The sequence below is a fragment of the Neovison vison genome, chromosome 7 (assembly GCF_020171115.1).
Source record: "Neovison vison isolate M4711 chromosome 7, ASM_NN_V1, whole genome shotgun sequence".
NCBI classification, from domain to species: Eukaryota; Metazoa; Chordata; class Mammalia; order Carnivora; family Mustelidae; genus Neogale; species Neogale vison.
In genome coordinates this window covers 69,404,313-69,476,401 of record NC_058097.1, presented here as the reverse complement: position 1 = coordinate 69,476,401, position 72,089 = coordinate 69,404,313, and positions in this window count along the sequence as shown.

Below are 72,089 nucleotides of genomic sequence, written 5' to 3'. Positions count from 1 at the left end.
CCAGCTAAGCAACTATCTCCACTTAGACACTTAATGTCCCCAGATACAGAAGATTGAAACAGAAAGGCACCTAAGCCCTAATCTGAACCCTAGTTTTGGTACCCAGGTGTTTCTCCTCAGAGGACTGGATTCAAAGACTAGCATATGGGGCTTTTCTGAGGCACCAAACAGACCTCTCTCGTCTCCACATAGGGAGATTTCTTACTGAAGCAGTATCAAACCCTTCAGGTAGGAGTATACTGCAGGGCCCCTGAGCCACCAGCACATTCCAAGGTCTCCATGGACACAAACCCACATTATGAGCTATCCTCAGGAGAATCCATTTCAACTCAGCCCCCTGGGTGGCTCACTTCAGAACCAGCAGTTCAAAAATGTCTTGTCACAAATAGCCAATGGGAATGCGAGGTATGCTGTACAGGAATCCGTCCTTTGAACCCTGCTCTCCAGTCCTTCCATATGGGACATCCTGGAGCCATCCAACAGGACACGACTGTCCCGCTGAAGGAAACCTTGTGGTTTGGAGCAATTAAAAAACTCAGTGAGGGAAAACCTCCTTGTCCTCATGAGGCCCCGCTTCATGAAGGGGCCATCATAGACACAAACTCCAGCCTCAGCCAACATCTGATTCTCACCCTGACTTTAGATGCAGTAGATTTCGATTCAGCCTCTGCAGAGTGGGCCTTCCATGCCCTTGGCCCCAAACCTCACCCTAGCTTCTGTTTTCAGACGTCAGTACTCACACTCCTGACACACAAGCCCTTCCGATTAGGAATACGGGGGCCACAATGAAGCACTCTTCCTGCTCACCAGAAAAAAAAAAATGTCTATGGTGTTGCCCTAAAACCCCAAATGAGGATCAACCTGTTCAGCTCTCGGCAACACTCTAACTGCATAGGCTACGCTAAGCAATAATGCTCTGTCTTACATAGCCAGAGCCCAGAACTTCCTACAGGCACCAAGACACCTGGCCACACACCGAGCACATTGGACCCACCATGGACTTAGGCCATCATCCCTTCCCAACGTGGGTTTTCAGGCATCAGAACATAGACCTTATCTCCAATCCCTGCACTGGTGGGAACCTGATGCACAAGTCAAAGCTCCACCTTCCCCAGGCAAGAAAACTTGCTCTTTACAGGGAGTCAAACATTCATTGTAGGAGAAACCTGCATGGACCATGAGGCCATGCCAATGATAGAGGGCAGCCTTGGGTACAAACACACATTGTGACCATCAGCGTGAGTCCCGTAATCAAGTAACACCTCTCATTGGATGGACCAAGAGCCCACATATGGGGCTTGCCACGCCCATAGCCCCCCAGGCCAAATCAGAGGGCGGGTATTCCAGTTGTCAGTACCCACTCCTCTGCTCTAGAATCCCTCTACTGGGGGGACACCTGAGGCAGAAAGCAGGACTGTTCCCTTCCCACAGAATAACCTCAAACTCTTGGGAGCTGGGCAAATCACCAGAGAGGGAGAAACTTCTACATCCCATGAGGCCACCCCTACATTAAACGGCCATCGTGGACACAACATCCAGAGACAAAAGCCTGAATGATGTCATCCCAGTCACCCTCCTTTCATATCCCGAGGAGATCCCCTCACAGACTGTAGATCAGGACTGCCATCACCTCGGCTCCAAACATGAGCCAAGTTTGTGTTTTCAGACGTCTGTCCCCATAATCCTGGCCCACACACCCTCCAGGCTGGGTCCTGTGGAGCCACTCCACAGGACTGTGCCTGCTCTCTCCTAGGAAAATGTGCTCATTCCATTGGCCACAGCCCTACAGAATAGGAGAAACCTTAAGGCCCCCGAGGACATCCCACTACTGTAAGCCGCCCTGGACAAACAGGGGCATCCTGACACAAGCTGAGCAACTACCTCCATGCAGACACACAGACAGATGTCCTCAGAGACAGAAGACTGACCAGGACAGGCCTCTAGGCCCTAATCTGAACTCTTGCTTTGGATTCCAGGTGTCACTCCCCAGAGGCCTGGTTCAAAGACCAACATATGGGGCTTTCCTGTGTCACCGAACAGAGCACATCTTGTCTCCACATGGGAAACTTCCTAGTTGGAGCTTTGTCAAACCCTTTCAGTTGGAGAATCCTGAAGAGTCCCTAAGCCACTGCCACATTCCAAGGACCCCATGGCCAACAGCCCACATTATGACCCATCCTTAGGAGAGTCCATTTCAACTCAGCCCTCTGGGTAGCTCACCCAAGAGCTGCAGATTGAGCCTGCATGGCCCAACCAGCCAATGAGAATATGAGGTGGTGTCTCCAGGCATCCATTCTTAGACCCCTGCTTTCGAGTCTTTTAAAATGGGGCATCCTAGAACCATCCAATAGGACTTGACTGTCCGTAGAAAGAAACCTTGAGGTTTGGAGCAGCTCACAACTCCCAGCATAGGGAAAACTCCATGGCCTCATGACGCCCCCAGCCCCTTCAAGAAGGGGCCTTCATGGATACAAACTCCAGCCTGAAGGAACATTTCATACTCTCCCTGACCTCAGATTCATGAGATATCGATTCAGCCTCTGCAGTGTGGGCCTGCTGTGCCCTCGGCCCTAAACCCAATGCCAGCTTGTTTCTTCAGACTTCCTTCCTCACACTCCTGGCAAACAAGCCCTCCAGATGTGAATTCCGGAACCACAATGCAGCCCTCTGCCTGCCCACCAGAAGAAATACATTGCCCTATGGGGCTCTCCAGAAACATCAAATGAGGATCAACCTGCTCGGGCCTCGACCGCACCCCAATTGGATAGACTGCCTGGGCACTAATGCTCTGTCTGACACAGCCTGAGGCCAGAAATCCCACCAGACAAGGAGACAACTGGCCACACACCTGTCAATTTGGACACACCATGCTCTTAGGCCATCATCTCTACCCAACCTGGGTTTTCAGACATCTAAACCTAGACATTATATCTGTGTTTTTGGACGTCTGTCCCCATAACCGTGGCCCACACACCTGAAGCACAAATCAGAACTCCTCCTTCCCCATGGCTGTAAAGCTTTCTGTTGGCACGGAGTCACAACTTCAGTGTAGGAAAAACCTTCATGGGCCCTGAGGCCACGCCCAAACTTGAGTGCCGCTTTGGGGACAAACTCGCATTGTGACCTTCAGCGTGAGGCCCATGTAGAAGTAAGGTCTCTCAGGGCCTGTACCAAAAGCCCTCATATGGGGCTTCCTTGCCAAGCCCGTATGCTGCCAATCCCCACCAGAGTTCGAGTTTTCCAGTCACCTATACCCAGGACTGTGATCCGGAATCCCTCTCTTTGAGAGACACCTGAGCCACACAGTAGGACTCCACCCTTCCCACAAAATGATCCCTAACTCTTGTGAGCTCGGCCAAATCACCAGAGAGGGAAACTCTTCCATAGCCCCAGAGGTGACCCCTACATTCCACGACTATCCTGGACAAAACATCCAGAGACCAAATCCTGAGCGACCGCCTCCCACTCATCCTTCCTTCATAAGCCGAAGAGCTCTCCTCTCGGTCTGTAGATCCCGCCTACCATACCCATGGTGCAACACCTAAGCCAAGTTTGTGTTTTCAGACTTCTGTGCCCGCAGCCCGGACTCACACACAACCTCCAGGCTAGGGCCACTGGAGCCACACTGAAGGACTGTGCCTGTTCTCTCCAAGGAAACTCTGCCCAATCCATTGGCTACAACCCTACAGATTAGGAGAAACTTCCAAGACCCCTGAGGCCATCCCAATGGTGTAGGCTGCCCTGGACCAAGGGGGGCACTCTGACACCAGCTGAGCAACTATCTCCACTTAGACACTCAGACAGTGAACCCAGAGACAGAAGATTGAAACAGAAAGGCCTCTAGGCCCTAATCTGAACCCTAGCCCTGGTCTCCAGGTGTCTGTCCTCAGAGGACTGGTTTCAAAGACCAGTGTATGGGGCTTTTTAGAGGCACCAAACAGAACCTCCCTCATGTCTGCATGGGGAGCTTTCTTATTGGAGCTGTATCTAACCCTTCGGGTAGGCAAATTCTCCAGGGCCCCTGAGCCACCAGCACATTCCAAGATCTCCATGGACACAAACCCACATTATGACCCATTCTCTGGAGAGTCCATTTCAACTCAGCCCTCTGGGTAGCTCGCCCAAGAGCCCACAGATTGAGCCTGCCTTGTCACGACTACCAATGGGAATTTGAGGTGGCATTTCCAGGCATCCATTCTTAGACCCCTCCTCTTGAGTCTTTCTATATGGGGCTTCCTCAGACTATCCAATAGGAATCGACTGTCCTGCAGAAGGTAACCTTGAGCTTTGGAGAATCTCACAACTCCCAGTGTAGGGAAACCTCATTGGTCTCATGATGCTCCCACCCCCTTCAGGAATGGGCCATCATAGACACAAACTCCAGCCTTAGTCAAGGTCGGATCCTCACCCTGACTTCAGATGCAGGAGATCTCGATTCATCCTACAGAGTCGGCCTGCCGTGCTCTTGGCCCCTAACCTCACCCTAGCTTGTGTTTTCAGACTTACGTCCTCACACTCCTGGCACATAAGCTCTCCCGATTGGGAATTCTGGGTCACAACGAAGCACTCTGCCTACCCAGCATAAGAAAAACATTGTGTATGGCTGTGCCCAGAAACCTGAATGAGGTTTGACCTGCTCAGCCCTCGGCAACACCCCAACTGCATATGCTACCCTAAGCACTAATGCTCTGTCTTACATAGCCTGAATCCAGACCTTCCGACAGACACCGAGACAGCTGGACGCACACTCAGGATATCGGACCTGCCATGTTCTAAAGGCATTCATCCCTTCCCACTGACCTGCATGTCTTCCTGGATATATGTTCTGAGTCTGTGTCAGACTGTCTATTTTTCCCAGAGTGGCCTATGAAATTGGGGTAGGCTAAGGGCCTTGCAGGTTTCTCCTAATCTCGAGGTTTTGGGAAACAGAGACTGGCAGAGTTTCCTTGGGAGAGCAGGCCCAGTGATGTGGTGTGGTTCTGGAGGCCCTATCTTGGACGGCTTATGGGTAAGGGCTTATGGACCAAAGTATTCAGACACAAACTCGGATAACAGATAGGGGCGAGTTAATGGCAGGCCCTATCTGCAGACACTGTTTGCAGCTGCTCGGGATTTGAAATTCAGGTGCCTGGGACGCAGGTGCTGGCTCTTCTGTGTGGATTGTATGTCTAGGATGGTTGCGGAATGGAAGGGTGACCCCATGGGTCCATGGGATGTTCTTCCTATCTGGGGATTCTGCCCAGCACCCAAGAGTTTGATGTCTTTCTGCGTAAGTGGAAAACGCTGTTTTCCGTCTCAGGGGACCTGTCCAAACAGGGATTCCAGAGATGGGTTCTGGGTCCAGACGCCTGGCAAACCCAACCAAGACTTAGGATTTGGGCTTCCGGGCCTGGGAGGCCCAATCTGTGAGCTCCTGGTCCAGTTCTCGAGTGACCTTGCTTGAAGAGGGTCTTGGGCTGTGGGTCACAATACTCGTTTGGCCACTTGCCCATACAGGGTGTGGGTGGTCTCATAGGCCATGCACCTGGCTACCACTTTGAGGGTTGGACAGCCAACTCAACATTCAGTTATCCTGCCATGGGGAAGGAGATGTACTCTTTTGTGCTTCAGGGACACCCATGGGCAGGAATTTGAGCTATGTTCTGGGACAGGTACCTGAATACCCAGGTTGGTTCGAGATGATGGCCTTGGGCCAAGGCAGGACTCATCTGCTGGATATGGGACCCGCTGTCTGGGTGGCTGACAGGAGGTCAGGGCTCGAGCTGTGTAAGACAGAGCATTTGTGCAGAGGGCGGCCTAGATATTGGGGTTGTGTTGAGAGCCGTGCAGCTGGATCCTCATATGGGGTTTCTGTGCAGAACCATAGGGCACTTCTTTCTGATGGGCAGGCAGAATGCTGCGTTGTGGCTCCAGAATTCCCAATATGGAGTGTTTGCAGGTGAGGAATAAGAGGACAGATCTGAAAACACAAGCTACTGTTAAGCCCAGTGCCGAGCACATGGCCGTTCTAATGTGCAGTTGTTGTTTCGAGATCTCCAGAGCCTGAGTAAGGGCGAGGGGCAGATGTCTGCTCACGCTGGAATTTGTATCCATGGTGGCCAACAAATGGTGGTGGGGCCTCAAGAATCCTTGAAGGTTTTCCCAAGCTAAATCTTGTGAGCTGCTCCAAATAGCAAGGTGTCCTAATGCAAGACAGTGGAAGTCGACTTCGAGGGCCCCAGAGTCCCCCATATGGAAAGATTCGATAGCAGAGCTCTCTGAGTGTAATCCTGGGAAGCCCACCTCGTGTTAACATTGCAGCCAACAAACAGGGCAGGCTTGATCCACTGGCCCTGATTCCAAGTTCCAAGTGATCTGCATTAATGAAAGTTTGAAGTCTAACAGGTCCCAATGCTGCTTGGTGTCCAGGGAGAACTCAGAATGTGGCGGTGGCCCTGGGCCCAGGTAGGATTCTCCTATCTGAGGGTTAGACCCAGTTCCCAGAAGCCAGGTTTTTTTCTTGGGACAGGTGGGGTTCTCTTGTATGGCTCAAGCACCACAAGTTGGTCCATATGTTGGTTTTCCAGAACGGGCCTCTGGGGAAAGAGGCTTGAACCTTAGCTAGTTTCTGATGAGGTCCTAGGGGCATGTCAGGATCAATCTTCGGACTCAGGGCCATTGACCTGCATGTCTTCCTGGAGATAGATGCTGAGGCTGTGTCAGAATGTGCATTTTTTCCAGAGCAGTCTATGAATTGGGGTGGGCTCAGGGGCGTTGCAGGTTTCTCCTGAACCGACGGTTTGGGCAACTGAGACAGGCAGAGTTTCCTCGGGAGGGCAGCCCAGTGATGTGCTGTGGTTCTGGACGTACCATCCTGGAGGGCATGTGGTTCAGGGATTTGGGATCAAAGACTTCAGACACAGGGTTGGGGTGAGGTGATCACATTCCGGATCTGCAGACCTTGAAGGCAGCTCCCCAGAATTGTAGTTCTGGCAGCTGGGAGGCAGGAGCACAGGCTTTTCTGACTGGATAGTGTGTCTAGGATGACCACGGAATGGAGAGGTGACATCATGGGTCCATGGGGCATTCTTTCTCTCTGGTTATTCTGCCCGGCACACAAGAGTTTGGTGTCTCTGTCGGGGAAGGGGAGAACGTGGTTTCTGTGTCAGGGGTCCCATCCAAACAGGCATTCCAGAGATGGGTTCTGGGTCGTCATGCCTGGATAACCACACCAAGGCTTAGAATTTGCGCTTAGGGAATGACAGGCACGCTCTGTTGGGTCCTGGTCCAGCTGCCGAGGTGAGTGTTGGAAAGGGGTCTCAGGCTGATTGTCACAATGCCTGTTTGTGTCCAGCTGCCCATCCTGAGTGGGAATGGTCTCATGGGCCATGAACCCAGCTCCCAATCTGAGAGTTGGACATCCATCTCAAAATTCAATTTTCCTGCCATGGGGAAGGAGGAGTAATCTTTTGTGCTTCAGGATCCCCTATGGGCAGGAATTTGACCTACGTTCTGGGACAGGTACCTGAATACCCAGGTTGGTTTGAGATGACTGCCTCAGGCGAGGGCAGGACACACCTGCAGGATATGGAGCCAGTTATCTTGGTGGCTGACAGGAGGTCTGGAATCGGGATGTGTCAGAAAGAACATTAGTGTACAGGGCAGCCTATGATATTGAGATACCGTTGAGGGCCGTGCAGGTGGATTCTCATGTGGGGTTTCTGCAAAGACCCATAGGACACTTTTCCCTTCTGGTAGGCAAACAGAAGTCTCTGTTGTGGTTCCAAAATTTCCAATTTCAAGGGCTTGTAGGCGAGTAGTCGAAGACAGAGTTCTGAAAACACAAGCTACGGTTAAACTCAGTGCCAAGCACATGGCTTTTCCAATATGCAGCGGTTATTTTTAGATCTCGAGCACGTGAGTATGGGAGAGGGTCAGATGTTTACTCACGCTTGAGATTGTATCCACGATGGCCAATGAAAGGTGGGGTGGCCTCAAGAATCCTTGGAGAGTTTCTCTATCTGGAGCTGTGAGCTGCTCCAAACAGCAAGGTGTCCTACTGCGGGACAGCGCAAGACCGCTTAGAGAACCCCAGGGTCCCCCATATGGAAATATTTGATAAAAGATCTCTCTGAATGTAGTCCGGGGAAGTCCACCTCATGTTACTATTGCAACTGAGGGACAGGGCAGGCTTTATCCGCTGGTTCTTCTTCCAAGTTCTGAGTGATCTGAGTTGACAGAAGTTCTCAGTCTAATGAGTCACAATGATGCTTGGTGTCCAGGGAGAACTTAGAATGTGGTGGTGGCTCTGGGGCCATGCAGGATTCTCCTTCCTGAGGGTTAGAGCCAGTTCTCATGAGCCAGGTTTTCTCGGTACAGGAGGGATTCTTTTGTATGGCTCATGCACCACATGTTGGACCATATGTTGGATTTCCAAAACAGGACTCTGGCGACAGAGGTCTGAAAATGTAAATTAGGATTCCAATGAGATCATAGGGGCATGTCAGTTTCAATCTTCAGACACAGGGCTATTGGCCTGCATGTCTTCCTTGAGGTAGGTGCTGAGACTCTGTCAGACTGTGCATTTTTTTCAGAGCGGCCTATGAAAATGGGGTGGGCTCAGGGGCCTTGCAGGCTTCTCCTGATCTGGAGGGTTTGGTCAACTGAGATGGGCAGAATTTTCTCAGGAGAGCAGGCCCAGTGATGTGGTATGGTTCTGGAGGGCCCTTCCTTTAGGGCATGTGGGTCAGGGCTTTTGGACCAGTCTTTAGACACAAAATCGGGTAAGTGTTAGGGGCGAAGTGATGGCATTCCCGAACTGCAGACTCTGAGGGCAGCTCCACGTGATTTAAAATTTGGGCGGCTGGGAGGCAGAAGCGTGGGCATTTCTGTATGAATTGTGTATCTAGGATGGCCACGGAATGGAGGGCTGTCCTCATGTGTCCATTGGAGTTTCTTCCTATCTGGGGATTCTGCCTGGAATCCAAGAGTTTGGTGTCTTTATTGGGGAAGGGAGAGCGTGGTTTTTTGAGTCAGGAGTCCCATCCAAACAGGGATTCCAAAGATGGGTTCTGGGTCTGGGCGCCTGGATAACCACACCAAGGCTTATTATTGGGCCTAGGGACGTGGCAGGCTCGCCCTGTGGGATCCTGTTCCAGCTCCCCAGGGGGGCTTGTTGGAAAGGGGTCTCAGGGTGAGGGTCACAATGCCTGTTTGTGTCCAGCTGCCCATCGTGAGTGGGAGTGGTCTCATGGTACATGAACCTGGCTCCCACTCTGAGTGTTGGACATCCATCTCAAAATTCAGTTTTCCTTCCATGGGGAAGGAGGAGTACTCTTTTGTGCTTCACGGTCCCCAGTTGGCAGGAATTTGAGCTATGTTCTGGGACAGGTACCTGAATACCCAAGTTGGTTCAAGATGACTGACTCGTGCCAAGGTAGGACACACCTGCCAGATACTGGCCCACTATCAGGGTGGCTGACAGGAGGTCAGTTCTTGGGCTGTGTTAGACAGCGCATTAGTGTACAGTGCAGCCTATGATATTGGGGTGCCATTGAGGGCCGTGCAGGTGGATCCTCATGTTCAGTTTCTGTGCAGACTCATAGGACACTCTTTCTTTCTGGTGGGAAGGCAGAATGATCCGTTGTGGCTCCAGAATTCCCAAAATGGAGGGATTGAGGTGATGAGTGTGAGGACAGAAGTATGAAAACATAAGCTATGGTTAAGCTCAGTGCCGAGCACATGGGAGTTCCAATGTGCGCAGTTGTTTGGAGGTCTCCAGCACCTGAGTATGGGCGAGGGTCAGATGTCTGCTCACACTGGATTTTGTATCCATGAAGGACAACAAATGGTGGGGTGCCCTCAAGAAGCCTTGGAGAGTTTCCCATGAAGGAGATTGTGAGATGCACCATACAGCATGGTGTCCTACTACGGGACAGGGGAAATCCACTAAGACACCTCCAGGGTCCCCCATATGGAAAGATTGGATAGCAGAGCTCTCTGAATGGAGGCCTGAAAAGCCTACTTCACATTACCAGGGCTGCCGAGGAAGAGGGCAGGTTGATCCCTAGGCTTTTTCGAAGTTCCAAGTGATCTGAGTTGACAGAAGTTATCAGTCTAATGGGTCACAATGCTGCTTGGTGTCCAGGGAGACCTTAGAATGTGGCCATGGCTCTAGAGCCATGCAGGATTCTCCTACCTGAGGGTTAGACCAAGTTCCCAGGATCCAGGTTTCCTTTTCGAGAAAGGAGGGGTTCTCTTGTATGGCTCATGGACCACATGTCTTACGATATGTTGGATATCAAGATCAGTCTTCTGGGCACAGAGGCATGAAAATCTGAGCTAGGGTTCCAATGAGGTCCTAGGGCCAAGTCAGGTTCAACCATCGGACTAAGGGTCTTTGACCTGTGTGTCTTCCTGGAGGTGGGTGCTGAGGCTGTGCCAGATTGTGCATTCTTTCCAGAGTGGCCTATGAAGTTGGGGTAGGCTCAGGGGCCTTGCAGTTTTCTCTTAATGTGGAGGGTTTGGGCAACTGAGAAGGGCAGAATTTCCCCTGGAGAGCAAGACAACTGATGTGGTGTGGTTCTGGAGGCCCCATCCTGGAGGGAATGTGGGTCAGTGCTTTGGGATCAAAGTCTTAGGACATAAACTCAGGTAAGTGTTAGGGGTGAGGTGATGGCAGGCCCGATCTGCAGACCCTGAGGGCCACTTCTCGGGATTTGAAATTCGGGTGGCTGGGAGGCAGGAGCAAAGGCTTTTCTGTCTGGATTGTGTCTAGGATGGCCACGGAATGGAGGGGTGTCTTCATGGGTCCTTGGGACATTATTCCAATCTGGGGATTCTGCCTGGCACCCAAGAATTTGGTGTCTTACTGGAAGAAGGGGAGAGCGCGGTTTTCCGTGTCAGAGTTCCCATCCAAACAGGGATTCCAGAGATGGACTCTGGGTCCTCGTGCCTGGATAATACCACCAAAGCTTCGGATTTTGGCCTAGTGGTATGACAGGCCCGCTCTGTGGGTTCCTGGTCCAGCTTCCGAGTGGGTTTGTGGGAAAGGAGTGTCAGGGTGAGGGTCAAAATGCCTGTTTGTGCCCAGTTGCCCAACCTGAATGGGTGTGGTCTCATGGGCCATGCACCTGGTTCCCACTGAGGGTTGGACAACCATCTCAACATTCAGTTTTCCTGCCATGGGGAAGGAGGAGTACTCTTTTGTCCTTCAGGGTCCCCCATGGACAGGAATTTGAGCTAAGTTCTGGGACAGGTACCTGAATACCCAGGTTTGTTCGAGATGAAGGACTCAGGTCAAGGCAGGTCACACCTGCAGGGTATGGGGCCCGCTATCTGGTTGGCTGACAGGAGGTCAGGTCTTGGGCTGTGTCAGACAGAACATTAGTGCATAGGGTGGCCTCTGATATTGGAGTGCCATTGAGGGATAGGCAGGTGGATCCTCATGTGGGGTTTCTGTGCAGACTCATAGGGCACTTCTTCTTTGTGGTGCGCAGGCAGAAGGCTGCATTGTGGCTCCCAATTCCCAACATAGGCGAGGAGTTAGAGGAAGGAAGACTGAAAACACAAGCAAAGATTTAGCTTAGTGCTGAGCACATGGCTGTCCCAGTGACCAGCGGTTTTTTTGTGATCTCCAGCACCTGAATATTGTCAAGGGTCAGATGTCTGCTCATACTGGAGTTTGTATCCATGATGGCCAAGGAATGGTGGGGTGGCTTCAAGAAGCCTTTGAGGCTTTCCCATTAAGGAGCTTGTGAGCTGCACAAAAAAGCAAGGTGTCCTTGCGGGACAGGAGAATCTGCTTCAAGGGCTCCAGGGTCCCCCATATGGAAAGATTCGATAGCAAAGTTCTCTGAATGGATGCCTGGGAAACCCACCTTGTGCTACCATTGTAGAGGAGGAACAGGGCAGGATTGATCCACTGTCTCTATTTCGAAGTTCCAAGTGATCTGAGTTGACGGTAGTTCTCTCTAATGGGTCACAATGCTGCTTAGGGTGCTGGGAGACCTTAGAATGTGGCGGTGGGTCTCAGGCCATGCAGGTTTCTCCTACCTGAAGGTTATACCCAGTACACAGTAGCCAGGTTTCCTTCTCTGGACAGGAGGGGTTCTCTTGTATGGCTCACGGACCATATGTTGGACCATATGTTGATTTTCCAGAAGAGGCCTCTGGGCACAGAGGCCTGAAAACCTAAGCTAGTTTTCTGATGAGGTCCTAGGGGCATGTTAGGTTCAATCTCGGACTCAGGGCCATTGACCTGCGTGTCTTCCTGGAGGTAGGTGCTGAAGCTGTGTCACACTGTGCATTTTTTCCAGAGACGCCTATGTAATTGTGTTGGGCTCAGGGGCCTTGCAGATTTCTCCTAATGTTGAGGATTTGGGCAATTGACATGGGTAGAATTTCCTCGGGAGAGCAGTCCCAGTGATGTGGTGTGTTTCTGGTGGTCCCATCCTGGAGGGCATGTGGGTCAGTAGCTTGGGACCAAAGTCTTCAGATACAAACTCAGGTAAGAGTTAGGGACGAGGTGATGGCAGGCCGGATCTCTAGACCCTGAGGGCAGCCAATCGGGATCTGAAATTCAGGCAGCTGGGAAGCAGGAGCACAGGCTTTTCTGTTTGTATTGTGTGTCTAGGATGGCCTGGGAATAGAGGGGTGGCCTCATGGGTCCATGGGAGATTCTTCCTCTCTGGGGATTCTGCCCGGCACCCAAGAATTTGGTGTTTTTCTGGGGGAAGGTGAGAGTGCGGTTTTCCGTGTCAGAGTTCCCGTCAAAACAGGGATTCCAGAGATGGACTCTGGGTGTGGCACCTGGATAATCCCACCAAGGTTTAGGATTTGGGCCTAGGCTCATGACAGGCCCGCTTTGTGGGCTCCTGGTCCAGCTCTGGTGGGGGCTTGTTGGAAAGGGGTCTCAGGGTGAGGGTCACAATGCCTATTTGTGCCCAGATGCCCATACTGAGTGGGCGTGGTCTCATGGGCCATGCACCTGGCTTCCACTATGAGGGTTGGACAACCATCTCAGCATTCAGTTTTCCTGCCATGGGGAAGGAGGAGTTCTCTTTTCTGCTTCACAGTCCCCCATGGGCAGGAATTTGAGCTATGTTCTTGGACAGGTACCTTAATACCCAAGCTGGTTCGAGATGATGGCCTTGGGCCAAAGCAGGTCCCACCTGCAGGATATAGGGCCCGCTGTCTGGGTGGCTGACAGGAGGTCGGGTCTTGGGCTGTGTCAGACAGAGCATTAGTACAGTGGTAGGTCTATGATATTGGGTTGCCAATGAGGGCCATGTGGGTGGATCCTCATGTGGGGTTTCTGTGAAGACTCATAGGGCACTTCTTCTTTCTGGTGGGAAGGAAGAAGGCTGCATTGTGGCTTCAGAATACCCAATATGGAGGGCTTACAGGCAAGGACTGTGAGGAGGGAAGTCTGAAAACACAAGCAAATGTTAAGCTCTCTGCCGAATTCATGGCCGTTCCAATGTGCAGTGGTTGTTTCGAGATCTCCAGCACCTGAATATGGGCGAGGGTCAGATGTCTACTCACGCTGTAGTTTGTATCCATGATGACCAACGAATGGTGGTGTGGCTTCAAGAAGCCTTGGAGGTTTTCCCAAGCAGGAGCTTGTGAGCTGCTCCAAACAGCAAGGTGTCCTACTGCAGGACAGGGGAAGTCTGCTTAGAGGGTTCAAGGGTCCCCCATATGGAAAGATTCGATAGCAGAGCTCTCTGAATGGAGGCCTGGGAAGCCTTCCTCTAGTTACCATTGCAACTGAGGAACATGGCAAGCTTGATCCTCTGGTTTTGGTTCCAAGTTCCCAGTGATCTGAGTTGACAGATGTTCTCAGTCTAATGGGTCACAATGATGTTTGGTGTCCAGGGAGACCTTAGAATGTGGCAGTGGATCTGGGGCTATGCAGGATTCTCCTACCTGATGGTTAGACCCTGTTCCCAGGAGCCAGGTTTCTTTCTCGGGACAGGAGGGGCTCTATTGTATAGCTCAGGGACCACATGTCAGACCATATGTTGGATTTCAAGAACTGGGCATAGAGGCCTGAAAACCTAAGCTAGGGTTCTGATGAGGTCCTAGAGGCATGTCAGTTTCAATCTTCAGACTCAGGGCCTTTGACCTGCGTGTCTTCCTGGAGGTAGGTGCTGAGGCTGTGTTCAGACTGTGCATTTTATCCATAGCAGCCTAGGAAATAGGGTTTGGCTCAGGGGACTTTCAGGTCTCTCCTAATCTGGAGGATTTGGGCAACTGAGACGGGCAGTTTCCTCTGGAGAGCAGGCCCAGCAATGTGGTGTGTTTCTGGAGGTCCCCTCCTGGAGGGCATGTGATGCAGGGCTTTGGGACCAAAGTCTTCAGACACAAACTTGGGTAAGGGTTAGGGGCAAGGTGATGCAGACCAGATCTGCAGACCCTGAGGGCAGTTCCTTGGGATCCGAAATTCGAGCAGCTGGGAGGCAGATGCAGACTTTTCTGTCTGGATTGTGTGTCTAGGATGGCCTTGGAATAGAGGGGTTTCCTCATAGGTTCATGGGATATTCTTCCTCTCTGGAGATTCAGCCGGCACCCAAGATTTCGGTGTTTTTCTGGGGGAAGGTGAGAGCGCAGTTTTCCGTGTCAGAGTTCCCAATCAGAACAGGGATTCCAGAGATGGGTTCTGGGTATGGGCGCCTGGATAACCGCAGCAAGGCTTAGGACTTGGGCCTCCCTAGAACCATGACAGGCCTGCTCGGTTGGGTCCTGGTCCAGCTGCCGAGGGGGCTTATTGGAAAGGGGTCTAAGAGTAAGGGTCACAATGCCTGTTTGTGCCCAGCTGTCCATCCTGAGTGGGCGTGGTCTCATGGGCCAAGCACCTGGCTCCCACTCTGAGTGTTGGACAACCATCTCAACATTCAGTTTTCCTGCCATGGGGAAGGAGGAGTACTCTTTGGTGCTTCAGGGTCCCTCATGGGCAGGAGTTTGAGCTATGTTCTTGGACAGGTACCTGAATAATCAGGTTGGTTCGAGATGAAGGACTCAGGTCAACGCAGGTCACACCTGCAGGATATGGTGCCCACTATCTGGTTCGCTTCCAGGAGTTCGGGGCTCCGGCTGTGTCAGTCAGAGCATTAGTGCACAGGGTGGCCTGGATATTGAGCTGCCATAGAGGGCCATGGAGGTGGATCCTCATGTGGGGTTTCTGTGCAGACCCATATGGTACTTCTTCTTTCTGGTGGGCAGGCAGAAGGCTGCATTGTGGCTCCCAAGTTCCCAATATGGATGGCTTGCATGCGAGCAGTGTGAGGACAGAAGTCTGAAGACACAAGCTACGGTTAAGCTCAGTGCCGAGCACATGGTCATTTCAATGTAGCGGTTGTTTCGAGATCTCCAGCACCTGAGTATGGGCGAGGGTCAGATGTCTGCTCACACTGGAGATTGTATCTATCATGGACAACGAATGAGATATCCAGTACCGGAGTAAGGGTGGATGAATGATGTTTGCTTACACTGGAGTTTGTGTCTGTGATGACCGACACATGGAGGAGTAATGTCAAGAGACCATGGAGGATTCCCCACTCTGATGCTAGTGAGATGCTCCAAAGAGCAAGGTTCTTTTTCCTACTGTACAGGTGTAGTCTGGTTTGTTTGCTCCAGGGTCCCCTATCTGGAAAGTATGGGTAGCAGATCTCTCCAGCATGTATGCCTGGAAAGCCCATCTCTATTGACCATTGCAGCTGAGCAACATGGCAGGTTCGCTATGGTGGCTCTGGTGCAAAGGACCAAGGCCTTGAGTTGACATGGAATCTCCTGCAGATGGGTCACAATCCTGGTTTGTTACCAGGGAGATCTTAGAATGTCCTGATGGCTAAGGTGCCATGCATGCTTCTCCTACCCTGATGGTTTAACACAGGTCGAAGAGCATTGTTTCATTCTGGGGACAAGAGATATTCTGTGGTATGGCTCAGAGACCACATGTTGTATCATAAGTTTTTTGCATCCAGAGCGGCTTTCAATAATGGTATGGGTTCAGGGGCCTTGCAGTTTTCTCCTAATCTGGAGGGTTTGGGCTAATATGATGGGCAAATTTTCCTTGATGATTGCAGGCACAGTACTGTGGTGTGGCTCTAGAGACACCATCCTGGAGCGTATGTGAGCCATTGTTTTGGGAGGGAAGTCTGCAAACGCAAACTGGGGTTAGGCTTTGTGGCGTGGTGATCACAGGCCCAATGCGTCGACCTGGAGGGCAGCCCATCAGGAACTGTAATTAGGGTGACTCGATGGCAGTAGCAAAGGCCTTTCTATGTGCATTATGTGTCCAGGATGGCCTCAGAATGCAGGTGTGGTCTCATGGGTCCATGGGTGATTTATCCTCTCTAAAGATCCTGGCGGCTCCCATTTGTTTGGTGGCTTTTTTTGGAAAGGGAAGAGTGCTATTTTCCATCTTAGGGGTTCCCCAAAATAGGGATTCCAGAGAAGGGCTCAGGGTCTGGACGCCTGGAAAATCCCACCAAGGGTGTGTATTTGGGATAGGGTCGTATCAGACCTGCAATGAGGGATCCTGGTGGTGTAACTGAGAGGGCTTGTGTGAAAGCATGCTCAGGCTGAGGGTCACAATGTTTGTATATGCCCAGGACAGCCCTCAGGTGTGGGCATGGTCTCATTGGTCATGTAGTTGGCTCCCACTTTAAGGGTTGGACACCCATCCCAACAGCCATGTTTCCTGCCATGGGGAAGGAGGAGTTCTCTATTGTGCTTCAGGTTCCCCCATTGGCAGGGATTCCAGCAAAGGTTGGGGACAGATGCCTGAATATCAAGGATGGGTTGAGATGATGGCCCTGAGCCATGGGCAGTCCCACATTCTAGATATGTGGCCCACTCTATTGGTGGTTGAAGCTAAGTCGGGGCTCAGGATCTGTCTGACACAGCACTAGTGGCCAGGGCAGCCTATAAATCGGGTTTCCCTCGAGGGCCAAACAGATTGATCCTCATATGGGGTTTCTGGCCTGACTCATCAGGCTCTTTCTTTCTATGGGGAAGACAGAATGCTGTGTTGTGGCTCCAGAATTCCCCATCAAGAGGGCTTGGGTATGAGTAGGGTGAGGATGGAATTGTGAACACAAGCTACGGTTCAATAAAGTGCCCAGCGGAAGGCAGTTCAATGTGCAGCATTTCATTCGAGGTATCCAGCACCTAAGAAAGGTGGAATCAGATGTGTTCTCACACTGGAGTTTGTGTCTATGATGACCGACATATGGAGGGGTTGCGTTTAGAGGCCATGGAGGATTTCCCACACTGAGGTTTGTGAGATGCTCCAAAGAGCAAGGTTTCCTTTTACTGAAAAGCTGAAGTCCCGTTTGTTTGCTCCAGTTTCCTCCATTTGGGTATCTGGATATTTGGGTAGCAGAGCTCTCCTGCATGGATGCCTGAAAAGCACACCGCCATTGACCATTGCAGCTGAAGAACATGGCAGGCTTGTTCTGGTGGCTCTGGGTGGAAGGACCAAGGCCTTGAGTTGACATGGAATGTCTTGCAGATTGGTCACAATGCTGGTTTGCTACCAGGGAGATCTTAAATGTGCTGGTGGGTAAGGTGCCATGCAGGACTTTCCTACCCTGAAGGTTTGGCATAGGACGAAGAGCACGATTTCCTTCTGGGGGCCAGAGATGTTCTGTTGTGTGGTAAAGGGACCACCTGTTGTATCATAATTTGGTATCAAGAACAGGCCCCAGAGGACAGATGACATAAAACCTAATCTGAGGTTCCAATGTTGTCCTAGGGGAATGTCAGCTTCAATCTTCTAACTCAGAACCATTTACTTGTCTGTCTGCCTGTATGTAGGTGAAGAGGGTGTTTCAGACCACGTATTTGCCTCCAGAGTGGCTGCCAATATTGGGGTGGGCCCAGGAGCCTTGCAGATTTCTCCTAATATTGAAGGTTTGGGCAACTGTGATGGTCACAGTTTCATTGGGGATGGCTGGCACAGTCCTGGGGTATGGATCCAGAGACCTCATCCTTGAGAGCATGTGAGCCATGGTTTTGGGAGAGAAATCTGCAAACTCAAATTCGGGTTTTAGTTAGAGGCCAGGTGATCACAGGCCCAATGCCTATACCTTTAGAACAGTTCCTCAAGAACTCTAATTAGGGTGAGTGGAAGGCCTTAGCAAAGGCTTTTCTATCTGGATTGGGTGTCCAAGATGGCCTCGGAATGCAGGTGTGGTCTCATGGGTCCATAGGAGACTTTTCCTCTCTAAGGATCCTGGTAACTCTCCATAGTTTGGTGATTTTTTCGGGGAAGGGAAGAGTGTTGTTTTCCATCTTAGTGGTGCACCAATACAAGGATTCCAGAGATGAGATCTGGGTCTGAGCACCTTTAAAATCCCACCAAGGGTTAGGATTTGGGCCTATGTGGGTACCATGCCTGCAATGCGGTTATCCTGGTCGTGCAACTGAGAAGGTTGTTTGAAAGCTTGCTCAGGCTGAGGGTCACAATGCCTGTTTGTGCCCATGGTGCCCCTCAAGAGTGGCATGGTCTCATTGGCTATGTAGATGGCTCCCACTCTGAGGGTTGGACACCCATCTCAAGAGCCAGGTTTCCTTCCATGAGGACGGAGTTCTCTATTGTGCTTCAGGATCCCCCATTTGCAGGGATTCAAGCAAAGGTCTAGTGACAGGTGCCTGAATACCAAGGATGTGTAGAGTTGACGGACTTGGGCCATGGCCGTTCCAATACGCTAGATATGGGTCCTGCTCTCTGCATGGCTGACACTAGATTGGGGCTCAGGCTCTGTCAGACACAGCACTAGTGGCCAGGGCAGCCTAAAAATCGGGATTCCCTCTAGGACCGAGCAGATTGATCCTCATATGGAGTTCCTGGCTGACTCAACAGACACTTCTTCTTTCTATGGGGAAAGAAGAAGGCTTTGTTGTGGTTCCAGAATTCCCTATCAAGAAGGTTTGGAGACCAGTTGTGTGACGATGGAATTGTAAACACAAGCTATGGTTCAATTCAGTGCAAGCGGAAGGCAGTTCCAATGTGCAGCAGCTTATTCGAGATATCCAGCACCTGAGTCAGGGCAGATATAAGATGTTTTCTCACACTAGAGTTTGAATCATGATGACCGACAAATGGAGGGGTGGCGTCAAGAGTTCATGGAGGATGTCCCACACTGAGGCTTGTGAGATGCTCCAAACAGCACGGTTTTCTTATACTGAACTGGTGGAGTCTGGTTTGTTTGCTCCAGGGTCCCCCATTGGAAAGTTTAGGTAGCAGAGCTCTCCTGCATGGATGCCTGGAAAGCACACCTCCATTGACAATTGCAGTTGAGGAACATGGCAGGATCATTCTGATGACTCTGGGGTGAAATACCAAGGCCTTGAGTTGACATGGAATCTCTTGCAGATGGCCCAAAATGCTGGTTTGCTACCAGGGAGATCTTAGAATGTGTTGGTATCTAAGGTGCCGTGCAGGTTTCTCCTAACCTGAGGCTTTGGCACAGGTCTAAGAGCATGGTTTCCTTTTGGGGAATGGAGATGTGCTGTTGTGTGGCTCAGGGACAACATGTTGAATCATAAGTTTTAAGTTCTATTCCAGAACAGGCCTCTGAGGACACATGCCTGAAAACCTAATCTAGGGTTCCAATGAGGACCTAGGGGCATGTCAGGTTCAATGTTCTTACTCAGGATCATTGACTTGGCTGTCTGCCAGGATGTAGGTGATCACGGTGTTTCGGACTTCGCATTTACATCCAGAGCAGCCGCCAATATTGGGTTGGGCTCGGGGACCTTGCAGGTTTCTCCTAATCTGGAAGGTTTGGGCAACCTTGAAGGGCACAATTTCCTTGGGGATGGCCAGCATAGTCCTGTGGTGTGGAATCAGAGATTGTATCCTGCAGGGAACGAGAGCCATGGTTTTGGGAGAGAAGTCTGCAAACAGAAATTTGAGTTAGGGTTAGTGGTGAGGTGATCACAGGCCCAATGCATTTACCTAGAGTGAAGCTCAACAGGAACTGTAATTAGGGTGACTGTTAGGCAGTAGCACGGTCTTTTCTATCTGGATTGAGTGTCCAGGATGGACTCTGAATGCAGGTGTGGTCTCATGAGTCCACGGGAAACTTTACCTCTCTTAGGATCCTGATGGCTCTCCATAGTTTGGTAACTTTTTTGGGGAAGGGAAGAGTACTGTTGTCCACCTTAGTGGTGCCCCAAAACAGGGATTTCATAGACGGGCTCTGGGTCGGGGTGCCTGGAAAAGCCCACCAAGGGCCTAGGGTCATACCAGAGTTGCAATGAGGAATCCTGGTATTGCAAGTGAGAGGACTTGTTTGAAACCATACTCAGGCTGAGGGTCACAATGCCTGCATGTGCCCAGGGGGGCCCTCATGAGTGGGCATGGTCTCATTGGCCATACATCTGTCTCCCACTCTGAGGGTTGGACACCCATCCCAACATCTAGGTTTCCTGTCATGCAGAAGGAGCAGTTCTATTGTGCTTCAGGTTCCCCCATTGGCAGGAATTCCAGCAAAGGTCGGGGGAAAGATGCGTGAATGAAAGGATGGGTAGAGAGGACGGACTTGGGCCATTGCTGGTTTCACACACTGGATATGGGCCTGGCTTTCTGGGTGGCTGACACGAGGATGTAGCTTAGGCTCTGTCTGACACAGCCCTAGTGGCCAGGACAGCCTATAAATCGAGGTACCATTGAGGGCCGAGCAGACTGACTCTCATGTGGCATTGCTGGGCAGACTCAACAGACACGTCTTCTTTCTATTTGGAAGGCAGAATGCCACATTGTGCCTCCAGAATGAACTATCAAGAGGGATTGGGGACCACTCGGGTGAGGATGGAATTGTAAACCCAAGCTATGGTTAAATTCAGTGCCAAGTGAAAGGCAGTTCCAGTGTGCAGCAGCTGATTCAAATATCCAGCACCTGAGTAAGGGTGGATGTCAGATGTCTGCTCACACTGAAGTTTGTGTCTATGATGACCAACAAATTGAGAGATAATATCAAGAGGCCATGGAGGATTTCGCACAAGGAGGCTTGGGAGATGCTCCAAATAGCAAGGTTTCCTTCTACTGGACTGGAAAAGTCCGTTTTTTTTTTTGTTTTTTTTTTTCTCCAGGGTCCCCCATGTGGTAAATTTGGGTAGCAGAGCACTCCCGCATGGATGACTGGAAAGCACACCTCCATTGACCATTGCAGCTGAAGATCATGGCAGGTTCGTTCTGGTGGCTCTGGGGCAAAGTACCAAGGCTTTGAGTTGACTTGCAATCTCTTGCACGTGGGTCCCAATGCTGGTATGTTACATGGGAGATCTTAGAATGTGCTGGTGGCTAAGGTGCCATGCAGGATTCTCCTACCCTGAGGGTTTGACACAGGTTGAAGTGTACGTTTTCTTTCTGGTGACAGGAGATGTTCTGTTGTGTGGCTCAGGGACCACGTGTTGTATCCTAAGTTCATACTCCAGAACAGGCCTCTGAGGACAGATGCCAGAAAACCTAATCTAGCATACCAAGGAGGTCCTAGGGGCATGTCAGATTCAATTTTCTGACTCAGGAACACTGGCTTGGGTTTCTGCCTGAATTAGGTTATCATGGTGTGTCAGACGACGCATTTGCATCAGGAGCGGCCTCCAATATTGGGGTAGGCTCAGGGGCCTTGCAGGCTTCTCCTAATCTGGAGGGTTTGGGCAACTGTGATGGGCAAATTTTCCTTTTGGATGGCAGGCACAGTACTGTGCTGTGGTTCCAGAGACCAGATCCTGGAGGGCATCTGAGCCATGGTTTTGGGAGAGAAGTCTGCAAACACAAACTCAAGTTAGGATTAGTGGTGAGGTAATCACAGGCCCAATGGGTAGAACTGGAGGGCAGCTAGTCAGGAAAAGTAATTAGGGGGACTCGAAGGTGGAAGCACAGGCTTCTACATCTGGACTGTGTGTCCAGGATGACCTTGGAATGCAGCTGTGGTCTCATGGGTCCATGTGAGATTTTTCTTCTCTAAGGATCTTGGCGTCTACCAATAGTTGGGTGCCTTTTTCGGGGAAGGGAAGCATGTTATTTTCCATCTTAGGGGTGTCCCAAAACAGGGATTCCAGAGACGGGCTCTGGATCTGAGCATTTGGAAAAATCCCAACAAGGGTTAGGATTTGGGCCTAGGGGCTTCCCAGGACTGCAATGCGGGATCCTGGTGGGGCAACTGAGAGGGCTTGTTTGAAAGTATGCTCAGGCTAAGGGTCACAATGCCTGCTTGTGCCCAGGGCGGCCCTCCTGAGTGGGTGTGGTCTCATTGGCCATGCAGCTCTCCCCCACCTGAGGGTTGGACACCCATCCCAACAGCCAAGTTTCCTGCCATGGGGAATGAGTATTTCTCTAATGTGCTTCAGGATCCCCCATTGGCAGGGATTCCAGAAAGTCTGGGGACAGATGCCTGAATACCAAGGCTGGGAGAGATGATGGACTTGGGCCATGGCTGGTCTCACATGGTGGATATGGGCCCCACTCTCTAGGTGTCTGACACGAGGTAGGGGCTCAGGCTCTGTCAGACACAACACTTGTGACCAGGACAGCCTATAAATCGGGGTACCCTTGAGGGCCGAGCAGATTAATCCTCATGTGGGGTTTCTGGGCAGACTCATCAGCCCCTTTTTCTTTCTAGGGGATGGCAGAATGCTGTGCTGTGGCTCCAGAATTCCCTATTACGAGGGCATGGGGACCAGTCTACAAGCTACGGTTATATTCAGTGCCAAGGAGAAGGTAGTTCCAAGGCGCAGTGGCTTATTTGAGACATCTAGTACCTGAGTAAGGGCAGATGTCAGACATTTGCTCACACTGGAGATTGTGTCTATGATGAATGAGAAATGGATATTTGACATCAAGAGGCCATGGAGGATTTCCCATGCTGAGGCTTGTGAGATGTTCCAAATAGCAAGGTTTCCTTCTACTGGACAGAAGGAGTCTGGTTTATTTGCTCCGGGGTCCCCCATGTGGAAAGTTTGGGTAGCAGAGCTCTCCCACATGGATGCCGGGACAGCACAGTTCCATTGACCATTGCAGCTGAAGATTATGGCAGGGTCCTTCTGGTGGCTCTTGGGCGAAGTAACAAGGCCTTGAGTTGACTTGGAATCTCTTGAACTTGTGTCACAGTGCTGGTGTTACCAGGGATATCTTAGAATGTTATGTTGGCTAAGGTGCCATACAGGAGTCTCTTACCTGAGGGTCTGACACAGGTCCAAGAGCACAGTTTCTATTTGGAGACAGGAGATGTTGTGTTGTGTGGCTCAGGGACCACATGTTATATCATAAATTGGTATACCAAAACAGCCCTCTGAGGAAAGATGACTGGAAACCTAATCTAGGTTTTCAATGATGTTCTAGGGGCATGTGAGCTTCAATCTTCTGACTCAGGTCCATTGACTTGGGTGTCTGCCTGGATATATTTGATCAGGGTGTTTCAGACTGTGCATTTGCATCCAGAGTAGACTCCAATACTGGAGTGGGCTCAGGGCCTTGCAGGTTTCTTCTATTATGGAGGGTTTGGGCCAATGTGATGCACACAGTTTCCTTGGGTATGGTAGGCATAGGCCTGTGGTGTCGCACCAGAGATCTCATCCTGGAAGGCATGTGAGCCATGGTTTTGGGAGAGAAGTCTGCAAACAAAAACTTGGGTTACGGTTAATGGCGAGTTGATCACAGGCAGAATGCATAGAGCTGGATGACAGCTCCTTAGACACTGTATTTAGAGGGAATAAAAGGCGGAAGCACTGGTTGTATATCTGGATTTTGTGTCCAGGATGGCCTCAGAATGCAGGTGTGTTCTCATGGGTCCATGGGAAATTTGTCTTCTCTTAAGATTTTGGCGGCTACCAATAGTTAGGTGGTTTCGAGGGGGAAGGGAAGAGTGCTGTTTTCCATCTTAGGGGTGCCCCCAAACAGGGATCCATTGACAGACTCTGGGTCTGAGCACTTGGAAAATCCCACCAAGGGTTAGGATTTGGGCCTAGGTTCGTACCAGGCCTGCAATGCTGGATCCTGGTGGAACAACTAAGAGGGGGTGTTTGAAAGCATGCTCAGACTGAGGGTCACAATGCCTGCTTGTGCCCAAGAAGGCCCTCATGAGTGGGCATGGTCCCATTGGTCATGCAGCTGGTTCCCACTCTCAGGGTTGGACACCCATCCCAGGTTTCCTGCCATGGGGAAGGGGCAGTTCTCTAATGTGCTTCAGGTTCCCCCAATGGTAGGAATTCCAGCAAAGGTCTGGAGAGAGATGGCTGAATAGCAAGGATGAGTAGAGAGGATAGACTTGGGCCATGGCCAGTCTCACATGCTTTATATGGACCCCATTCTCTGGGTGGCTGACACGAGGCCGGGGCTCAGCTCTGTCAGACACAGCACTAGGGGCCAGGGCTGCCTATGAATCGGGGTTCCCTTGAGGGTTGAGCAGATTGATTCTCATGTGGGGTCTCTGGGCAGACTCACCAGGCACTTCTTCTTTCTATGGGGAACACAGAATGCTACCTTGTGGCTAAAGAATTCCCTATCAAGAGGGCTGGGGGACCAGTCTGGTGAAGGTGGAATTGTAAACACAAGCTACGGTTCAATTAAGTGCCAAGCAGATGGCAGTTCCAATGTGCAGTGGTGTATTCAAGATATTCAGCAACTGTGTAAGGGCAGATGTCAGAAGTTTGCTCACACTGGATTTTTTTGTCTATGATGACAGACAAATGGAGGGGTGGCGTCAAGATGCCATGGAGGATTTCCCTCGCTGAGGCTTGTGAGATACTCCAAATAGCTAGGTTTCCTTCTACAGGACAGGTGGAGTCTGGTTTGTTTACTCTGGGGTCCCCATGTGGAAAGTTCTGGTAGCAGAGCTCTCCCCCATGGATGCTGGAAAGCACACTTCCAGTAACCATTGCAGCTGAGGAACATGGCAGGTTCGTTCTGGTGGCTCTGGGGCGAAGTACCAAGGTACTTAGTTGACATGGAATCTCTGGCAGGTGGGCCATAATGCTGGTTTAATAGAGATCTTAGAATGTGCTGGTGGCTAAGGTGCCATGCAGAATTCTCCTACGCTGAGGGTTTTGTACTGGTCTAAGGCTTCGGTTTCCTTTGGGTACAGGAGATCTGTTCTGTTCTGTAGCTCAGGGACCACATGTTGCATCAGAAGTTGGTATTCCAGAACAGGCCTCCGAGGACAGATGCCTAAAAACATAATCTGGTGTACCAATGAGGTCCTAGGGGCATATCAGGTCCAATCTTCTGACTCAGGACAATTGACTTGGCTGTATGCATGGATGTAGGTGATCAGGCTGTTTCAGACTATGCATTTGTGTCCAGAGCGGCCACCAAAATTGGGGTGGGCTCAGGATCCTTGCAGGTTTCCCCTAATCTGGAAGGGTTGTGCAGCTGTGATGGGCACATTTCCCTTGGGTACGGCAGCCACAGTACAACGGTGTGGCTCTAGAGACCTCATCCTGAAGGTCATGTGAGCCATGGTTTTGGGTGAGAAGTCAGCAAACACAAATTCGGGTTAGGGTTAGTGGCGAGGAGATCACAGGCCCAATGTGTAGACCTGGAGGGCAGTTCATCAGGAAAGGTAATTAGGGTGACTGGAGGGTGGTAGCACAGGCTTTTCTATTTGGATTATGTGACCAGGATGGCCTCGGATTGTTGGTTTTGTCTCAAGGGTCCATGGGAGACTTTTTCTCTCTAAGGATCCTGGTGGCTCTCCATAATTAAGTGGCTTATTCAGGGAAGGGAAGAGTGCTGTTTTCCATCTTAGGGGAGCCCCAAAACATGGATTCCAGATACCGGCTCTGGGTCTGGTCGCCTGGAAAATCCCAGCAAGGGTTAGGATTTGGGCCTAGATGCATACCAGGCCTTCAATGCGGAATGCTGGTTGTGCAACTGAGAGTGCTTGTTTGAAAGCATGCTGAGGCTGAGGGTCAAAATGCCTTTTTGTGCCCAAGTTGGCCCTCTGGAGTGGATGTGGTCTCATTGGCCATGAAGGTGGTTCCCACTTTGAGGGTTGGACACCCATCCCAACAGCAAGATTTCCAGCAATGGGCTAGGAGGGGTTCTCTATTGTGCTTCAGGTTCCCCCATTGGCAGGGATTCCAACACAGGTCTGGGGACAGTTGCATGAACACTAAGGATGGGTGGTGATGCCCGATATGGGCCATGGCCAGTCCCACATGCTAGATATGGGGCCCGCTCTCTGGGTGGCTTACACGAGGTCGGGGCTCAGACTCTGTTAGACATAGCAGTAGTGCCCAGGTCACCCTATAAATTGGGGATCCCTTGAGGGTCACGCAGATTGATCCTCATGTGGGGTTTCTGGGCATACTCACCAGGCCTTTCTTCTTTTTATGGAGAAGGCAGAATGCTGCGTTGTGGCTCCAGAATTCCCAATTATGAAGGCTGGGGACCAGTGGGGTGAGGTTGGAATTGTAAACACAACTACGGTTCAATTCGTTTCCAGGCAGAAGTCAGTTCCAATGTGTAGCAGCTGATTTGTGTAGGACCTGAGTAAGGGCAAATGTCAGATGTTTGCTCACACTGAATTTTGTTTCTATGACGACCGACAATTGGAGGGGTGGCTTCAAGAGGCCATGGAGGATTTCCCACACTTAGGCTTGTGAGATGCTCCAAACAGCAAGCCTCCTTCTGCTGGAAAGGTGGAGTGTGATTTGTATGCTCCAGGGTCCCCCATGTGGAAAGTTTGGTAGCAGAGCCAGCTGCATGGATACCTGGAAAGCAAACCTCCATTGACTATTGCAGCTGAGGAATATGGCAGGATCTTTCTGGTGGCTCTGGGGCGAAGTACCAAGGCCTTGATTTGACATGGAATCTCTTGCAGACTCGCCACAATGCTGGTTTGTTACCAGGGAGATCTTAGTATGTGCTGGTGGCTAAGGTGCCGTGCAGTATTCTCCAATCCTGAGGGTTTGGCACAGGTCAAATGCATGGTTTCATTCTGGGGAAAGGACAAGTTCTGTTGTGTGGCTCAGGGACCAAAAGTTGTATTATAAGGTGGTATTCCAGAACAGGCCTCTGAGGACAGATGCCTGAAAACCTATTCTAGGGTTCCAATGAGTTCCTAGGTGCAGGTCTGGTACAACCCTCTGCCTCAGGCCCTTTGACATGAGTGTTTGCCTGTATTTAGGTGATCAGGGTGGCTCAGAATGTGCATTTGCTTCCAGAACAGCCTCCAGTATTGGAGTTGGCTCAGGGTCCTTGCAGATTACATATGGCATAATGGTCATCTACTGCACGGAGTGCCCTGGTCTGGGATTTATATGGACAGACCTTAGCTAAGATGCTCCTAAGTTCCCGCGAGGGATGTGAGCAGGATAGCATCAGAAATATCCCCCTCCCTTTTTCTGTGACATCATTCACGATGGGAGGGAATCCTAGTAAACTCATTATCTGCTTACTTTAAAAAAAAGACACTGGTATAGAAAAGCTGGTTTTCTCTTTGTTTAGAAAGACAAAGTTTTCTTAAGTTAATTGATCTGTTATGGTTTTTTTTCTTTGACTGCCCAGAAAATTCCGTTTCTATGTTTTGTTTCATCAGGTGTTTAACATCCCTAATTATATTTAAGCATGTGTTTTAAAACTTTCGAAGGTTTTAGCAATTGTTGACAATATTTAAACCAATAATAAACCTTGGGTTACATTTAGGAAAATGCCATGCATTTCCTAAAGTTCTAATATGTTGAAAGATCACCACTTGATATTGTGATTATGGAAATGTTACATGTCACAGAAGTAACCTGATTTTCTTGCCAGTTACATTGTAAATTCTCATCTCACCAGCTCTTTACCATATCTATTCTGAGTTTTTGACATTTGTAATTGTTTTAATTCTCTTGTAAGATGAATTCCATCTCAAAGAAAATTCATGTGGGAGACTTTCAGGACAAATACAGGTCTTTGATATGTTGAAATTCTGGAACTGAAATGGGTAAGAATTTACAGAAATAAAAGCTGCATTCAGACAAAACTAGAATTATTAACGTAGGACTAGGCGACCTGAAAGACTATAATGTTGTATCTCTTGATGTTTTGCCTTATGTTTGCTCTTTCAGACTAGGGAAACTTTTTCTCAAGTCATCTGTAACTTACAGAGATAAAATGTAGTCATTTGTAACCAAATCAAGGTATTCAACTCTTTCTCTCTATCTGAACCCTCTGAAATCAAAAAGGCCTCAGCAAGTATTCTTTCTTCCATGGCAATCAGTCATTTGCATAAGTTCAATAAGAAACTGTTCTCCTTGTCTCCTTGTAACAGGACACCATTGGAAACATTGGTTATTTTATTTTACCATGGCTTTGACTGGAATGCCATATTAGAAAGGCTCAGATATGATTAGACAGCTTAAAGGAACTAAGGTTGACTTTATAAAACCTGGAACCATAAAGCCCTTTGGAACTGTTGGCCTGATACCTTGCTTACAGAATTCCCAGAAGCCTCACCAGGTGATTAAAGGAGGTTACTTCCTGGCAGGGGCCGGAACCTCAGGATTATTTGGGGGCCTCAGGAAGAGGAATTCACCCAAATCAACAGGTATTGCAGGCATGTCTGATGCCAAGTATGTAGCTTGGATGCTGGCCTGGAGAGGCTATCATAAATTCAACCTAGAGATTCCTTACAAAAAGTTCCAGCAGAGCAGATTCCAAAAGATTTATATGATTCCTCACTGTTCTTGCTGAGCTTATGTAAATAATTAGGCCAAGCTTGTTAAAAATGGACTTTTTTTTTTCAAATAACTTAGTCCTGATTTGTCTATCTCTTAAAAAGAGGGTTATTTTAGAGAGAAAATTATGTTTTAATAACACACCTTTATGGATGTTGAATTCTAGAATTGATTGTCTTTAAATGTTTGTTCACTTAAGCTAGACAACTTGAGGTAAACTTCAGGAAAGTTGCACAATAGCTCACTTATACGACCTTGCTTTGTCAGTCAGTCAGCCATAGATATAGGAAACTTCAGAAAATTGAAGTATTTGAAGGGAAGAATCTGAATGAGTTAGTGGGAATAGCAGAAAAGGTGTTTAACAACTGGGATGCACAAGAGGATGAAAAACAGACCAAAAAACTCTTAAGGCTATGGCATTTCATGAGGTAGAGAGGAGATGGGTAGGTGAAAGCATATGGAATGAAAAGCCTAAGCACAGAGAAAGCAGGCGGGAAGACTTAGATTCAGATCAGTGTGCTTACTGTTAGGAAAGAGAACATTGGGCTAGGGAGTGCCCCAAAAGGAAGACAGCAATGCTTGCCACCAGAGACTGAAAGGGTCATGGTTCGGAGCCCCTCCCCGAACCTTGGGTAAAACTTGAAGTGGAGGGGAAATCAGTTGATTTTTTGGTGGACACGGGAGCCCAATTTTCATCATTACTTAAACCTATGGGAAAACTATTTGGAGAGAAAGTCTGGGTACAAGGAGCAAATGGCACAGAGAGACATAAATGGGCAACAGAAAGGACTTTAATTTGGCCTCGGGAGTAGTTAAACATCAATTTTTGGTCCTCCCTCCCTAATGCCTCATATAACTTGATGGGAAGAGATCTCCTCCACAAGTTAAGAGCTGGCATTCAGTTCTCGGAAGGAGGCATGACTGTAACCTTGAGACAATCCACTGTACAATTGCTTATGGCAGCAGTAGATGAATACCTCCTTTACAAGACAGTCTCAAAACCAGAGGAAACAAAGGGCGAGGAGAGCCTTCTCAAATCCTACAGGACGAGTTTCCCAAGGTCTGGGCAGAAGGGAAACCCCCAGCTTGACCAAGAAACAACCTCCAGTGGTGGTACAATTAAAGGCGACAGCTATGGTTGTTCACGTTCGGCAGTACCCACCCCCCTTCCTCGGGAAGCAAAGGAAGGGATCAGAAAACACATTAACCACATCCGAGGAGAGGGGATCCTAGTTCCTCACAAATCTCCATGGAACACACCTTTGCTTCCCGTTCAAAAGGCCGAGACTGGGGAGGACCGACCCGTCCTGGACTTGTGGGAAGTTAATAAATGGGTTGAAGATATCCACCTGACCGTGCCTAACCCCTATACCCTACTCTCCCTCCCGGGCCTCAAAAAAAATGTGTATACCCTCTTAGAGCTCAAGGATGCATTTTCTCTGCATGTCTTTAGCAAAGAAATTCTCAGCATCTTTTTGCTTTTGAGTGGTCTGACCCACAGGAAGGATTCCAAGGCCAGCTCACCTGGACAAGACTTCCCCAAAGGTTCAAGAATTCGCCCACTATCTTCGACAAGACCCTTCATGAGGATTTGCGTGAGTACAAAACCTCCAACCCAGGACTCACTCTGTTACACTACGTTGATGACTTGCTAGTAGCCGCTGAGGACTATAAGTCATGTTTGCAGGTGACAAGAGCTCTCTTATAGACTCTGCAGGAAAAAGGGTATCGGGTGTCAGCGAAGAAAGCACAGCTCTCTCAGAGCCATGCCACTTAAAGGCTTTGATCTCCATGAGGGAGTGCATTCACTGTCTGAGTTCAGGGAACAGGAGATCACCCGATACCCCCACCTCATGATGTCCTGACAAGTGACGGAGTTTCTTGGGACAGTGGGCTACCATAGGCTGTGAATACCATGGTTTGCAGAGATTGCCTGACCTCTCTACAAACTGGCAAAAGGAGCGTGCACTATGATAAAGTGGGCAGCTGAAGCAGAAGGAGCATTTCAGGAATTATAAACAGACTTACTGCGTGCCCCCAGCATTGGCCATCCCAGATGTTGCCAAGCCCTTCCACTTGTATGTGGATGAAAAAGCAGGGGTGGCCGAAGGAGTCTCAACTCAGACTCTGGGGCCTTGGCAAAAGCAAGTAACCTATCTTAGAAAGAAACTAGATCCAGTAGCAATGGGTTCCCCTGTGCCTTTGCATAATTGCTGCCACGGCCTTCCTGGTCAAGGATGCAAGTTTTGACTTTGCAAGGATGCAAATTTTGACTTTGGGTCAAAATCTCATCTTGACCACCACCCATGCTATCGAGGGCATTCTCTGGACTCCAACCGAGTGTTGGATGATGAACACCCAAGTGAGAGAGTATTAGGCCCTCCTCCTAAATGAACCAAGAGTGACCTTTCAGCCCCCGGTGGTGCTAAATCCAGCCACACTGCTGCCAGTGGAGCTGGCTGACCATCCACATGACTGTGGGGAGGTCCTAACCCAAGTCATAGGAATAAGGCCAGATCTCGGGACATTCCCCTCCCGGATGCCGAGATGACTCTCTTCACAGATGGGAGTAGCTACATGGTCAATGGAAAGAGGTATGGGGGCGCTGTGGTGGTTTCTCCTGAGCAGGAACTCTGTACAGCAGCCCTGCAACATGGAAATTCGGCACAAAAAGCGGAACTGATTGCACTCACTAAGGCACTGCAGATGGCCAAAGGTAAAACCACCAACATCTATACGGACTGTAGGTATGCCTTTGCTACTCTCCATATACTATTTATAAAGAAAGGGGCCTCTTAGAGGCAGAAGGAAAAGGAATTAAAAACAGAGGAGAAATATTGGCTATGCTCCAGGCTCTTTGGTACCCAAAAGAGGTAGCTGTTCTGCATTACCCGGGACACCAAAAGGGGACTGATCTGATTTCAAAAGGAAACCACTTAGCAGATCAAGCCACAAAGAAAGCAGGCTGAGAAACAGTGCAAAAGCTGGTTACACTTCCGGCACTAGCCCTACCAGAAAAACTGGACTATTCAGAAGAAGATTTAAAGTATTTACAAAAATGGGCTAAATTAGACTATGAAGAGGACTGGGCTAAGACTAAAAGAGGAAATTTAATTCTTCTTCGAAAACTAGGTAAGAAGTTAGTAGACCAGATACATCAGGGTCCTTATTTGGAGATACACAAACTCAAGGACCTTATAGGCAAGCAATTCCAGGTTTCTAAATTAGGCCATATGGTTCAGGATGTAGTTGATAGATGTGCTCAATACCAAGCAGTTGAGGTGGGAGGAACTAGAATTGGAAGAAGGAAAAGAGAAAGAGGTAAGGAACCAGGAATTTATTGGGAAGTTGATTTTATAGAAATGAAACCTCTAAAATATGGGCACAAGTACATGTTGGTTTTTGTAAATACCTTTTCAGGCTGGGTAGAGACTTTTTCCACCAAACGTGAGAAGGCAGGAGTGGTAGGCAAAAAAAGGCGACTAGAAAAAATAATTCCTAGGATTGGGCTACCTCTCCTTATTGGGTCAGAAAATGGCCCTGCATTTGTGAGCTCAGTATCACAGACATTGGCCAAGGCCATGGGCACAAATTGCAAATTACATTGATCCTATTGGCCCCAGAGTTCCAGGCAAGTAGAGAGGATGAACCAGACTATTAAAGAGACCTTGACAAAACTAATTCTGGAGACTGGTGGTGGATGGTTGGATCTCCTTCCTTCACCCTCATCAGGGCACGATGTACACCCTATTTAAACAAGGTGACCCCATTTGACATAATGTTTAGCGGACCTCCCCCGCTCTGTCCTCGGCTACAAGAGGTTGCCCTAGCAGAAATTACTGATCAGTCTGTACTCCAGTCACTGCAGGCAAAAAGTCTGTCTTAAAAAAAAAAGCCCATGCAGGGATCCAGCCTGCCCACACTTGGATGGAGACGGAGGTGGAACCACATCCTTACCAACCCAAGGACTTGGATTGGATACGTCGCTATCAAGCGGGGAACGTGGATCCTCACTGGAAGGAACAGTTTACTGTTATCCTGACCACCCCCACAGCAATAAATGTAGAAGGCCCTGAGGCCTGGATTCACAAGGGTCACGTCAAACGAGCCGAGGATGAAGATGCCCCCAAGAGGTGGAAGCCTCAGCCAATGGACCCTGCTGACCAGGAACTAAAGCTAAGACACAAAAGACTATGAGTTTATTGTTGCTCTTATTGTTACCTGTTTATGTAAAGTATAGGTAGGTAATTAGATGAAGCAGTAAATGGTTAACTCAGCCAACTGTGCACTAGTGTCATTTGTACAAAAGAAAACTAGAGTGTTAAAATTTTAGACTTCCATGCTCAATATAAACCCTTCCAATCAGAGAACATATAACTAACTGAAAAGTCAAGGATTTGATTCCTTGACTCCAAGGATTTGATCTCCAAAGAAAAGGGGGGAATGTAAGGGCCTGGTTGGCCAGAAGGTGTCATTTTGTGTTTATGTAGTAAACTTAGATTGACCCCATGCAATAAACTTAGATTGATCCTGCCCCTCCAAGAGGAACTTAATTGCAAAGCTTAGATACAAGGGCTGGTCAGGCCAGGTGAAGACATCCAATCAGTGGGGCACACATATATCTACTAGGGTAAATTTAAATTCAATTGGGCACTCATGTGTTACTTAGCATTTTTTTTTTTGTTGTGTGGCAGACCCAGCATGACTGTGCAGTGTTCTCTGTGTACTGAAATCTCATTGGCCACCTGTGTATAGCCTGGCTATACTACCTCTATAAAAGTCTGTGAGGCTGGGAGGGTCGCCTCTTTGCAAAAGATGGCCCTGACAGGTCATTTTGACTCTCGATGCTTGGCGCAAAATCAACCTTTGCTTGACCTTCGCTTTGTATCAGTCCCGCTTCTTTGATTATGGACCCTAACACCCCCATTTGGAGGGATTCCAGGAAAGGACTGGGGAAAGATGCCTGAATAACAAGGATGGGTAGAGATGATGGTCTTGCACCATGACCAGTCTCACATGCTGGATATGGGCCCTGCTCTCTGGGAGGGGGCTCAGACTCTGCCAGACAAAGCACTAGTCACCAAAGCAGCCTATAAATCGAGGTTCCCTCAAGGGCTGAGAAGATTGATCCTAAAATGGCGTTTCGGGGCAAACTCACCAGGCAGTTCTTCTTTCTATGGGGATGGCAGAATGCTGTGCTGTGGCTGGAGAATTCACTTGACTTCACATGGAATTTTTTTGCTGCTGGGTCTCAATGCTTGTTTGTTACCAGGGAAATCTTAAAATGTGCTGGTGGCTAAGGGCCCTTGAAGTATTCTCCCACCCCGAGGGTTTGACATGGGTCAAAGGGCACAGTTTCCTTCTTGGGACAGGAGATGTTCTGTTGTTTGGCTCAGAGACCACATGTTGTATCCTAAATTGGTATTCCAGAACAGGCCTCTGAGGACAGAAGCCTGAAAATGTAATCTAGGTTTCCAATGAGGTTCTAGTGGCATGCACGTTTCAAAGTTCTGACTCAGGACCACTAACTTGGGAGTCTCCCTCGAAGGAGGTGATCAGGGTGTTTCAGACAGTGCATTTGCCTTGAGATCAGCCTCCAATATTGGGGAGGTCTCAGGGGCCTTGCAGGCTTCTCCTAATCTTGCGAGTTTGGGCAACTGTGACAGGCACAGTTTCCTTGAGGATGGCAGCCACAGTCATGTGGTGTGGCTGCAGAGACCCCATCCTGGAGGGCATGTGTGCCATGGTCTTGGGAGAGAAGTCTGCAAACACAAACTCGGGTTAGGGTTAGTGGCGATGTGATTGCAGGTTCAATGCATAGAATTGGAGGACAGCTGATCAGGAACTGTAATTAGGGTGGCTCAGAAGTGGTATTACAGGCTTTTATATCTGGACTGTGTGTCCAGGATGACTTGGAGCACAGGTGTGGTCTCATGGGTCCATGGGAGATTTTTCCTCTCTAAGGATCCTGGCGGTTCCCAATACGTTGTTGGCTTTTTCAGGGAAGGGAAGAGTGCTGGTTTCCATCTTAGGGGTGTCCCAAAACAGGGATTCTAGAGATGGCCTCTGGGTGTGGGCGCCTGGAAAATCCCACCAAGGGTTAGGATTTGGGCCTAGGGGCATACAAGGTGAGATCAAAGCGAGATCATGGTGGTTCACCTAAGAGGGCTGGCTTGAAAGCATGCTCAGGCTGAGTGTCTACATGCCTTTTTGTGCCCAGGGTGGCCCCCAAAATTGGGCGTGGTCTCATTGGCCATGCAGCTGGCTCCTACTCTTAGGGTTGGAAACCCATCCCAAAAGCCATGTTTCCTGCCTTGGAGAAATAGGAGTTCTCTATTGTGCTCCAGGTTCCCCCATTGGCAGGGATTCCAGCACACGTCTGGATACAGATGCCTGAATACCAAAGATGGGTAGAGAGAACGCACGTTGGCCATGGCCATTCTCACATGCTGGATATGGGTCCGGCTATCTGGGTCGCTGACACAAGTTCAGGGCTCAGGCTCTGTGAGACACAGCACTAGTGGTCAGTGAACCTATAAATTGGGGTTCCCTTGAGGGCCGAGTAGACAGATCCTAATGTGGGATTTCCTGACTGTCTCTCAGGCACTCCTTCTTTCTACGGTGAAGGCAGAATGCAGTGTTGTGGCTCCAGAATTCCCTATCAATAGGGCATGGGGAAGTGTAGGGTGAGAATGGAATTTTAAACCCAAGCCACAGTTAAATTCTGTGCCAGGCAGAAGGTAGTTCCAATGTGAAGCCGCTTATTCGAGATATCAAGCACATGAATAAGGGCCGATGTCAGATGTTTGCTCACACTGGAGTTTGTGTCTATGATTACAGACAAAGGGAAAAGTGGCGTAAAGATGCCATGGAGGATGCCCCACGCTGATGCATGTGAGATGCTCCAAAAGCAATGTTGTTTTTTCTACTGGACAGGTGGTGTCTGATTTGATTGCTCCAGGATCCCCCATGTGGAAAGTTTGGGTAGCAGAGCTCTCTCACATGGATGCCTGGAAAGCACATCTCCATGGACCATGCAGCTGGGAAGCATGGAAAGTTCGTTCTGGTGGCTCTGTGACAAAGTACCAAGGCCTGGAGTTGATATAGAATCTCTTGAAAAGGGGTCACAATGCTGGTTTGTTACCAGGGAGATATTAGAATGTGCTGTTGGCTAAGGTGCCATGCAGGATTCTCCTCACCTGAGGGTTTGGCACAGGTCCAAGAGCATGGTTTCCTTCTGGGGACAGGAGTTCTGTTGTGTGCCTCAGGGACCACATGTTGTATTGTAAGTTGTTATTTCAGAACAGGCCTCTGAGGACAGATGCCTGAAAACCTAATTGGAGTTCCAATGAGGTCCTAGGGGCGTGTCAGATTCAATCTTCAGACTCGGGACCATAGACTTGGATGTCTATCTGGATGTAGGGAATCAGGGTGTTTCAGACTGCGCATTTGCGTCCAGATCAACCTCCAGTATTGGGGTGGGCTCAGGGGCCTTGCAGGTTTCTCCTAATTTGAAGGGTTTGGGCATCTGTGATGGCCAAAATTTTCATGGGGATGGCAGACACAGCCCTGTGGTGTGGCTCCAGAGACCAAATCCTGGAGGGCATGTGAGCCATGATTTTAAGACAGAAGTCTGCAAACACAAACTTGGGTTAGGGTTAGTGGCGATGTGATTGCAAGCCCAGTGTGCAGACCTGGAGCGCAGATGGTCAGGAATTGTAACTAGGGTGACTCTAGTTGGTAGCACTAGATTGTGTGTCCACGATGGCCTCAGAACGCAAGTGTTGTCTAATGAATCCATTGGAGATTTTAAATCTCTAAGTATACTGGCAGATCCCAATAGTTTTGCGGCTTTTTCGTGGGGGGGGTGCTGTTTTCCATCTTATGGGTGTCCCAAAACAGGGATTCCACAGACGGGCTCTGGGTCTGGGTGCCTGGAAAATCCCACCAAGTGTAAGGATTTGGGCCTAGGGGCGTCCCAGGCCTGCAATGCAGTATCCTGGTGGTGCAACTGAGAGGGTTTGTTTGAAAGCATGCTCAGGTTGAGGGTCACAATGCCGGTTGGTGCCCAGGGCGGCTCTCAGGAGTGGGCATGGTCTCATTGGCCATGCAGCTTTCTCCCACTTTGAGGGTTGGACAGCTATCCCATCCACCAGGTTTCCTGCCAAGGGGAAGGAGGAGTTCTCTATTGGACTTTAGGTTCCCCCATTGGCAGGGATACTATCAAAGGTCTGGGGACAAATGCCTTAATACCAAGGATGGGTAGAGATGATGGCCTTGGGCCATGGATGGTCTTACATGCTGGATTAGGGCCCCCCTCTCTGGAAGGCTTACATGAAGTCGGGGCCCAGGCTCTGTCAGACACAGCACTAGTGGCCAGGGAATGCTATGAATCAGGGTTCCCTCAAGGGAGGTGTAGATTGATCCTCATGTGGGGTTCCTGGGCAGACTCACCAGGCACTTCTTCTTTTTATAGGGACAGCAGAATGCTGCATTTTGGCTCCAGAATTCCCTATCAAGAGGGCTTGGGGACCATTAGGGTGAGGATGGAATTATAAACACATGCTACAGTTAAATTCAGTGCCAGGTGGAAGGCAGTTCCAATGGGTTGCTTCTTATGCGAGATATCCAGCATGTGAGTAAGGATGGATGTAGCACAGGCTTTTCTATCTGAACTGTGTGTCCAGAATTGCCTCAGAATGCATGTGTGGTCTCCAGGGTCCATGGGAGATTTTTCCTCTCTAAGGATCCTGGCTGCTCCCCATAGTTTGTTGGTTTTTCGCCAAAGGGAATCATGCTGCTTTCCATCTTAGGGGTGCCTGAAAACAGGGATTCCAGGGATGGGCTCTGGGTCTATGCACCTAGAAAACCCCATCAAATGTTAGGATTTGCTCCGAGGGGCAAACCATGCCTGCAATGCGGGACCCTGGTGGTGCCACTGCTAGGGCTTGTTTGAAAACATGCTGAGCCTGAGAGTCACAGTGCCTGTTTTAGGCCAGTGCGGCACTCAGGGGTGGGTGTGGTCTGATTGGCCATGCAGCTGGCTCCGAATTTGAGGGTTGGGCACACATCCCAACAGCCAGGTTTCGTGCCATGGGGAAGCATGAGTTCTCTATTGTGCTTCAGGTTCCCCAACTGGCAGGGATTCCAAGAAAGGTTTATGGACAGGTGCCTGAATAACAACGATGACTAGAGCTGACAGACTTGGGCCATGGCGGTCTCACTTAGGGGATATGGGGCCCGCTCTCTGGGTGGCTGTCACTAGGTCAGGACTCAAGCTCTTTCAGACAGAGCAGTAGTGGCAGCCAATAAATCGGGGTTCTCTCTAAGGTCTAGCAGATAGATTCTCAAGTGGGGTATCGGGGAAGACTCACCAGGCACTTCATTTTTCTATGGAGAATGCAGAATGGTGCCTTGTGACTAAGGAATTCCCTATCAAGAGGGCTTGGGGACCAGTAGGGTGATGGTGGAATTGTAAACACAATCTAAGGTTCAATTCAGTGCTAAGCGGAAGTCAGTTCCAATGTGCAGTTGCTTATTCGAGATATCCAGCACCTGAGTAAGTGCGGATGTCAGATGTTTGCTCACACTGGAGTTTGTTTCTATGATGACCGACAAATGGAGGTGTGGCGTCAGGAGGCCATGGAGGATTTCCCATGAAGAGGCCTGTGAAATTCTTCAAACGGCATGGTTACCTTCTACTGGACAGGTGGAGTCTGGTTTGTTTGCTCCAGTGTCCCCATGTGGAAAGTTTGGGTAGCAGAGATCTCCTGCAGGGATGACTGGAAAGCATACATCCATTGACCATTGCAGATGAGGAACAAGGGAGCTTTGTTCTGGTGGCTCTGGAGCGAAGAACTAAGGCCTTGAGTTGACAGGAAATCTCTTGCAAATGAACCACAGTGCTGGTTTGTTACCATGGAGATCTTAGAATGTGCTGGTGGCTAAGGGGCCATGTAGGATTTTCCTACCCTTAGGGTTAGGCACAGGTCGAGTGCATGGTTTCCTTATGGGGACAGGAGATGTTTTGTTGTGTGGCTCAGGACCACAGGTTATATCATAAGTTGGTATTCCAGAACAGGCCTCTGAGAACAGGTCCCTGAAAACCTAATCTAGTGTACAAATGAGGTCCTTGGGTCATGTCAGGTTCAATCTTCTGACTCAGGACCGTTGACATGGATGTCTGCCTGCATGTAGGTGATCAGGGTGTTTCACACTGCATATTTGCGTGCAGAGCAGCCACCAATATTTGGTGGGCTCAGGGGCCTTTAATGTTTTTCCTAATATTGAAGATTTGGGCAACTGTGACAGGCACAATTTCCTTGGGTTGGGAGGCATAGTCCTGTGGTGTGGCCCCAGAGACCCCATGCTGGAGGGCATGTGACGCGTGGTTTTGGGAGAGAAGTCTACAAACACAAATTTGGGTTAGGGTTAGTGGCGAGGTGATCGTAGGCCCAATGCATAGACCTGGATGGCTGCTCGTCAGGAAATTTAATTAGGGTGAGTGGAAGGTGGTAGCACAGACTTCTTTATCTGGATTGTGTCCAGGATGGCCTCGGAATGCAGGTGTGGTCTCCTGTGTCCATGGGAGATATTTCTCCTCTAAGGATTCTGGTGGCTCCCCATAGTTTGCCCACTTTTTCGGGGAAGGGAAGAGTGCTGTTTTTCATCATAAGGTTGCCCCTAAACATGGATTCCAGAGATGGGCTCTAGGTCATGGCGCCTAGAAAATCCCACGAAGGGTTTGGATTTGGGCCTAGGTGCACACCAGGCCTGCAATGCGTGAAACAGTTGGTGCAAATGAGAGCGCTTGTTTGAAAGCATGCTCAGGCTGAGGGTCACAATGCCCTTTTGTTCCCAGGGCGGCCCTCAGGAGTGGGCATGGTCTCATTGGCCATGCAGCTGGCCTGCATTTTGAGGGTTGGACACCCATCCCAACAGCCAGGTTTTGTGCCTTGGGTAGGAGGAGTTCCTTACTGTGCTTCAGGTTTCCCTTTGGCAGGGATTCTAGCAAAGTCTGGGGACAGGTACTGAATACCAAGGATAGGTAGAGTTGACCTACTTGGGACATGGCTGGTCTCACATGGTGGATATGGGGCTCGATCTCTTGGTGTCTGACACGAGGTTGGGGCTCAGGCTCTGTCAGACACAGCATGAGTGGCCAGGGCAGCCTATAAATTAGGGCTCCCTCGAGGGCCCTTCATATCGATCCTCATGTGGGGTTTCTGGGAAGACTAATGAGCACTTATTCTTTCTATGAGGAAGGCAGAGTGTTGTGTTGTGGCCCTAGAATTCTCTATCAAGTGGCCTTGGAGACCAGTAGGTTGAGGATGGAATTGTAAACACAAGATATGGTTCAGTTCATTTCCAAGCAGAAGGTAGTTCCAATGTGCAGCGGCTGATTCGAGATATCCAGCACCTGAGTAAGGGCAGTTGTCAGATGTTTACTCACACTGGAGTTTCTGTCTATGATGACAGACAAATGGAGTGGTGGTGTCAAGAAGCCATGGTGGATTTCCCACTCTGAGGCTTTTGAAATGCTCCAAACGGCAAGGTTTCCTTCTACCTGATAGCTGTAGTCTGGTTTGTTTCTTCCAGGGTCCCCCATGTGGAAAGTATGGCTGGAAGAGCTCTCCCACATTAGTTCTAGGAAAGGACACCTACACTGACCATTGCTGCTGAGGAACATGGCAGGTTCGTTCTTGTGGCTCTGGGGCGAAGTACCACGGCCTTCGGTTGACATTGATCTCTTGCAGATGTACACACAATGCTGGTTTGTTACCAGAGAGAACTTAGAATCTGCTGTTGGCTAAAGTGCCATGAAGGATTCTCCTACCCTGAGGGTTCAACACAGGTCAAAGAGCACAGTTTCCTTCTGGAGACAGGAGATGTTCTGTTGCGTGACCCAGGGACAACATGTTGTATCCTAAGTTGGTATTCCAGTACAGGCCCCTGAGGAAAGATGCTTGAAATCCTAATCTAGGGTTCCAATACAGTCCTAGGGGCATGTCTGTTTCAATCTTCTGACTCAGGACCATTGAATTGGCTGTTTTCCTGGATGTAGGTGATCAGGTTATTTCAGACTGTACATTTGCATCCAGAGCTGCTGCCAGTATTGGGGTGGACTCAGAGGCCTTTTCAGGTTTCTCTAATCTGAAAGGTTTGGGTAACTTTGACAGGCACAATTTCCTTAGGGATGACAGCGCAGTCCCGTTGTGTGGATCCAGAGACCCCATCCTGGAGGGTATGTGAGCCATGGTTTTTGGAGAGAAGTCTTCAAACACAAACTCAGGTTAGGGTTAGTCACAGGCTCAATACATAGACCTGGAGGCAGCTTGTCAGGAAGTGTAATTAGGGTGGCAGGAAGGCAGTAGCACAGGCTTTACTATCTTGATTGTGTGTCCAGGATGGGCTCAGAATGCAGGGGTGGACTCATGGGTCCATGGGACACTCTTCCTCTCTAAGGATCCTGGCGGCTCCCCATAGTTTGAAGGCTTTGTCGGGGAAGAGAAGAGTGCTCTTTTCTATCTTAGGAGTGCCCCCAAAAACAGGGATTCCAGAAACGGGTTCTGGGTCTGCCCATCAGGAAAATCCCACCACAGGTTAGGATTTAGGCCTAGGGGCATACCAGGCCTGTAATATGGGATCCTTGTGGTGCACCTGAGAGGGTTTCTTTGAAAGCATGCTCACGCTGAGTCACAATGCCTGTTTGTGCCCAGGGGGGCCCTCAGGATTAGGCCTGGTCTCATTGACCGTGCAGCTGGCTCCCATTCTGAGGGTTGGACACCCATCCGAACAACCAGGTTTCTTGCCATGGAGAAGGAGGAGTTCTTTATTGTGCTTCAGGTTCCCCCATTGCCAGGGATTCCAGTGAAGGTCGGGGGACAGGTTCCTGAATACCAAGGATGGGTAGAGCTGACAGAATTGGGTCACGGCCTGTCTCACATGCTGGATATGGGGCTCGCTCTCTGGGTGGCTGACACGATATCGGGCCTCAGGCTCTGTCAGACACAGCTCTAGTGGCCAGGGCAGCCTATAAATCGGGGTTCCCTTGAGGGCTGAAGATTGATTCTCATGTGGGGTTTCTGGGCAGACTCACCAGGCACTTTATTTTACTACGGGGAAGGCAGAACGATGGGCTGTGTATCCAGAATTCCCTTTCAACAGGGCTTGAGGACCAGTAGGGTGAGGATGGAATTGTCAACACAAGCTATGGTTCAATTCAGTGCCAAGCAGAAGGCAGTTCCAATGTGCAGTGGCTTATTCGAGGTATCCAGCACCAGACTAAGGTCGGATGTCAGATGTTTGCTCTCACTGGAGTTTGTGTTTATGATGACCGACAAATGGAGGGGTGGCGTCAAGAGGCCTTAGAGATTTTCCCACACTGAGGTTTATGAAATGCTCCAAACAGCCAGGTTTTCTTCTACTGGACAGGTGGAGCCTTTTTTTTTTCTGCAGGAAAAGTTTGGAGAAAGAAAGGAAAGAAAGGAAAAGTGGGAAGTTTGGAGAGCAGAGCTCTCTGACATAGATGCCTGGAAAGCACACCTCCATTGACCATTGCAGCTGAGGAACATGTCAAGTTTGTTCTGGAGGCTCTGGGGCGAAGTACCAAGGCTTTAGTTGACATTGAATCTCTTACAGATGGGTCACAATGCTGGTTTGTTACCAGGGATATCTTAGAATGTGCTGGTGGCTAAGGGCCCATGCAGAATGCATCTACCCTGAGGGTTTAAAGCAGGTCCAAGAGCATGGATTAAATTGGGGATAGGAGATGTTCTGTTGTGTGGCTCAGGAACCACATGTATCATAAGGTGGTATTCCAGAACAGGCCTCTCAGGACAGATCAAGTGTTCCAATGTGGTCCTAGGGGCACATCAGGTTCAATCTTCTGCCTTTGTAACATTGATGTGGCTATCTCCTGGATTTAGGTGATCAGGTTGTTTCAGACTGCGCATTTGAGTACAGAGCGCTGCAAATATTGGGGTGGTCTCAGGAGCCTCAGGTTTCTCCTAATCTGGAAGGTTTGGGCAAATGTGATGATCACAGTTTCCTTGGGGATGGCAGGCAGAGTCCTGTGGCATGGCTCCAAAGACCCCATCCTGGAGGGCATATGAGCCATGGTTTTGGTAGAGAAGTCTGAAAACACAAGTTCGGGTTAAGGTTGGAGACAAGGTGATCGCAAGCCCTATGTGTCGACCTGAGTGCAGCTCGTCAGGAACTGTAATTAGGGTGACTGGAAGGCGGTAGTACAGGCTTTTCTATCTGGATTGTTTGTCCAGGATGGCCTCGGAATGCAGGTGTGGTCTCCTGGATCCATGGGAGATTTTTCCTCTCTAAGGATCCTGGTGGATCCCCATAGTTTGGTGGCTTTTTCGCGGGAATGAAAGAGTGCTGTTCTCCATCTTAGGGGTGCCCCAAAACAGGGATTCCAGGGTCTGGGCACCTCAGAAATCCCTCCGAGGGTTAGAATTTGGGCGAAGGTGCATACCAGACTTTCAATGCAGGATCCTGGTGGTGCAACTGAGAGGGGATGTTGGGACACATGCTGAGGCTGAGGGTCACAATAATTGTTTGTGCCCAGGGTGGCCCTCAGGAGGGGGTGTGTTCTCATTGGCCATGCAGCTAGCTCTGGCTTTGAAGGTTGGACACCCATCCCAAAAACCACGTTTCCTGGAATGGGGAAGGAGGTGTTCTCTTGATAGGGCATTCTGGAGCCACAACACAGCATTTTGCCTGCCCCATAGAAAGAAGAAGTGCCTGGTGCGTCTGCGCAGGTCCCCCACATTAGGATCCACCTGCATGGCCCTCAACAACACCCTAATATCATAGGCCACCATGGGCACTAAAGCTCTGTCTGACATAGCCTGACCCACAACCTCCAGTCAGCCACCTAGACATTGGGCCCCATATCCTGCATATGACACCTGCCATGGCCCAAAATCAACATCTCTGCTCTACCTGGTTATTCAGGCATCTGTCCCCAGACCATAGCTCAAATCCCTGCTTATCGAGGAAACTGAAGCCCAGGTGTACTCCCCCTTCCCGATGGAGGAAACCTGGCTATTGAGATGGGTGTCCAACCCTCAGAGTGGAGCCAGCTGCATGGGCCATAAAATCACGGTCACTCATGGGAGCCGCCCTGGGCACAAACAAGTGTTATGACCCTCAGCATGAGCCTGCTTTCAAACAAACCCCCTAAGTAGCTGGGCCAGTAGCCCGCAGAGTGGGCCTCCCAAGTTTCTAGGGCCAAATCCTCACTGTCTTTCATTATTTCCAAGCTTTCACCCAGAACCTGTCTCTGGTATCCCTCTTTTGGGTGTCCCCTGGGACTGAAAACAGCAGTCTTCCCTTCCCCTAGAGAAACCAAACTCTTGTGATCCGAGCAGAACCCCCAGAGATGAAGAATCTCCCATGGCCCCGTGATCCACCCCTACATTTTGCTACCATCTTGGACACACAATCAGACAGACAAGACTGCGCTACTGCCTCCATGACACCTTAATTTCAGTACCATATGAGCTGCAGTCAGGGCCTGTGATTACCTCGGCCCTCACCATAACCCTAGTTCGCATTTACAGATTTCTGTCCCCGAAGCCCTGACCCACATGCCCTCAGGAAGGTACTTCTGGAGGCACACCGGGAAACTGTGCCTATCCTCCCGAAGGAAGCTCTGCCTTTCACTGTTGCCCAAACCCTGAAGATTAGGAACAAAGTACAAAGCCCCTGAGCGCCCCTTCATTTTGAAGAATGTTCTGCACCCAAATGCGCATTCTGACACATAATGAGCACCTGTCTCGATGCAGACATTCAAGTCAAAGGCTCTGAGTCAGAATATTGAACCTGATATTCCTCTAGGAGTTCATTGATACCCGAGCTTAGGTTTTCAGGTGCCTGTCCACAGGTGCCTCTTCCCCAATACCAACTTATATTCCAACATGTGGTTCCTGACCCACACTAAAGAACCCCTCCTGTCCCCAGTAGGATACCTTGCTCTTGGTATCTGTGTCCCAGATACAGTGTAGGAGAATCCTGCATGGCCCTCTGACCAATCAACATTCTAATTTCTCCATGGATACCAACCAGCATTGTGATCCAACAGCATGAAACTCCATGTCAACTCAGGCTGCTTGGAACTTATCCCCATAGCCACCAGATCAAATCTGCCCTGTTACTCAGCTGAAATGGACCATGGAGGTGTGTTTTCCAGGCATCCATCCAGGCGAATTCTACTACCTAACTTATTACATGGGGGATCCTGTAGCAAAGACACCAGACTCCACCTGTCCAGTAGAAGGAAACCTTTGTTTTTTGGAGCATCTCACAAGCCCCAGCTTTGGAAATCCACCATGGCCTCCTGACGCCACCTCTGCATTTGTCAGTCATCATAGACACAGACTCAAGTGTGAGCAAACATCTGTCATCCTCCCTTACTCAGGTGCTGGATATCTCACAGAATCCGCTGCAGATGGGGACAGCCTTCCACTTGGCACTGAATTTAACTGTAGCTTGTGTTTACAATTCCATTCTCGCCCTACTGGTCCCCAAGCCCTCTGGATATGGAATTCCAGAGTCACAACACGGTATTCTGCCTTCCCCATAGAAAGAAGAAGTGCCTTGTGAGTCGGCCCAGAAAACCCACATGAGGATCAATTTGCGAGGCCCTCGAGGGAACCCCGATATATAGGCTATCCTGGACTCTTGTATGGTGTCTGTCAGAGCCTGAGCCCCTACCTAGTGTCAGCAACCCAGAGACTGGGACCCGCATCTAGCATGTGGGACTGAACATGGCCTTACTCCATCATCTCTATTTTTCCTTCATATTCAGGCATCTGTCCTCAGACCTTTGCTGGAATCCCTGCCAATGGGGGAACCTGAAGCACAACAGAGAACCCCACCTTTTCCATGGCAGGAATCCTAAATGTTGGGGTGGGTGTCCAACTCTCAGAGTTGGAGCCAGCTGCATGGCCAATGAGACCACAACCACACATGAGGGCCACCTAGGGCCCAAACAGGCATTGTGACCCTCAGCCAGAGCATGCTTTCAAACAAGCCCTCTCAGTTGCACCATCAGGATCCCACTTTGTAGGCCAGGGACGCCTCTAGGCTCATATCCTAACCTTTGATGGGATATTCCAAACATTCAGACCCAGAGCCCGTCTCTGAAATCCCTGTTTTGGGGCACCCCTAAGATGGAAAGCAGCAATCTTCCCTTCACCGAAAATCCCACCAAACTATTGGGAGACACCAGGATCCTGAGAGAGTAAAATCTCCCATGGACTCATGGGACCACATCTGCATTCTGAGGCCATCCTGGATACAGAATCCAGATATAAAAGCCTGTGCTACTGCCTTTGCATTGCCCTAATTACAGATTCTGATGAGCTGCCCTCCAGGTCTACACATTGGTACTGCGATCACCTCGCCATTATCCCTAACCCGAGTTTGTGTTTGCAGGCTTCTCTCCATAAACATGGCTCACATGTCCTCCATGGTGGGGTCTTGGAATCCCACCACAACACTGTGCATGTCGTCCCCTAGGAAACTGTACACATCACAGTTTCCCAAACCTCCAGATTAGGAGAAACCTGTCAATCCCCTGAGCACACTGAAATATTGGATGCTGCTCTGGATGCAAATGTGCAGTCTAAAAAACTCTGACCACCTACATCTAGGCTGAGAGCCAAGTCAAATGTCCTGAGTCTGAATATTGAAACTGACATGCCCCTAGGACTTCACTGGAACCCTAGTTTAGGTTTTCTGGCATCTGTCCTCAGAGGCCTGTTCTGGAACATGAACTTGTGATACAACATGTGGTCCCTGAGCTACACAACACTACATGTCCTGTCCCCAGAAGGGGACACAGCTCTTTGACCTGTGTTAAACCCTCAGGTTATGAGAAGCCTGCATGGCACCTTTGCTACCAGCACATTCTAAGATCTCCCTGGTAACAAACCAGAATTGTGAGCCATCTGCAAGAGATTCCATGTCAACTCAAGGCCTTGGTACTTCGCCATAGAGCCACCAGAAGGAACCTGCCATGTTCCTCAGCCGCAATGGTCTTTTGGGGTGTGCTTTCCAGGAATCCATGTGGAAGAACTCTGCTATCCATACTTTCCACGCGGGGGACTCTGGAGCAAACAAACCAGACTCCACCTGTCAATAGAAAAAAAAAAAAAAAAACTTTGCTGTTTGGAGCATCTCACAAGCATCAGCATGTGGAATCCTCCATGGCCGTTTGAAGCCACCTCTCCATTTGTTGGTCATCATAGACACAACCTCTAGTGTGAGCAAACACCATTCATCTGCCCTTACTCAGGTGCTGGATATCTTGTTCGTTGGCCATCATAGATACAATCTCCAGAGTGAGTAGACATCTGACCTCACCCATACTCAGGTGCTGGAGATCTCGAAAAAACCGCTGTACATTGGAGGGGCTATGTGCTCGGCACTGAGCTTAAATGTAGCTTGTCTATTCAGACTTCTATCCTCACACTCCTCTCCTGTAAGTCCTCCATATTGGGAATTTGGGAGGCACAATGCAGCCTTCTGCCTGCCCACCAGAAAGAAGTGTCCTATGGGTCTGTGCAGAAAATCCACATAGGATTCACCTGCATGTCCCTATGGCACCCCAACAAAGTAGGCCACCCTGTGCACTAATGCTCTGTCTGACACAGCCCGAGCCCCGACCACCTGGCAGCCACACAGATAGTGGGCCCCATATCCTACAGGTGTGAGCTGCCTTGACCTAAGTCTTTCATCTTGAACCAACCTGGGTATTCAGGTACCTGTTCCAAAACATAGCTCAAATTCCTGCCCATGGGGGACCCTGAAACACAAAAGAGTACTCCTCCTTCCCCATGGAAGGAAAAGTAAATGTTGAGATGGTTGTCCAACCCTCAGATTGGGATCCAGGTGCATGGAACAAGAAACAGCGCCCACTCAGGATGGGGAGCTGGGCAAAAATAGGCATTGTGACCCTCACCCTGAGACCCATTCCCAACAAGCCCCAGCTGAAGCTGGACTAAGACCCCACAGAGAAGGCTTGTCAGACCCCTAGGCCCAAGTCCTAAGCCTTGGTGAGGTTACCCAGGCACCAGGACCCAGAACCCATCTCTGGAATCCATGTTTTATAGGAACCCTGACATAGTAAAATGCGTTCTCCCCTTCCCCAGTAAGATACCAATCTCTTTGGTGCCTGGCAGAATCCCCAGATAGGAAGAAACTCCCATGGGCACGTGAGGACACCCATCCATTCCGTGGCCATCCTAGATAAAATCCAGACAGAAAATCCTGTGCTCCTGCCTCCTAGACACCTGCTGCAAAGATTTATTCTTTGGGACAGTCAAGACCTGTTGAATAGCTCCAGGACGAACTATCCGGAATGAAGCCACAGCAGGGTTCTAAGGAAGGATGCCTGGAGAGCCCACCCCGCATTCCAATTGTCTCCTATTGAAAAGATAGTTTCGCTCTGTTGGCTCTGGGTGAGCAACTGATGGGGCTGTGTTGAAATGGACTCCCCTGAGGATGGGTCAAATTGTGGGTTTGTGTCCACAGAGACCATGGAATGGGGCAGCGGTGGTTTGAGGGACCTAAAGGATTCTCCTAACTAGAGGTTTGAAACAGCTCCAAAGAGCAATTTCCCATGTGGATACAAGATTTCTTATGACTGGTACCTCAGGAAACCCCCATATGCTGGTATTGGAAAGCAGGCCTCTGAGGAATTATGCCTCAAAACAAAAGCAATGGATCTGATTAGAGCCTAGGTGCCTGTCCAGTTCAATCTTCTTCTCTGGGGATATCTGTCTATGGGTCTGAGTGAAGGTAGTTGCTCAGCTTGTGACAAATCGTCCCTGTTTGTCCTGGAAGGCTGACAATATTGGGATGGCCTTGGTGTCGTTGGAGGTTTCTCCTAATATGTAGGGTTGTGGGCAATGGAGTGGATAGAATTCCCATGGAGAGGGCATGGACAGTCCTGAGGGGTGGCTCCAGAGGCCCACGGCAGGAGGCTGTGAGGGCGAGGGCTGTAGGGACAGAAGTCTGAAAACACATACTCGGCTTAGGTTTGGGGACGTAGGTATGACAGGCTCGATGTACAGACCATGAGGAGAACTCTTGGAATATGAACAATGGGCAAATGAGAGGCGATTGCTCAGGCTTTTGCTTCTGGATGTTGTGTCTCCGATGGCCTTGGAATGTCCGGGTGGCATCATGGGCCATGGACAAGTCTCCCTTTCTGGGGATTTGGCCCTATCACAAGACTTTGGTGTCACTCTGTGGGACGGAAGGAGTCCTTTCTGTTTTTTTCTTTACGTCAGGTGTCCCACCAAAAGATATATACTAGAATAGAACCCTAGGGAGGGGCGACTGGACAATCTGAACTCTGGTTAAGAATGGGGGCTAGGGCATGGCAAGCCCTGTATGCAGGCTCTTGGTCCAGCCATTAAGAGGCCTTACTTGAGGACAGGAATCATTATGCCCGTCACAATGCATGTTTGTGGCCAACACAGCCCTCAAGCATGGGCGGGGCCTCATGGGCCAAGCTGGTTTGTCCTACACTGAACATGGGACAACATGTCAACCACAAGGTTTCTTGCCAGGGGGAAGGAGGAGTTCTGAATTTTGTATCACGTTTACTGCTGGGCAGTGATTGGAGATAAGGTCTACTTTCTGAAGCCTGAAAACAGAGTTTGGGAAGAGATGACGATCTAAGGCCATGGCAGGTCCGATGTGCTCAGTGTGCTGCCAGCTGTCTGGGAGTCGGGAGGTCCATGCTCAGGCTGTGTCAGCAGGGGCCAGGGTAGAGTGTATAATTGGGGTACAGTCAAGTTGTGTGCAGGTTGATCCTCATTTGGGGTTTCTGGATAGACCCATAGGGAAGTGTTTCTTCTGTAGGGCAGGCAGAATGCTGCATTGTGGCTCCAGTATTGCCAAACTGGAGGGCTTTGGGGCCAGGGTTGTGAGGATGGAAGCCTGAGAACAACAGCTAGGATTATGTTATGGGGCGAGGTCTCGGCAGGCACAGTCTACAGAACTGAATCAAGATCTCGTGCATCTGAAGTCAGGGCGAGGATCAGATGTTGGCTTAGGTTGGAGTTTCTATCCATGATGGCTCTTTCATGAAGGGGACGGGGCATCATGAGGCAACGGAGCTTTCCCCACGATGGGAGTTGTGAGGTACTCCAAACCACAAGGATTCCTTCTTCGGAAACATTGAGACCTTTTGGATGTCTCCAGGACGTCCCATATGGAACGACTCCAAAGTAGCTTTCAAAGGATGGATACCTGGGCAGCCCCCATCGCATTCCAATTGTCTCCTTGCGAGAAGATCTGCTGGCTGTGTGGGCGCAACAGAAGGGGCTTAGTTGAAATGGACTCTCCAGTGGATGGGTCCTCCAGTGGTGGGACACAAACCCTTGGGGTTTGTGTCCCACCTGGGAATGGGGCGGTGGCACCGGAGCCCTGAAGGATTCTCCTAAGCAGAGGTTGTGACACCACTCCAATGAACATGTTTCCCATGTGGTGATGAGATTTGTTCAGATGGGTGCCTCAGTAAACCCCCATAGGCTGTTATTGGAAACCAGGCCGCTGAGGAGAGATGCCTCAAAACCAAAACAATGGATCTGGGGGCGCCTGGGTGGCTCAGTGGGTTAAGCCGCTGCCTTCGGCTCGGGTCATGATCTCAGGGTCCTGGGATCGAGTCCCATATCGGGCTCTCTGCTCGGCGGGGAGCCTGCTTCCTCCTCTCTCTCTCTGCCTGCCTCTCTGCCTACTTGTAATCTCTCTCTGTTGAATAAATAGATAAAATCTTTAAAAAAAATGGATCTGAATAGGGCTTAGGGACTTGTCCGTTTCCATCTTCTTCTCTGGGGACATCTGTCTCCGGGTCTGCATGGAGGTAGTTGCTCAGCTGGTGTCAGATCGCCCCTGTTTGTCCCAGGTGTCCTACACTATTGGGATGGCCTTGGGGACTTTGGATGGTTTCCCTAATTTGTAAGGTTGTTGCCAATGGAATGGACAGAAATCCCTTGGAGAAGGAAGGCACAGTCCTGAGGTGTGGCCCCACTGTCCGGGTGTCAGTCGGGAGGTCCGTGCTCAGGGTGTGTCAGACAGGGCATTAGTTCCCAGGCTCAACTGTATAACTGGAGTAGAGTCAAGTGCGTACAGGTTATTCCTCATTTGCATTTCGAATAACCCCTGGGGCAACGTTTTTTTCTGGAGGGCAGGCATAATGCTGGACTGTGGCTCGGAAATTCCCAAACTGGAGGGCTTGTGGGCCAGGAGTGTTAGGACGGAAGTCTGAATACACAAGCTAGGCTAAGGTTTCGGGTCGAGGGAACAGCAGGCACACTCTGCAGAGCTGAATAGATATCTCGTGCATCTGAATTCAGGGTGAGGATCAGACATTGGCTCAGGTTGGAGTTTCTGTCCATGATCCTCCTTCATGAAGGCCACGGTGGTTTTCCCTTGATGGGAGTTCTTAGATGCTCCAATCCACAAGGATTCATTCTGCAGGACAGTGGAGACCTGTTGGATGGCTCCAGGACGTACCATCCAGAAAGAAGCCACAGCAGGGTTCTAAGGACAGTTAGACTCCTAGCGACAAGACAGTTTCAATCTGCTGGCTCTGGGTGAGCAACCAAGGGGGCTGTGTTGAAATGGAATCCCCTGATGATGGGTCATAATGTGGGTTTGTGTCCACCGAGACCTTGGAATGGGGCGGTGTCTCCAGGGACCTGAAGGATTCTCCTAATTAGAGGTTTTGACACAGCTCCAAAGAGCAAGTTCCCCATGTGGAGATGAGATTTGTTCTTATTGGTGCCTCAGGAAACCCCCATATGCTGGTATTGGAATCCAGGCCTCTGAGGAATGATGCCTCGAAACAAAAGCAATGGATCCAATGAGGGCCTAGGTGCCTCTCTGGTTCAATCTTCTTCTCTGGGGATATTTGTCTACGGGTCTGAGTGGAGGTAGTTGCTCAGCTTGTGATAGATCCCCCCTATTTGCCCTGGGCGGCCGAAACTATTGGGATGGCCACGGCGACTTTGGAGGTTTCTTCTAATCTGTAGGATTGTGGCCAATGGAATGGGAAGAATTCCCCTGGAGAGGGCAGGAACAGTCCTGAGGGGTGGTTCCAGGGGCCCATGGTAGGAGGCTGTGTGGGTCAGGGCTGTGGGGACAGAAGTCTGTAAACACAAACTCGGCTTAGACTTGGGAACATATGTATGGCAGGCCCAGTCTATAGACCATGAGGAGAACTCTTTGGGATATGACAAAAGGACAAGTGTGATTTGCTTGCTCAGGCTTTTGTCTCTGGATTTTGTGTCACCAATGGCAGTGGAATGTTGGGGTGGCCTCATGTGCCATGGACGACTCTCCCTTTCTGGGGATTTGGCCCGATCCCAGGAGTATGGGGTCAATCTGTGAGATGGGAAGAGTCCTTTCTGTTTGTTTTTTTGTTTGTTTGTTTTTGTTTTACCTTAGGTGTCCCACCAAATGAGGGTTTCCAGAGCAGAGCCCTGGGGAGGGGCGACTGGACAACTTGAACTCTGGTTAAGATTGGGGGCCTTGGGCTGGCGAGTCACGATGGCGGAGAAGTAGCAGGCTGAGACTACCTCAGCTAGCAGGAGATCAGCTAGAGAGCTTATCTAAAGATTGCAAACACCTGCAAATCCATCGGCAGATCGAGGAGAAGAAGAACAGCAATTCTAGAAACAGAAAAACAACCACTTTCTGAAAGGTAGGACTGGCGGAGAAGTGAATCCAAAGCGACGGGAAGATAGACCCCGGGGGGAGGGGCCGGCTCCCGGCAAGCGGCGGAGCAACGGAGCACAAAATCGGGACTTTTAAAAGTCTGTTCCGCTGAGGGACATCGCTCCGGAGGGTAAACCGGGGCGAAGCCCACACGGGGTCGGCGTGACCTCAGGTCCTGCTGGGTCACAGAAGGATCAGGGGTGTCCGAGTGTCGCAGAGTTTGCGGATATTGGAACGGGAAAGCCGGCTGCAGAGACAGAGCCGACAGTAAGCTCGCAGCTTGGAGTTGCCTTGAACCGGTCGCAGGCTCGGTGAGCTCGGAGCGCGGCCGGAGGTTGGGCAGACGCGAGTTACTGGGAGCTGTTCGCTGAGGGCGCACAGGGGAGCGGGGCCACGGGCTCTCGGCTCCTCCGGGCCAGAGACCAGGAGGCCGCCATTTGTGTTCCCGTCCTCTGGAACTCTACGGAAAGTGCTCAGGGAACAAAAGCTCCTGAAAGCAAAGCCGAGCAGATCACTCAGCCCGGCCCCTGGTAAGAGCGGTGTAATTCCGCCTGGGGCAAAGACACTTGAGAATCACTACACCAGGCCCCTCCCCCAGAAGATCAACAAGAAATCCAGGCAAGAGCAAGTTCACCTACCAAGGAGTGCAGTTTCAATACCAAGGAGAGAGCAGCAGAATTCCAGAGGAGGAGAAAACAAACCACGGAACTCATGGCTTTCTGCCTGTGATTTTTCAGTCTTGCAGTTAATTTAATTTTTTTCTTTTTCATTTTTTTTCTCTTCTTCTGCTAAAATTTTTTATAACTTTTACCCTTTTCTCTTTTAACGTTTTTTAACTAGATTATCTAATATATATATATATATTTGTTTTTTATACTTTTGTTTATTCATTTTCTTTTTCTTTAATTCTTTTTTTTTCTTTTTTTTCTTTCTTTCTTTTTGAACCATTTTTTATTCCCAAATCAGAAGAGATCCTAATCTCTTCAATCTTTTTTTTCTTAATTCTTTTTTAAATTCTTGATTGAATTTTTAATCCAATCTCTTTTTTTTAATTCTTTTTTTTCTTTTTTTTCTTTCTTTCTTTTTGAACCTCTTTTTATCCCCAAATCAGAAGAGATCCCAATCAGAAGAGATTGGGAGATCCCAATTAGAAGAGATTGGGAGATCCCAATCAGAAGAGATTGGGAGATCCCAATCAAAGGAGATCCCAATCAGAGGAGATCCCTCACCCAATCGTGAGGGGGGAGAAATCCCCCCTCACGATTTGGGATCTCTTCTGATTTGGTTAAAGCATATTTTCCTGGGATTGTTGCCACTCTTTTAGTATTTTACTTGCTCCTTCATATACTCTTAGCTGGACAAAATGACAAGGCGGAAAAATTCACAACAAAAAAAAAGAACAAGAGGCAGTACCAAAGGCTAGGGACCTAATCAATACAGACATTGGTAATATGTCAGATATAGAGTTCAAAATGACAATTCTCAAGGTTATAGCCGGGCTTGAAAAAGGCATGGAAGATATTAGAGAAACCCTCTCCAGAGATATAAAAGCCCTTTCTGGAGAAATAAAAGAACTAAAATCTAACCAAGTTGAAATAAAAAAAGCTATTAATGAAGTTCAATCAAAAATGGAGGCTCTCACTGCTAGGATAAATGAGGCAGAAGAAAGAATTAGCGATATAGAAGACCAAATGACAGAGAATAAAGAAGCTGAGCAAAAGAGGGACAAACAGCTACTGGACCATGAGGGGAGAATTCGAGAGATAAGTGACACCATAAGACGAAACAACATTAGAATAATTGGGATTCCAGAAGAAGAAGAAAGAGAGAGGGGAGCAGAAGGTATACTGGAGAGAATTATTGGGGAGAATTTCCCCAATATGGCAAAGGGAACGAGTATCAAAATTCAGGAGGTTCAGAGAACGCCCCTCAAAATCAGTAAGAATAGGCCCACACCCCGTCACCTAATAGTAAAATTTACAAGCCTTAGTGACAAAGAGAAAATCCTGAAAGCAGCTCGGGAAAAGAAGTCTGTAACATACAATGGTAAAAGTATTAGATTGGCAGCTGACTTATCCACAGAGACCTGGCAGGCCAGAAAGAGCTGGCATGACATTTTCAGAGCACTAAACGAGAAAAACATGCAGCCAAGAATACTATATCCAGCTAGGCTATCATTGAAAATAGAAGGAGAGATTAAAAGCTTCCAGGACAAACAAAAACTGAAAGAATTTGCAAACACCAAACCAGCTCTACAGGAAATACTGAAAGGGGTCCTCTAAGCAAAGAGAGAGCCTACAAGTGGTAGATCAGAAAGGAACAGAGACAATATACAGTAACAGTCACCTTACAGGCAATACAATGGCACTAAAATCATATCTCTCAATAGTTACCCTGAATGTTAATGGGCTAAATGCCCCAGTCAAAAGACACAGGGTATCAGAATGGATAAAAAAACAAAACCCATCTATATGTTGCCTCCAAGAAACTCATTTTAAACGCGAAGACACCTCTAGACTTAAAGTGAGGGGGTGGAAAAGAATTTACCATGCTAATGGACATCAGAAAAAAGCAGGAGTGGCAATCCTTTTATCAGATCAATTAGATTTTAAGCCAAAGACTATAATAAGAGATGAGGAAGGACACTATATCATACTCAAAGAGTCTGTCCAACAAGAAGATCTAACAATTTTAAATATCTATGCCCCCAACGTGGGCGCAGCCAACTATATAAACCAATTAATAACAAAATCAAAGAAACACATCAACAATAATACAATAATAGTAGGGGAATTTAACACTCCCCTCACTGAAATGGACAGATCATCCAAGCAAAATATCAACAGGGAAATAAAGGCCTTAAATGATACACTGGAAGAGATGGACATCACAGATATATTCAGAACATTTCATCCCAAAGCAACAGATTACACATTCTTCTCTAGTGCACATGGAACATTCTCCAGAATAGATCACATCCTCGGTCCTAAATCAGGACTCAACCGGTATCAAAAGATTGGGATCATTCCCTGCATATTTTCAGACCACAATGCTCTGAAGCTAGAACTCAACCACAAGAGGAAGTTTGGAAAGAACACAAATACATGGAGACTAAACAGCATCCTTCTAAAGAATGAATGGGTCAACCGGGAAATTAAAGAAGAATTGAAAAAAATCATGGAAACAAATGATAATGAAAATACAACGGTTCAAAATCTGTGGGACACAACAAAGGCAGTCCTGAGAGGAAAATATATAGCAGTACAAGCTTTTCTCAAGAAACAAGAAAGGTCTCAGGTACACAACCTAACCCTACACCTAAAGGAGCTGGAGAAAGAACAAGAAAGAAACCCTAAGCCCAGCAGGAGAAGAGAAATCATAAAGATCAGAGCAGAAATCAATGAAATAGAAACCAAAAAAACAATAGAACAAATCAACGAAACTAGGAGCTGGTTCTTTGAAAGAATTAATAAAATTGATAAACCCTTGGCCAGACTTATCAAAAAGAAAAGAGAAAGGACCCAAATAAATAAAATCATGAATGAAAGAGGAGAGATCACAACTAACACCAAAGAAATACAAACTATTATAAGAACATACTATGAGCAACTCTACGCCAACAAATTTGACAATCTGGAAGAAATGGATGCATTCCTAGAAACATATAAACTACCAAAATTGGACCAGGAAGAAATAGAAAGCCTGAACAGACCCATAACCAGTAAGGAGATTGAAACAGTCATTAAAAATCTCCAAACAAACAAAAGCCCAGGGCCAGATGGCTTCCCGGGGGAATTCTACCAAACATTTAAAGAGGAACTAATTCCTATTCTCCTGAAACTGTTCCAAAAAATAGAAATGGAAGGAAAACTCCCAAACTCATTTTATGAGGCCAGCATCACCTTGATCCCAAAACCAGACAAGGATCCCATCAAAAAAGAGAGCTATAGACCAATACCCTTGATGAACACAGATGCAAAAATTCTCACCAAAATACTAGCCAATAGGATTCAACAGTACATTAAAAGGATTATTCACCACGACCAAGTGGGATTTATTCCAGGGCTGCAAGGTTGGTTTAACATCCGCAAATCAGTCAATGTGATACAACACATCAATAAAAGAAAGAACAAGAACCATATGATACTCTCAATAGATGCTGAAAAAGCATTTGACAAAGTACAGCATCCCTTCCTGATCAAACCCTTCAAAGTGTAGGGATAGAGGGCACATACCTCAATATCATCAAAGCCATCTATGAAAAACCCACTGCAAATATCATTCTCAATGGAGAAAAACTGAAAGCTTTTCCACTAAGGTCAGGAACACGGCGGGGATGTCCATTATCACCACTGCTATTCAACATAGTACTAGAAGTCCTAGCCTCAGCAATCAGACAACAAAAGGAAATTAAAGGCATCCAAATCGGCAAAGAAGAAGTCAAATTATCACTCTTCGCAGATGATATGATACTCTATGTGGAAAACCCAAAAGACTCCACTCCAAAACTGCTAGAACTTATACAGGAATTCAGTAAAGTGTCAGGATATAAGATCAATGCACAGAAATCAGTTGCACTTCTCTACACCAACAACAAGACAGAAGAAAGAGAAATTAAGGAGTCAATCCCATTTACAATTGCACCCCAAACCATAAGATACCTAGGAATAAACCTAACCAAAGAGGCTAAGAATCTATACTCAGAAAACTATAAAGTACTCATGAAAGAAATTGAGGAAGACACAAAGAAATGGAAAAATGTTCCATGCTCCTGGATTGGAAGAATAAATATTGTGAAAATGTCCTTGCTACCTAAAGCAATCTACACATTTAATGCAATTCCTATCAAAGTACCATCCATCTTTTTCAAAGAAATGGAACAAATAATTTTAAAATTTATATGGAACCAGAAAAGACCTCGAATAGCCAAAGGGATATTGAAAAACAAAGCCAAAGTTGGTGGCATCACAATTCCGGACTTCAAGCTTTATTACAAAGCTGTCATCATCAAGACAGCATGGTACTGGCACAAAAACAGACACATAGACCAATGGAACAGAATAGAGAGCCCAGAAATAGACCCTCAACTCTATGGTCAACTAATCTTCGACAAAGCAGGAAAGAATGTCCAATGGAAAAAAGACAGTCTCTTCAATAAATGGTGTTGGGAAAATTGGACAGCCACGTGCAGAAATATGAAATTGGACCATTTCCTTACACCACACACAAAAATAGATTCAAAATGGATTAAGGACCTCAATGTGAGAAAGGAATCCATCAAAATCCTTGAGGAGAACACAGGCAGCAACCTCTTCGACCTCAGCCGCAGCAACATCTTCCTAGGAACATCGCCAAAGGCAAGGGAAGCAAGGGCAAAAATGAACTTTTGGGATTTCATCAAAATCAAAAGCTTTTGCACAGCAAAGGAAACAGTTAACAAAACCAAAAGACAACTGACAGAATGGGAGAAGATATTTGCAAACGACATATCAGATAAAGGACTAGTGTCCAAAATCTATAAAGAACTTAACAAACTCAACACCCAAAGAACAAATAATCCAATCAAGAAATGGGCAGAGGACATGAACAGACGTTTCTGCCAAGAAGACATCCAGATGGCCAACAGACACATGAAAAAGTGCTCCATATCACTCGGCATCAGGAAAATACAAATCAAAACCACAATGAGATATCACCTCACACCAGTCAGAATGGCTAAAATCAACAAGTCAGGAAATGACAGATGCTGGCGAGGATGCGGAGAAAGGGGAACCCTCCTACACTGTTGGTGGGAATGCAAGCTGGTGTAACCGCTCTGGGAAACAGTATGGAGATTCCTCAAAATGTTGAAAATAGAACTGCCCTATGACCCAGCAATTGCACTACTGGGAATTTACCCTAAAGATACAAACGTAGTGATCCAAAGGGGCACGTGCACCCGAATGTTTATAGCAGCAATGTCCACAATAGCCAAACTATGGAAAGAACCTAGATGTCCATCAACAGATGAATGGATCAAGAAGATGTGGTATATATACACAATGGAATACTATGCAGCCATCAAAAAAAACGGAATCTTGCCATTTGCGACAACATGGATGGAACTAGAGCGTATCATGCTTAGCGAAATAAGTCAAGCGGAGAAAGACAACTATCATATGATCTCCCTGATATGAGGGAGTGGTGATGCAACATAGGGGCTTAAGTTGTTAGGAGAAGAATCCATGAAACAAGATGGGATAGGGAGTGACCATAAGTGACTCTTAATCTCACAAAACAAACTGTGGGTTGCTGGGGGGAGGGGGGTTGGGGGAAGGGGGGAAGGTTATGGACATTGGGGAGGGTATGTGCTTTTGGGTAAATTGGAAGGGGAGATGAACCATGAGAGACTATGGACTCTGAAAAACAGTCTGAGGGGTTTGAAGTGGCGGGGGGGTGGGAGGTTGGGGTACCAGGTGGTGGGTATTATAGAGGGCACAGCTTGCATGGAGCACTGGGTGTGGTGAAAAAATAATGAATACTGTTTTTCTGAAAATAAATAAATTGGAAAAAAATGAATAAAAAAAAAAAAAGATTGGGGGCCTTGGGGCATGGCAAGCTCCATATGCGGGCTCTTGTTCCAGCCACTGAGAGGCCTTCCTTGACCACAGGGCTCACGCTAGGGTCATAATGCATGTTTGTGCCCATCGTGTCCCTCAAGCATGGGCGGGTCCTCATGGTGCACACCGTTTTCTCGTACACTGCATGTTGGGCTACTTGCCAACCACAAGGTTTCTTGCCATTGGGAAGGAGGAGTTCTGATTTTTGCATCACATTCACCCCTGAGCAGTGAGTGGAGGTAAGGTCTAGTTTCTGAAGCCTGAAAACCGAGGTTGGGAAGAGATGACAACCTAAAGCCATGGGGTGTCCAATGTGCTCAGTGTGTGGCCAGCTGTCTCGGTATTGGTCGGGAGTTCTGACCAATAGGTTTGGGTGTGTCAATAGGTCAGGGTTTGTCAGAGTATTACTGTCCACGGTAGACTGTTTTTTTAGGGTACAGTCGAGTGGCGTGTAGGTTGACCTTCATTTCGCATTTCTGGGTAGCCCCAGGGGCAACGTTTTTCTTCTGATGGGCAGGCATAGTACTGCATCCTGGCTCCGGAATTCCCAAACTGGAGGGCTTGTGGGCCAGGAGTGTTAGGACGGCAGTCAGTGAACACAAGCTAGGCTAAGGTTTCGGGGAGAGGGCACGGCAGGCACACTCTGCAGAGCTGAATCCAGATTTCATGCATCTGAAGTCAGGGTGAGGATCAGACTTAGGCTCAGATTTGAGTTTCTGTCCATGATCCCCCTCCATGAAGGGGGCAGGGCTTCATGAGGCCACGGAGTTTTTCCCATGATGGGAGTTGTTAGATGCACCAATCCACAAGGATTCATTCTGCAGGACAGTCGAGACCTGTTGGATGGCTTTAGGACCTCTCATATGGAACGACTCCAGAGCAGGGTTTTAAGGATGGATGCCTGGGCAGCCCTCGTCACATTCCAATTCCTCCAGACTGGCGACCCTGGATCCACACCTCAGGACTGTGCCTGCCCTCTCCAAGGTAATTCTTTCCATTCCATTGGCCACAACTCTACAAATTAGGAGAAACCTCTAAAGTCCCCGAGGACATCCCAATAATGTAGGCCGCCCGGGACAAACAAGGGCTGTATGACACGATCTGGGCAACTGCCTCCACTCAGACCCTTAGACAGATGTCCCCAGAGAAGAAGATTGAACCAGAAAGGCCACTAGGACCAAATCGGATCCATTGCTTTGGTTTCCAGCTATCTTTTCTCAGCAGCCTGGTTTCCAATTACAGCCTCTGGGGATTTCCTGAGGCACCAATCAGAACAAATCTCTTCTCCAAATTGGAAATTTTCTCATTGGAGCTGTATCAAAACCTCCCGTTAGGAGAATACTTCAAGGCTCCGTAGTCACCGCCCCATTCCGAGGTCTCCATGGACACAAACACACTATTACCCATCCGCAGGAGAGTCCATTTCAACTCAGCACTCTCAGTTGCTCCCCTAGAGCCGGCATATCAAACCTGCCTTGTCGCTTGGAGACAATTGGAATGCGAGGCAGGCTGCCCAGGCATCCGCCTTAGAACCGTGCTCTGGAGTCGTTCTGTATGGGATGCCCTGGAGCCATCCCACAGGTCTTGACTGTCCCACAGAAGGAATCTTTGTGGTTTGGAGAATCTCCCAACTCCTATCATGTGAAAACCTCCATGGACTCATGAGACCCTCCCTTTCATGAAAGGGCCATCATAGACAGAAACTCCAACCTGAGCCAATGTCTGATCCTTGCCCTGACTTCAGATGCACGAGATCTTGATTCAGCTCTTCTATGTCCTCCCCCCGAAACCTAAGCCTAGTTTGTGTTCTCAGACTTCTGTCCTCACACTCCTGGCACAAAAGCCCTCCAGTTTGGCAATTGTGAAGCCACAATGCAGCACTCTGACTGCTCTACAGAATAAAAATTTTGCCTTATGGGGCTACCCAGAAACCCCAAATGAGGATCAATCTGCACGACACTCGACTGTACCCCAATGATACAGTCTACCCTGGGCACTAATGCCCTGCTGACACAGCCTGAGCACGGACCTCCCGACCGACTCACAGACAGCTGGCAGCACACTGAGCACATCAGACCTGCTATGGCCTTAGATCATCATGTCTTCCCAACCTCGGTTTTCAGGCTTCAGAAAGTAGACCTTATCTTCAATCACTGCCCAGCAGTGAACGCGATACAGAAAACAGAATTCCTCCTTCCCCATGGCAATAAAACTTGTTGTTGGCATGTTTTTCAACATTCAGCATAAGAGAAACCAGCGTGGCCCATGAGGCCCCGCCCATGCTTGAAGGCCTCATTGATCACTAACATGCTTTGTGACTCTCAGTGTGAGCCGTGTCCCCATTGATGGCCTCTCAGGGGCTGGACCAAGAGCCCGCATATGGTGCTTGCCATGACCCTAGGCCCCTAATCTGAACAAGAAGTCAGGTTGTCTAGTCGCCCCTCCCTAGGTCTCTGCTCTGGAATCCCTTTTTGGTGGGACACCTGCACCAAAAAAAAAAAAAAAAAAAAAAAAAAAAAAACCAGAAAGGACTCATCCCATCCTACAGAATGACCCCAAACATTTCGAATCAGGCCAAGTCCCCAGAGGGAGACTCCTCCATGGACCTTGAGGCTTCCCTGACATTTGTTGGCCATTGTTGACACAAAATACTGAGACAAAAACCTGAGCAAGTGCCTCACACTTGCGCTTTGTTAATATCCCAAAGAATTCACCTCATGGCCTATATATTGGGCTTGCCATACCTATATCCCTATACCTATGATGAGTTTGTGTTTTCAGACTTCTGTCCCCACAGCACTGGCCCACACACCCTCCATGCTGGGGTCCCTGGAGCCACACCTCAGGACTGTGCCTGCTCTCTCCGAAGAAATTCTTCCCATTCCATTGGCCACAACCCTACAGATTAGGAGAAACCTCCAAATTCTCCAAGGCCATCCCAATAATGGAGGCCACCCGGGACTAACAGGGGCTATCTGACACAAGCTGAGCAACTACCTACATTCAGACCTGTAGACAGATGTCCCCAGAGAAGACTGAAGCAGACAGGCCCCTAGGCCCTAATTGGATTCATTGCTTTGGTTTCCAAACATCTCTCCTCAGAGGCCTGGTTTCCAATAGCAGCATATGGAGGATTACTGAGACACCAATCAGAACAAATATCATCTCCAAATGGGAAACTTGCTCTTTGGAGCTGTGTCAAAACCTCTGGTTAAGAGAATCATTTAAGTCCCATGAACCGCCCCATTCCAAGGTCCCCAGGGACTCAAACCCACATTATAACCCATCTTCAGGAGAGTCCATTTCAACTCAGCACCCTTGGTTTCTCCCATAGTGCCAGCAGATTGAATTTGCACTGTTACTAGGAGACAACTGGAATGGGAGGCTGGTTGCCCAGGCATCCATCTATAGAACCCTGCTCTGGATTTATTCCATATGGGATGTCATGGAGCCATCCAACAGGTCTCGACTGTCCCACAAAAGGAATCATAGCGGTTTGGTGCATCTCACAACTCCCACCGTGGGAAAACCTCCATGGCCTCATGAGACACTCCCCCTTCATGAAGGGGCCATCATGGACAGAAAGTCCAACCAGCACAACATCAGATTCTTGCCCTGACTTCAGATGCACGAGATCTCGGTTCACCTCTGCAGAGGGTGCCTGCCATGCCTTGGCCCTGAAACCTAAGCCTAGCTTGTGTTCTCAGATTTCCGTCCTCACACTCCTGGCAAACAAGCCCTCTAGTTTGGTAATTCGGAGCCACAATGCAGGACTCTGCTTGCCCTCCAGAAGAAAAACGTAGCTCTATGGGGCTACCAGAAACGCCAAATTAGGATCAACTTGCACGACACTCGACTGTACCCCAATTATATAGTCTACTTTGGGCACTAATGCCCTGTCTGACACAGCCTGAGCCCCGACACTCAGATCAAAACCCAGACAGCTGGTCACACACTGAGCCCAAAGATCCACTGGCCATAGTTCGTCATCACTTCCCAACCTTAGTTTTTAGACTTCAGAACCTAGATCATATCTCCAATCACTGGCAAGGGGTGAACGTGATGCAGAATTCAGAGCACCTCCTTCCACATGGCCAGAAAACTTGTGGTTGGCATGTTGGCAACGTTCAGGGTAGGAGAAACCAGAATGGCCAGTGAGGCCCCGCCCATGCTTGAGGGCCGTGTTGGGCACAAACACACATTGTTACCCTCAGCCTGAGCCCTGTCCTCACTTAAGACCTCTCACTGGCTGGACCACGAGCCCATATATGGGGCTTGCCATGACTCTCCGCCCCCAATCTTAACCAGATGTCGGGTTGTCCAGTCGCCCCTCTCCATGGCCCTGCTCTATAATCCCTCCTTTGATGGGATACCTGAGGTAAAAAACAAACAAACAAACAAACAAACAAAAAACCAGAAAGGACTCTTCTCATCCCACAGAATGATACCAAACTCTTGTCATAGGGCCAAATCCCAGGAAAGGGAATCTCGACCATGGCCCATGAGACCACCCCGACATTTCACGGCCATAGTTGACACAAAATCCAGAGACAAAAGCCTGAGCAGTGCCTCATACTCACCCATTTTTCATACCCCAAAGATTTCTCCTCACGGTCTGTAGATCTGGCTTGCCATACATAGGTCCCCAAACCTAATCCGAGTTTGTGTCTTCAGACTTCTGTCCCCACAGCCCAGGCCCACACACCCTCCAGGCTCTGGCACCTCGAGCCACACCTCAGGACTGTTGCCTGCCTTCTCCAAGGGAATTCTGCCCATTCCATTGTTCACAACCCTACAGATTACAAGAAACCTCCAAAGTCCCCGAGGCCATCCCAATAGTAGTCTGCATGGGACAAACAGGGCAGTCTGACACATGCTGAGGAATTGCCTCCACCCACACCCGTAGACAGATGTCCCCAGAGAAAAAGCTTGAACCGGACATGCCCCTAGGCCCAAATCAGATCCATTGCTTTGTTTTCCAGGCAACTCTTCTCAGAGTCCTGGTTTCTAATACCAGCAAATGAGGTTTTCCTAATGCACCAATCTCGTCTCCACTTGGGAAACTTGCTCTTTGGATCTGTGTCATAACCTCGGTTAGGAGAACCCTTCAGGGCCCCAGAGCTACCACCCCATTCTTAGGTCTCCATGGACACAAACCCACATTATGACCCATACTCAGGAGAGTCCTTTTCAACCCAGCCCCATTGATTGCTCCCTCAATGCCAGCAGATCAAATCTGCTTTGTCACTAGGACACAATTGGAATGTGATTCAGGCTGCCCAGGCATCCATCCTTAGAAACTTGCTCTAGAGTCATTCTGTATGGGACTTCCTTGAGCCAACCAACAGTTCTCAACTCTCCCGCAGAAGGAATCCTTGCGTTTTGGAGCATCTCACAAATCCCATTGAGGAAAACCCTCCATGGCCTCATGACGCCGCCCCCTTCATGAAGGGGCCATCATGGACAGAAACCTTATGTTGCCATGTTGTCCTACGTTCAAGGTAGGAGAAACCAGAGTGGCCCATGAGGCCCCTCCCATGCCTGAGGGCTGCATTGGGCAAAAACACGCATGGTGACCCTCAGCATGAGCCCTGTCCTCAAGTAAGGCCTCTCAGCGGCTGGAGCAAAAGCCCGACTATGGGGCTTGTCATGCCCCTAGGCCCACAATTTTAAACAGATGTCAGGTTGTGCAGTCGCCCTTCCCAGACCTCTGCTCTGGAATCCCTCTTTTGGTGGGACACCTGAGATTAAAAAAAAAAAAAAAAAAAAAAAGAAAAAGAAAGAAAGAAAGAAAAAGAAACCAGAAAGGACGCCTCCCATCCCACAGAATGACACCATACTCCTGGGATCGGGCCAAATCCCCAGAGAGGGAGACTCCTCAAAGGCCCACGAGGTCACCCTGACATTCCACGGTCATTGGTGACACAAAATCCAGAGAAAAAAGCCTGAGCAAACACATCACACTCGCCCTTTTTTCATATCCCAAGGAGTTCTCCTCACGGTCTATAGATTGGGCCTGCCATACCTATGTTCCCAATTCTAAGCCGAGTTTGTGTTCTCAGACTTCTTTTCCCACAGCTATGGCCCACACACCCTCCAGGCTGGGGCCCCTGGAGCCACACCTCAAAACTGTTCCTGCCCTCTCCACGGGAATTCTGTCCATTCCATTAGCCACAATCTTATTCTTTAGGAGAAACCTCCAAAGTCCCCGAGGTTATCCGAAAATGTAGGCCGCCTGGGACAAACAGGGGCTATCTGACACAAGCTGAGAAACTACCTCCACTCAGACCCATAGACAGATGTCCCCAGAGAAGAAGATTGAAACGGACAGGCCCCTAGGCCCTAATCGGATCCATTGCTTTTGTTTCCAGACACCTCTCCTCAGAGGCCTGGTTTCGAATAACAGCATATGGGGATTTCCTGAGGCACCAGTCAGAGCAAATATCATCTCCACATGGGAAACTTGCTCTTCGGAGCTGTGTCAAAACCTCCTGTTAGGAAAATCCTTCAAGGTCCCATAGCCACCGCCCCATTCAATGGTCTCCAAGGACACAAACACACAATATGACCCATCCTCAGGAGAGTCCATTTCAACTCAGCAGCTCGGTTGCTCCCCTGGATACCTGCAGATCGTACCTGCCTTGTTGCTAGCAGACAATTGGAATGTGAGGCGGGCTGTCCAGGCATCCGTTCTAAGAACCCTGCTCCGGAGTTGTTTTATATGGGACGTCCTGGAGCCATCCAACAGGTCTAGACTGTCCCACAGAAGGAATACTTGCTGTTTGGAGCATCTCACAATTCCCATCATGGGAAAAAACCCATAGCCCCGTGATGCCTGCTTCCCCTTCATGAAGGGGATATCATGGACAAAACTCCAAACTGAGCCTGCACCAGATCCTCGCCCTGACTTCAGATGCACGAGATCTCGATTCAGCTCTGCAGAGTGTGCATGCCGTGCCATGGCCCCGAAACCTAAGCCTAGCTTGTGTTCTCAGACTTCCATCCTCACACTCCTGGCCCAAAAGCAATCCAGTTTCGGAATTTCTGACCCACAAGGCAGCAATCTGCATGCCGTCCAGAAGAAAAATATTGCTCTATGGGGCTACCCAGAAACCCCAAATGAGGATCAACCTGCACGTCACTTCATTGTACCCCCATTATACAGCCTACCCTGAGCACAAATGCCCTGACTGACGGCCTGAGCTTGGACCTCCCGATTGACACCAACACAGAAGCCCCACCCTGAGCACATCAGACCTGCCAGGGTGTAGGTCGTCATCTCAACCCAACCTCGGTTTTCAGGCTTCAGAACCTAGACCTTATCTCCAATCAATGCCCAGGGGTGAACTTGATGCAGAAATCAAAACTCCTCCTTCCCCATGGCCAGAATCCTTGTGGTTGGCATGTTGTCCAATGTTCAGTGTAGGAGAAAACAGCGTGGACCATGAGGACCCGCCCATGCTGAGGGCTGCCTTGGGCACAAACACACATTGTGAACCTCAGCGTGTGCCCTGTCCTCAAGTAAGGCGTCTCAGTGGCTGGACCAAGAGCCCACATTTGGAGCGTTCATGTCCCTAGGCCCCCATTCTTAACCAGGGTTCGGGTTGTCCAATTGCCTCTCACCAGGGCTCTGCTTTGGAATCCCTCTTTTGGTGGGACACCTGAGGTATAAAAACAGAAAGGATTTTTCCCATCTCACCGAATGACCCCAAACTCTTGGAATTGGGCCAAATCCCTAGAAAGGGAGACTTGTCCATGGCCCATGAGGCCACCGTGACATTGCATGGCCATCAGTGACACATAATCCAGAGACAAAAGCCTGAGCAAGCGCCTCATACTCGCCCTTTGTTCATATCCAAAAGAATTCTCCTAAAGGTCTGTAGGTCGGGCCTGCCTAACCTAGGTCTCGAAACCTAAGCCGCGGTTGTGTTTTCACTTCTGTCCCCACTGCCGCGGCCCACATACCCTCCAAGCTGGGGCCCATGGAGCCACAACTCAGGACTGTGTCTGCCCTCTCCAAGGGAATTCTGCCCATTCCATTGGCCACAACCCTACAGATTAGGAGAAAACTCCAAAGTTCCAGAGGACATCCCAATAGTGTAGGCCGCCAAGGACAAACAGGAGTGATATGACACAAACTGAGCAACTACCTCCCCTCAGACTCATAGACAGATATACCCAGAGAAGAAGACTGAACTGGACAGACACCTAGGCCCTAATTGGATCTATTACTTTTATTTACAAGCATCTCTCCTCAGAGGCCTGGTTTCCAATACCAGCATATGGGGGAATCCTAAGGCACTAATTAGAAAAATCTCGTTTCCACATAGGAAACGTACTCTTTGGAGCTCTGTCAAAACCTCTGGTTAAAAGAATCCTTCAGAGCCCCAAATCAACCATCCCATTCAAAGGGCTCCATGGACACAAACGCACATTATGACCCATGCTCAGGAGATTCCATTTCAACTCACCCCCCTCGGTTGCTCCCCCAGAGCCTGCAGATTGAACATGCCTTGTCGCTAGGAGACAACTGGAATGGGAGGTGGCCTGCCCAGGCATGCATCCTTAGAACCCTGCTCTTTAGTTGTTCCATATGGGACGACCTGGAGCCATTCATCAGGTCTCAACTGTCCCACAGAAGGAATCGTTGCAGTTTGGAGCATCTCACAACTCCCATTGTGGGGAACCTCCAAGGCCTCGTAAGACTTCCCCTTGATAAGGGGGCCATCATGGACAGGAACTCCAACCTGAGCAAACATCTGATCCTCGCCTTGGCTTCAGGTGCACAAGATCTCGATTCAGCTCTGCAGAGTGTACCTGCTGTGCCTTCGCCCCAAAACCTAAGCCTAGCTTATGTTCTCAGACTTCCATCCTCACACTTCTGGCCCACAAGCCCTCCAGTTTAGGAATTCTGGAGACAAAATGCAGCACTCTACATGACTTCCTGAAGAAAAAAACTTTGCCCTATGGAGCTACCAAGGATCCGCAAATGAGGATCAACCTCAACGCCACTCAACTGCACCCCAATTATACAGTCTACCCTGGGCACTAATGCCCTGTCTGAAACAGCTTGAGCCTGCACCTCCAGACCGACACTCAACAGCTGGCCGCACACTGAGCTCATCAGACCCGTCAGGTCCTTAGGTCTTCATCTTTTACCAACATCGGTTTTCAGGCTTCAGAAATTAGGCCTTATCTCCTATCACTGCCCAGGTATGAACGTGATGCAGAAATCAGAGCTCCTCCTTCCCCATGGCCGGAATCCTTGTGGTTGGCATGCTGTCCAATGTTCAGTTTAGGAGAAACCAGCATGGCCCATGAGGCCCCGCCTATGCTTGAGGGCCATCTTGGGCACAAATGCACATTGTGAACCTCAGCATGAGACCTGTCCTCAAGGAAGGCCTCTCAGTGGCTGCACCAAGAGCCCGCATATGGGGCTTGCCTTGCCACTAGGCACCCAAAATTAACCAGAAGTGGGGTTGTCAGGTTGCCTCTCCCAAGGGCTCTGTTCTGGAATCCTTCTTTTGGTGAGACACATGAGTAAAAAAAAGAGAAAGGACTCCTCCCATCCCACAGAATGTACCCAAACTCTTGGGATCAGTCCAAATCCCCAGAGAAGTAAATCCGTCCATGGCCCATGAGGCCACACTGACATTCCATGGCCTTTGTTGACACAAATCCCGAGACAACCATGAGCAAGAGCCTCACACTAGCCCTTTGTTCATATCCCGAAGAGTTCTCCTCACGTTCTGTAGATCGGGCCTGCCATACCTACGTCCCCAAACCTAAGCCATGTTTGTGTTTTCTGACTTCTGTCCCCACAGCCTTGGCCCACACCCCCCCAGGATGGGGCCCCTAGAGCCACACATCATGACTGTGTCTGCCTTTTCCAAGGGAATTATGTCCATTCCATTGGCCACAACCCTACAGATTAGGAGAAAACTCCAATGTCCCTAAGGCCATCCCAATATTGTAGGCCGCCCAAGACAGACAGGGGTGATCTGACACAAGCTGTGCAACTACCTCCACTCAGACCTGTAGACAGGTATCCCCAGAGAAGAAGATTGAACTGGACAGGCACCTAGGCCCTAATCAGATCGATTGTTTTTGTTTCCAGGCATCTCTACTCAGAGACCTGGTTTCCAATACCAGCATATGGGGGAATCCTGAGGCACTCACCAGAACAATTCTCGTCTTCACATAAGAAACGTACTCCTTGGAACTCTGTCAAAACATCCGGCTATGAATATCCTTCAGGGCCCCGGATCTAACGCCCCATTCCAAGGTCTCCATGGACATAAACGCACATTATGACCCATCCTCAGGAGAGTCCATTTCAACTCACCCCCCTCTGTTGCTCCCCCAGCGCCAGCAGATCGAACCTGCCTTGTCACTAGGAGACAGCTGGAATGGGAGGAGGGCTGCCCAGGCATCCATCCTTAGAACCTTCTCTTGAGTTGTTTCATTGGGACGTCCTGGAGCCATCCAGCAGGGTCTCGACAGTCCCATTGAAAGGATCCTTGCAGTTTGGAACATTTCACAACTCCCATCGTAGGAAAAGATCCATGGCCACGTGAGAAAGTCCCCATTCATCAAGGGGCCCATGCACAGAAGCTCCAACCAGCCCACTGTCTGATTCTCGCACTGGCTTCAGATGCATGAAATCTCGATTCAGCTCTGCAGAGTGTGCCTGCCGTGCCCTCTCCCCGAAACCTAAGACTAGCTTGTGTTCTCAGACTTCCATCCTCACACTCATGGCCCACAAGTCCCCCAGTCTGGGAATTCCGGAGTCACAATGGAGCATTCTGTCTGTCCTCCAGAAGTAAAATGTTGCCCTCTGGGGCTACCCAGTACGCCAAATGAGGATTAACCTGCAGGCCACTAGACTATACCCCAATGGTACAGCCTACCCAGGGCACTAATGCCCTGTCTGAGACAGCCTGAGCCAATACCTCCCCACCGTCACCCAGACAGCTGGCCGCACAATGAGCATATTGGAACTGCCAGATCCTTAGTTCTTCATGTCTTCCCAACCTCGGTTTTCAGGCTTCAGAATCTAGACCTTATTTCTTATCACTGCTCAGGGATGAACGTGGTGCAGAAATTAGAACTCCTCCTTCCCCATGGCCAGAAACCTTGAGGTTGGCATGTTGTCCAATGTTCAGTGTAGGAGAAACCAGCGTGGCTCGTGAGACCCTGCCCATGCCTGAGAGCGGCGTTGGGCACAAACACGTGTTGTGACCCTAAGCATGAGTCCTGTCCTCATTTAAGGCCTCTCAGGGACTGGAACGAGAGCCTACATATGGGGCTTGCCATGCCCCTAGGCACCCAATCTTAACCATAGGTTGGGTTGTGTGGTCGACTCTCCCCAGGGCTCTTCTCTGGAATTTTTCTTTTGGTGGGACACCTGAGGTAAACCAAAACAAAACAAACAAAACAAAAAAAAAAAAAAAAAAACAGAAAATACTCCTCCCATCCCACAGAATGTCCCCAAACTCTTGGGATCAGGCCAAAACCCCAGAGAGGCAGACTGGTCCATGGCCCATGAGGCCACCCCGACATTCCACGGCCATTGTAGACACAAAATCCAGAGACAAAAGCCTGAGCAAGCGCCTCACAATCGCCCTTTGTTCATATCCTGAAGAGTTCTCTTCACGGTCTATAGATCAGTCCTGCCATACCTATATCCCCAAACCTAAGCCGATTTTGAGTTTTCAGACTTCTCTCCCTACAGCCCTGGTCCACACACGCTCCAGGCTGGGACCCCTGGAGCCAAATCTCAGGACTGTGTCTGACCTCTCCAAGGGAATTCTGCCCATTTCATTGGCCTCGACCATACAGACTAGGAGAAACCTCCAATGTCCCCGAGGCCATCCCAATAGTGTAGGACCCCCTGGAAAAACAGAGGCGATCTGACACATCCTGGGCATCTTCCTCGAATCAGACCTGACAGATATCCTCAGACAAGCAGATTGAACTGGACAGGACCCTAGGCCCTAATAGGATCCATTGCTTTGGTTTCCAAGCATTACTCCTCAGAGGCCTGGTTTCCAATACCAGCATATGCGGGTTTCCTTTGGCACTAGTCAGAACAAATGTCATCTCCACATTGTAAACTTGCTCTTCAGAGCTGTGTCAATACCTCCAGTTAGGAGAATCCTTCAGAGTCCGTAGCCCCGCGCCATTAAAAGGTCGCCATTGACTCAAACCCACATTATGAGCCATCCTCAGGAGAGTCCATTTCAACTCAGCCCCCTCGATTTCTCCCCCAGAGCCAGCAGATTGAAACTGCCCTGTTGCTAGGAGCCACTGGAATGGGAGGCAGGCTGCCCAGTCATCCGTCCTTGAACCCTGCTCTGAAGTCGTTCTAGACGGGACATCCCTGAGCCAACCAACAGGTCTCAACTTTCCCCCAGTAGGCCAAAAAGCCTGCATAATGGGCTTGCCATGAACCTAGGCCCCCAATCTTAACGAGAGTTGGGGTTATGCAGTCGACCCTCCCCAGAGATCTGCTCTGGAATCCCTCTTTGGTGGGACACATGTGGTAAAAAAAAAAAAAAAAATCAAACAAACAGAAAATATTCCTCCCATCCCACAGAATGTCCCCAAACTCTTGGGACAGGGCCAAATCCCCAGAGAGGGAATTCGTCCATGTACCATGAGGACAACCTGACATTCCAAGGCCATTGTAGACACAAAATCCAGAGACAAAAGCCAGAGCAAGCACCTCACACTCACCCTTTATTCATATCCCAAAGAGTTCTCATGGTCTTTAGATTGGGACTGCCATACCTATGTCCCCAAACCTAAGCCCTGTTTGTGTTTCCAGACTTTTGTCCCCACAGCCCTGGCCCACACCCTCCAGGCTGGGGACCCTGGAGCCACACCTCACGACTGTGCCTGCCCTCTCCAAGGTAATTCTGCCCATTCCATTGGACACAACCTTACAGATTAGGAGAAACTTCCAAAGTCCCGGAGCCCATCCTAATACTGTAGGATTACCGGGACTAAAAGGGGTGATCTGACACAAACTAAGCAACGACCTCCACTCAGACCCATAGCCAGATGTCCCCAGAGAAGCAG